Here is a 70,305-nt window from a genome sequence, read left to right on the forward strand (position 1 = left end):
AAACGATAGTTTAATTCCGCATTATTACAAGACAAATCCGTAAGAGTTTTTAATTGCCTATTCACCCCCCCCTCTAGGCGACATCTCGATCTTTCAATTGGTATCAGAGCAAGGTCTCTCCTTGTTTTAGGCTTCACCACCTTGAGAGTAAAGATGTCGGCTAGTATAGTGCACAATGACACAATTGTCTTTAATGGCACAAATTATCTTTTGTGGCGAAATTGCTTGCTTTGTAATCTTCGGACCTTGTGTCCACATATAGAGCAATTTCTAGATGTAGGTTTTTCTCCTCCGATGTTCCTCAAAATCTATCTTTAGAGGATGAGAAAAACTTACATCTTGAAGCTCTAGTATCTAATGAGCTTTTATTCTCCTTGAGACTCGATTTTCGTAGGTTCTTGATATATATAAAGCGAAAATCATCTCATGAGATGTGGATCAAGCTTAAGGAAATGTTTGGTGGATCCACCTCTCAATTGGTCGGTGGTGACTCCGAGGAGCTCTCTTCCCCTTCACATCATGAAGAGCTCCAAGTTGCTTCCACCTCCGGTCGTGATGAGTTATCATCTTCTTCCACTTCACCAACGTGTAGCAAGACACGAGGTAATGATATGGTGAGTGGTGAGGAAAATTGCAATGTTGATATTGTGCTCAATAGTGATGATTCTTCATCTCTATCCCATTGCAATGCTTCCTCTTTGGACTTAAACACATCTAGCATTGAAAATAATCTACATGCTTGTGTTGATAGTCCTTGCATATCATGTATAAATTGCTTACATAAATCTCATGATGATATGCTTACCTTGTCTTGTTCCCATAATCAAAATGCTTCTATTTCCTCTAGTTGGTTGTTGACTAACAATGTAGAGGAAACCGAACACTCTATGGATCAAGACATGATTTCAAATGAGGATTCAAGAATATCTTCATCTTCATCCTCCGGTATGCACATGTGCCTTATGGCAAATGGATCAAAGGTACCTCCTACTTTGACTCCTAACACATCCTCTAATGATGAGAATGATGATGATGATAATGATGAAGAATATAATACCTTGGTGCATAATATGGCAATAGTATATGCTTCTCTTCATGGTAATAATGAAGCTCGTGCTAATCTCGAACACTCTATGGATACCTTGAATAAATATAGGGAAACCATAGTGGAGTTGGAGTCCCATGTTGAAAATGAGGAAATGAGATTCACTCTCCTCAAGCATGAGCTAAAATATGAGAAGCATACTAATTTTATGCTTACACAAAAAATTGAATCCTATATGCATGAAAATGAGAAAACTATTGTTGATGCTTGTGCTACTAACTCTAATTCTTGTGAAGCATCTACCTTAGAGGAGAATGTTGAGCTAAGGGCTCAACTTGAGTTGCTAACTAGCAATTATAGGGAATTGGAAGAAAGTCATAAAAAGCTCTCAAGCTCTCATGATGATCTTCTAATTTCCTATGATGGGCTAAAATTAGCTCATAAGGCAAGTATCACTAAGGTAACATCTTGTGAGCCTCATATGGATGTTAGCACAATCTCTACTACTAATGCTATATTGCCATGTGCTAGTCCTTGTAATCCATCTAGTCAAACTAGTGATACACCTTGTGTTGGATTACTCACTTTGCCTTGTTGCTCTAACAACGAAGCTTCTACTTCCTCTAGTACTTGTATTTCTACTAACCATGTAGAGGAAATAAAAGAGCTCGAGGCCCAAGTTCTTTCTTTGAAGAAAGACTTAGAAAAGCGTCATGGAGGGAAATCCGCACTTGACAAGATGCTAAGTGTGCAACAATCCCCCAATGACAAGAGTGGACTTGGATTCAACTCCAATAACAAGAACAAGTCCAAGAGCAAGAGCAACAAGAAGAAGGGCCAAGATAAAGTCAATGATCCGGCCAAGTTGGTTTGCTTCAAGTGCAAGGTTGAAGGGCATCATGTTAGATCATGCCCATTGAAGAAGAAGAAGCACTTGAGTAAGAAACAACAAGGGAAACGGCCGCAAGGTCAAGGTCAAGCTCATGCTCGACCTCAAGTTAAAGATAGGCCACTTCCCAAGAAGAATCAAGATAATGTTCCCCAAGAGAAGAAATCAATAAAGAAGAGAAAGGGGAACACTTGCTACTTATGCCGTGAGAAGGGGCACTTTGCTTCTTCTTGCTTAGGTGGTACCTTATCTAACCCTATAATTGTTGATGATGATTATTCTCTAGGGAAGGATAAGAATGGCAATGTGTTTGCCAAGTTTGTTGGAACTCAAAGTGGTTTCAAGAAAAGAACCATTTGGGTTGCCAAGCCTATTGTGACTAACCTCTTAGGACCCAACTTGGTTGGGGACCAACAAGCTCAAATTTGATCAATAGGTGTATATGGAGGTCATTGGAGACTTGGCTACTTCATGAAGAATTAAGGGATCTTCATATATTATATTTTGACCAAGCCAAGTCGTATGTATTATCATTTATATCTTATATCCAATGTTCCTCTTGCGGTAACTTATACTTCAATTCATCATATTTATTGTAAGTTACTTGCCCCTTTGCATGTTTGGTTTTGTACCAAATATTTGTGTGTATGTGTTGTGTCTTACTTACCTATCTTGTGTATTCAAGTATGTTTGTTTGACTCATCATATACTTGTGTATTGTTTTGGAGCCTAATGCATCTTGATGATATCTTATTTGGCTCTCTTTGAAGTGATTAATGGAACATCCCATTTTGGGGGAGTGATATGCTTTGTGCATCTCTCTTTCTTTAAAATGTGTGTACATGGGTACCACCACTTAGTATTGATATTGCAAGATTATCTAGTCACTATGTGGTGTGTCATACTCATGAGAAATTCAAATTCTAATGTCCATTAATCATCTCTAGTCGAATTTTAGTTGCCTCTTGTTTTAGAAGAAATGACTTATCACATTATGGGGGAGTAATATGTTTTGTACATATCAAAAGCCTAGAAAATGTGAACATATGAGGTTATGCCACTTAGTGTTGATACACGTAATTATCTTGATCCTAGGTGGCATGTTTGCTCAAACAAGCTCCACTTGTAGTAAAAAGCTTTTATTGCTCATCTTTTGGTTCTTGTTTGAGTAAGAGATTCTTGGTGAGGTTCTTCCTCAAATACATATCACTATATCTTATTCGGGACACCGTTTGCTTCAAGTTATTCTAATCATTGCCGTGCGTGATTGTTTGACTAATTGAAGCCATCAAGAATCTTCATCCATGCATAGTGCTTAATTCTATATACTTATACTATGCCTTTTATTGTGAAGATTGATCCTTACTATCCTTTGTGAAATATACCACCGGAAGTTAATTTCAATATTCTCATTGTCTTTGACAATTGATAACCTTGTATGTGGTTGATTTTATGGATCATCTTCATCTTGGATTGCTTCTTATTGCCTTATTTTTTTTCCAAGAAATCTTTGTTGCTCCCATGTGTCTTCCTTGTCCTTTTGAAAAATCTTTTGATAAATTCTCTTGATTCATATCAAGTGTTTGTTTTGGAAGACTAACCTTGTCCTTACGGTACATTGTGCCATTGTGAAAAGTGTAGTGGGTTTGGTTTATTTGTTCGAACCTTGCTCTTTTGGGAGTTTTGCTATCTCATTCCTTCTTCTATGCTTTATTTGTTGAATGAGATAAATCTTTGAGCATGTTTGCTTTATTTCATCCTTTATGCTCAATGGTTTCTTCTTAGTTCATTTGTTGAACTTTGTTGAACAAATCTTTTGACTTGCTTCTTAGATATAATTTGGACAACAAATTTGTTTTTGTGACACCTCTATGCCTTATTTAATTCTTTTGGTGTTTTGTCCAAAGTATATCTTTCTTGGATCTTTAAAAGTCTTGGTGCATGCTTATATGTAATTTGTTTATACTTGTAGCATGCTTGCTTTCTTTTGATCCATTATGTAGGATATACTCCATCAAATCCTAAATGGCTAAAATGTGCATGAAATTCAAAGTTCATCTAAATATGCACATGTTTATATGGAGTGTGTCCTATATATTGTGGTTAGTCTAACCATGTTGGACCCAATAAGTTTGGGGACCAAGATGTACTTGAATGTTGTTTTAGGTACATTGGAGATGCAATGGAGGCTTGTCTCATCTATAAGGAAGGTGTTGTCACCATATGAGAATTGGAGTCAAGCTAGGATGATCGATGAACTCTTATCTACTACATCAAGCCATTGCTATCTCGGTAACAAGTATCTTTTTCATGCATTCTCATATAGCATCCAACCTCTTGTAGGTTGTATCTTGGCATGAAATTATTTATTTCGAAAATATTGTGGTTCTTGAAAAACCCTTTTAAAATAAAACTTCTTATTGAACATTTGAGTAATTTGAGAAGATGCATATGATAGGAATATATATATATATCATGTTTATGATTCACCTATCTCAAATATGCCTTCTAGCAATTTATTGCATATCAATTCCTCAAAGAGCTCTTACGTGCAATATTGATGAAATTGCGAAATAAATCCATATTTATGATACTTGTTGCCTTTCTCAAAATATTCCAACTAGCTCTACTTCCCTTATTGTTGGTTGTGATGTTTTTGAGATTTTCTTAGTTGAAGCTCATTCATATACCACTAGTGAAAATTGGAGCCATAGGCTATATATGCTTTTTAAGCAAATATCCTTTGGTATATTTTATGACTTCATTTTGGATATCTAGTCTTATTTATTTTGTTAACCTCTTGTGTGTGCATGTTTCTTTATGGATCATTTTGTCCACTTTAGAAACTTATATACATAAGAGCGTTAATCCATCACCTTGATATCCTTGTTCTTTGCCAACCATCTTCTTATCCTTTTGATTTTAGTGTTATTGGTAAAGAAGATTTATGAGTGCTTGGTTTATTTGTTTTTCTTCATGCACTCATATCTCGTAATTGTTGGACTCAAGTTGTTCTTGATAAGCATATTCTATTTATCTTAGTTATGTTCTAAATGATGTATAGGGAGTGAGGATTCCATGTTTGTGCATATTGTATTCAAATGCAAACATTATAAATTGTGCACGAACCTTGGGGAGCTTTCTTATTTTTAGAGCACTATATCTCTCTTATCATGATATCTTTGTTTGTCCAATTCGATCTTTGATTGCTTGCTTTACTTGTTGAAGCTCATTTCACCATGTTATCTTTATGCAATCTTTGATCCTCAATATAGTTTGACTTCCTTCAAGTATTCATCATTGGATATGTGCACTTGATTCCACTCAAATTATGAGAAGTGCACACTTTGGGGAGGAACTCACATTATATTGGCCTTCTAAATTTTTCACCCATTTTGACAATCGATGCCAATGGGGGAGAAGTTTAGAGGGTTTAAGGGAATGGTTTTAGACTTAAGTTCGATTTGTGCTTAAGTGTTTTGCCTCTCATGCATTCCATATTTATATGTCTTGCATGGTTGTATATATATAGTGGAAACTATCCCAAAGGTTAATCTTGACAATATATGCAATGAATTCATGTTCATCACACGTGCATACATTGTGGGGGAGTTTTTTCTATATATATTGGTTCTACTCACATCTCTCGCATTCGTTGTAGTTGTGTGAGTAGAGCCGGTTTTGATATGGGCTAGTAGCTTTGTGTTACTTGACCATATCAAATACAACCTCTTGTATACAACTTATTCTCGGATAAGTTGAGTACTTGTTTCTAATATTCATTATATAAACCCTCTTATTGTGGTTGTCATCAATTACCAAAATGGGGGAGATTGTAAGGGTACATTGCCCCTATGTGTGGTTTTGGTAATTAATGACAACCCCTATGGACTAATGTTTTCATTGAGTTTATATGAAGGAATATTCCATAGGTACTACTTGTACTCCATGTGTTGGATTCAAGTATGGATGCCATGAAGATAAAGGTATATCTTGTGTATTGGCATCAAGATCATCGGTATGAAGATATATATGTGATATGATCAAGAAGAAGAAATGAAGATGGAGTTCTTATGTGGAACTCAATATTAGCCATGCTCTATCTTATGTGAGTATGAGAAGATACAAGGATTGAGTTGGGCAAGTTCAAGATGAGCATCTTGAGTGGATCACATGCTTGAAGCTTGCCGTCCATTGGTGATAATGGACATGTGAAGATGTACATCTATGGAGCTTTCCCATCATGGTGTATGGGGGAGCATTTGTGAGTCTTCACGAAGCAACGATGATCAAGTTGAGGCATACCGGCTTGTATGGAGCTTGAAGAGCTATCATCAAGATCAAGCGGGATGCGCAAGGCAAATGTATGGCTTTGCTAGGTTTTCCTTTTACCGGTCTCAAGGTGGTTGATGGGAGACCGGATTATAGGATACATAGCCGCACTATTAAGAGGGGCTTTCGGTTGGGTAACTTGATCACATCGTCTTAGGGAGCTCAATCCTTTGCATACTTTGCATATCCTTATTGCTTCTTGGTGTTTATCTGTGTGAGGTTCTTGAGCTTGTTGCTAGCTTTACAACAAGCCCAAGTTCATCGAAAACGGAATCCGCATGCATCTTCTATTGCGTTTTCGAGTTTGGACGTCTTCACCGGTTCTTGACGGTGGGAGACTCCCTCTCTAAAATCATCTAAAATGTTCTGAGAGGAGTCTCCATATTTCGAACAAAATTGGTTTCATGTCAATCGGAGTTCGGGAGCAATAGTTATTAAAGAAAAAGGAAAGATGAGAAAAGAATAAAAAGAAAAAGAGAAAAAGGAGAGGCTGCACGCTGGCCTGTCCGGCTGCTGCTCCGGTCGACCGGCCTGGTGACCGGCTGGGCCGTTTTTCTGCCCGTTTTTTCTGTCTTTTTCCCCCAACAATTTTATTTGCTCCCATGCTATAAATAGCTCTTCTTCCACCTTGAGCAAGTTAGTTCTTCCCATTCTCTCTCCTCCATTGTTGCATTTGAAGAACTTGCTCTCCCCTTTGATTCCTCCAACCATTCTTGCTCATTCTTGAGGGATCTAAGAGAGGAGATCTAGATCTACACTTCCACCAATCCATTTCTTCTCTAAGTGAGGGAATCTCTTGGGATCTAGATCTTGGAGTCTTTTGTTGACTTTCCCCATTGTTCTTCCTCTCCAATCTCATCCTAGCATTTGTTGTTTGGGTGGGATTTGAGAGTGAAGGACTTGAACACCTCTAGTGTTCTTGCTTTGCATCATTGCATAGTGTTGAGCTCTCCACCACGATTAGTTCGAGTGAGAGACCGTGAGCTTGTTACTCTTGGAGGGAAACCTCCTAGTTGGCTTGGCGGTTGGTGCTCCGGTGATCTCTTCAAGAAGATTGTGAAGAGGCCCGGGCTTCTCCTTCCTGGAGCTTGTGAAGTGGTTGTGGAGCTTGCCATCTCCGGAGCGGAGGAAAAGCTAACCATAAGGAAAGGGCCATTATCCTTCGTGGGTGTGGTTCGGAGAATAGGGTGAGCCTTCGTGGCGCGGGGAATCCTTCGTGGGACCTCCACTCCTCCAAACGTGACGTACCTTGTTGCAAAGCAAGGGAACACGGGAATACATCCTCGTCTCCGCGTGCCTCGGTTATTTCTATACCCGAGCTCTCGTTCCTTGTGATAGCCATCGTGCTTGAAGTACATATATCTTGCTATCACTTGTGCTACATATATCTTGTGCCTATCTTGCTTAGCTCTAGTTGCTACCGTTACACTTAGTTGAGCTTAGCATATTTAGGGTTTGTGCTTGTAAACTAAACGATAGTTTAATTCCGCATTATTACAAGACAAATCCGTAAGAGTTTTTAATTGCCTATTCACCCCCCCCCCCTCTAGGCAACATCTCGATCTTTCAGGGGCCAATGACGAGGGTGCATGTACCATAGGCAATGCCCATTATGATGGACTTGGGTTTACAAGAAAGAGAATGATGGTGATTCCGCCAAACTATCAGCCAAACTAAGGTAGCCGATAAAAGATTGTAGATTGGAAAAAATTGTCGAGCAGTATATTGCGAAACTAGGGTTACAGAGGTGTTCTACATATGAGTCTACCCCCTCCTCGGTGGCTACTCCTAGCCCTTATATAGAGGGCTAGGTCTCAGAGTCCACCTTCGAGTCGGTTACAATCTCTATGTCGGTTCACCTGATATGGGCCATCTTTGGGCTTTTGCCTGCCTTCTATTCTTTCATGGGTCATGCGTATCTTTTCTTGAGTCCGCACCAGGGGCTAACATGTCAAGTACTCAATATACCATACCCATCTCAGCATATTACAGTTTCAAAGAAGTGTACGTGACTCATTGTAAAACCAAGGAAAACTAGGGTCGATTTGCAATTTAGGAGAAGTCCATGGTTTTCTCTACAAAATCTTGGCTAATTGGATTGGACCCTACTTGCAATTTTTGAGAAGTCTAGCTCCCTCTCTTCTGAAGTCCCATGTCGACGGTGGACCTATCTTAACCCATGGAGAAGTCTAGGACCTTCTCTTGTGAAATTCCAGATTTATTGTGACTATAATAATTTTTGTAACTTTTGAAAACCTTCTTGTAAGCCATAAGGAGCATTCTTGCAATTCTGTTGACGTTCAACAAACTTTTTATACATCCTAGAACATCCAGGTACCTTCTTTCAATGACTTAATCCACTAGGGGTGTGGTGCAGGGCCTTCTTAGAACTTTGGAATATTAGAGGACCATCTTGTAAAGATTTAAACCACTGGGCATTCTTGCAATTGAATGCCTAGGGATCTTCTTGTGAATCTTGAGGCTACTCGAGGGCCTTTCTGCAATTTTCTAGAGGCTTCGCGTGATCACCGTGGTGTTCAGGAAAATTAGGAATGTTGTATTATTTTCCTAGGCTTTGAGGAGCCCTGTTGCAAATTTCTTGAGGCCATCTGAAGAATTAAATTGGAACTATGCATCTATGTCTGATATGGTCATCGTGGGCCCACCTAGGTTCTACATTGTATGAGCAATGAGCTAAGTTGTGCGGAACGGGCCTAGCCAGATACCTCTTCGGGTCATAGTGTGCAGGTTGAGAGAAGGGTGGGCATTCTCTTCCTTTGTACCTAAAATAAGCCAGGGTTCCACTAGAGTTTCCCGTCGCACCCAACAAGCCACCACATGCTATTTGTAAGAATAGGAGCACTGCTTATAAGTGAACATGGATGACTCTTTAGAGAAATAGTAGGTGGACAATAACACCATCACATGTAAGTGTTGCGGTAGGTGAACTATGACAAATATGAATGTGACATGGAATCCATGTGTCATGGGTCCAACTCCATACAATGCAGGAGACTTGTAATGTCAAATCTCTCTAGCAGGTGTTCCTACAACCAAACACTACAACAGCGTAGGCGGGCTCTGCCGGGTTTCTTAATCACCGCCCTCACGCTCACCTGACAAATAAAAGCCGCCATGGATAACTTCAGGGAATGGTGCAGACATGGCGTTTTTTTCTCATGGCGCATACCGATCCGCCACATACTCTCGTACTAGGCACATCAGGCAGCGCAAATAGTGTTGTCGTGATACAGATAAGTGTGACACATAATTATGTCATGCTAGGTATATCTTTAACGATACCTAAATTAATCACAGTCAATAATACATAATCAACTGATCAATTCTTTCATTAAGATAGTAATTTTTCATTAATATATAAAATTCCATTAGGATTACAATGAGGAATCCCATGAAACTACAAAAATGAATCCAAAAAGATAAACGGAGAAATCTAGGATTAAACACTAATCCTAGACTTTTTCCATTTTCCATTTATCTTGGGAAAATAAGTGAAAAAATCTAGTGAATCATATTCTTGAGGGCATCTCTACTCTGCGATAGTTGTACTACGAGGGCAACATGGCCGCCATGCTCCACGACGACTGCTGCAAATAGTGGTGGATACATGGCCGCAATCTTGCGCGCACCGTATTGCGACAATTTATGCCTGCCATTCTCCACGCACCCTTGCATCTGAAAGGGAAAGCAGGTTGATTAGAATAGGGTACTGAGGTGGAGGTGAAACGATAGGATGCAACATGGTATGTAGAAGAGATAAAGACCGTACCTTATAATCAGGAACAAAGGTGGAGGAATGCGACATGGAGCCTACGCTGGATCGGGAGATAGTACGACGAGAGTGAGGAGGGCGGTTATTAGGAGAGATGGAATTTGGTGAGATCTAATTTCCTTTGTAAAAATAACCCGATCTACGGTTTTTCCCTAATTGTGAGTGCGACAACATATACAAGCAGGAGCTGGGAGTGGGTAGTGAGGGTTTCATGTATTATATAGAAACATGGTTGGGAAGTGAGCGTTGGGGTTTGTTTATGGGCGCCATAACAGGTGCTTCTCCAGCTATGTGGGCCATATTTGCACAAAAGATCCATAAAGACGGTACATGACTCGGCAGATGTGGCCCGCACTTGTCAGTGAGACTTGCTGACAAATCAGTGGGACATGCTTGATAATTCTCAAGTTTTGTCCCAACTTTTAATGTCGCTTACAATTGATAAAGCAACAATTAATGCTTTCATTCCATCTACCACAACACTCATGAGCGCCAGGCTTTCCTGCACCCTACCACAAATGTTGACCCTCACTTGCATTGCCCATTTTTTATGTAAGGTTGTAAACCCTCGGCCCACTCCTCGCGCGCGATGCTGCCGCACTCTAGACTCTCCACTACCATATGTAAACTTATCTAGGCGCACTCCTCTCACCTACTATTACCCTCGTATTCTTTGGAACCAACATAACTTTATTTGGATCTTTTGGTGGATAATGTTGGTAATCTTGATATCCTGTTTGTGTCAACCCAAGCAATATGTTCACAAATATTATTGGCACTCTTGATAATCCCTAGGGTTTTATCTAGAAAACCGCAATTCCAAATAATGGAAACATAGACCCCGATCTTTCACTTCCAAAGCAACCCGTATTTATTTTTCTGAAAAATTCACAAAAGCATTTCAGAGACTACTCTACACTTATATAGTCCACTAATGCAAAAATATTTTCATATGTCTGCCGCAATATTTTATAAGATAAAGATAATTCCATTTCTGGCCATAAATACTCCATAAATTCGATGATATATCTCTACATCTGTAAGAATCATGAAACATTGTGGAGATGATAATTTTTTCAATTTATATACCTCAGGTAAAAATATTGGGTAAAGGTGAATAATATACCCACATGGTTCACGCATCAAACACCTTGGACAATAATTGTACCATCAATTGAAGTGTGTGGGTGCTAATTCCGTCTAACCGGGCCATCTCTTGAAATCTTACCTCCCCTGCCGCCCCCTCTCGGGCGGCGGTGGAGGACCCCGTCCCCAAGCCCAACAGCCATCCCTCAGGCCGCCGCTACCGCCGTCTTCGGTGCCAGTGGCGATGCCCCTCCCATCGAACGACGATGGGGAGGAGAGGGCTTCCGCGACGGCACATCATGGGAGGCGATGAGGCATAGGTTGAGGACGCCGGTCGGCAAAGATGCTTGGCTGTGGTCTGATGCACTTCGTCGGTAGCCATGGAGGAGTGGGTGGAGCGGTGGCGGCCTTCGCCCTCAGCGGCGGTTCGGCGGTGCTACGCATGATTCGCGCCACCTTTTTCCTCTCTGGTGATCCAGCAGGAGTGACTGGCAGCGTGGGGGACTGCTGGTCTAGCTTTTTTTGGGTGCCGGTCCTCGGGTTTCTCTCATGCGAAGATGCAGACCTGCCGGAGGCCAGTCTGCCTTGATCTAGCTGGAGTGATGAGTTCCGGAAGGCGCCGCCCGCAAATGGGATAGTGCATCTTTTGCCCGGAATTTGCTAGATCGGGTGGTATTCGGTCGCGCGCACCCATGCTTTTATTCCAACGTTTGGTTCTGGAGGGAGTGGCGCGAAGCTCTATTCTGTGTTGACACCAAGTGACTTTTTGGTCCATGATGAAGCCAGAAGAAGGAATATCATAAAGGCCGGATTGGAGGACTAGCTAAGGGAGGTTCAAGTCTCCGCGATGTTAAGGGACTTGCTTGGCGTTCTAGGCTCCACAACAGTGGTATGAAAGTGGGGGTGACAACACATGTGAAGTTCAGAGTCCTACCTTTCAGGGTGAAAACCCAAGGTCTGGCCTTAACTAGTTGTGCCTAGCAATGATCTTTTGTTGGAGGTATTGTTTTGAGAGCGGGAACTATCTCAAGGGTGAAAGCCTAAGATCTTTGGTCAGGCAACGACGGTGTTGGTGCACTGTTCCCTTCTTGGAGGCATCGCTTTTGGAGAGTCTGTATTTCAGGTGTTGTCTTGGTGGTGGATGTATTGTTGTTGCTAGGTCTGGGATGCTGTAGCGGGACTTTTATTTTTAGTTTTATTTTCTCTTTTTTGGTTGTGTCCGTACTGCCATTAGGGTGTTGCGTTATTGCAGGCTGGGTGTAATTGGTATCTTTTGATATTAATATATTCCCTTTATCAAAAAAATCAATTGAAGTGTACACCAAACTATTTCCAAACATCCTTAAACTTTTCGACAATACGAATTACACATATGACATATCATCGTGGTAAAAGGTCAACTTCATTTGAATAGAGGAATCCTCTATGCGAACTATCGAACACGTTGGCCTTTGATGGACATTGATGAATGCATTTGGTTTGGCATGTGGACTCGCCGTTTGGCCCCCTGCGGGTGCATTATGCACTGCATTAAACGCATGGTGGAAATAGCATTCGTCCAAAAGTGCAACAGAGCGGCTGAAACGCGAGCGGCATGTCCCTGGGCGCTCTCTGAGTCCCGAGAGCGGCATAGCGCCATAGCGTCGCCCACGTTCTGCTTGTGCGCCACTGTGCCACAGAACCCGCGCGACCTCGCCTCCATGCCTGAGCAATCGTCAGACTATTTTGAAGCATGACATCTAGCAGAGAAGCAAACGGGAGAGGGAGTAACACACACTTCGAGTAAGTCAGAACTCATGCAAACTCGCTCATGAAGTGGTCATAAAATGACTCAGACCAAATAGGGAGCTGAGCGCTGTGACCATCAGCATCAGATCTTGAGGTGCTGCAAGCATCCCCAAAGTTGCAAATAGGGAAGTCAGCAAGCGGCGGAAGGGAGTTCTCCGACATGAATAGCGGTTTGTGGGTGCTATTCTCCCCAGCACCGTTGTTCGCAGTGTAATCTGAGTTCTGGTTACCACCATTGATGATGGGCTGTTCATAGAATGAGCTACTAGGTATCTGGATGTCAGGCAGTTGCCCAGTTAAGAAGTCTTGGCCGTTGATACTCTCCAGGATCCTCGGGGACGACAACGAGGAAGAGGAAGACATCTGCGAAGGACTCAGGAGGCCAATCTGCTCCAGGTCAGTAGGGATGGTTTTTATGCTGCTGGAGGTGGGACTACTCACAATGGCCGCTGCAGACTGAAGCAGGCACTGTAAATAATCAAGCTTTGCTGCCTGGACTGCATCGGCTTGCAGCTGGAGGTGGCTGGAGGTGTTGTCTTCCCATGGACGCTGCTCCACGAGCTTGCGGAGGTTGGCAAGCGCGATGAGCTGTGGCAGCGCAGCGAAGAAGTCGGCTCTTGGTCGGTGTGTCATGGGGTCGAAGCCCATCTGGATCAGCTTCTTCTTGAGGTGCGTGTTCCAGAAGTTCTTGATCTCGTTGTCGGTCCGCCCCGGGAGGTGCTTTGCGATCGCTGACCACCTGGTTTGATCAGCACAACAGTTTACAGGTGTTAGCTAGAGAGCCTCATATCAAAGGACAGTTGATAGATGGCAGGAGTATATGTGGAACTGTGGAAGAGATTTGGTAGAGGTTGTGCATTACTTGTTGCCAAGGACGGAGTGTAGTTGGAGAATGGTCTGTTCTTCCTCGGGGGTGAACTTCCCTCTCTTGATATCTGACCTCAGGTAGTTCGTCCATCTCAGCCTGCAGCTCTTGCCACACCTGTTCAGTCCTGTGAGAGATGCATGAGTCACACTATGAACAAAAGCTAGCTATGGCCACTGTGCCTGGCTCTCAGACAGAAATTATAAGCGTGTATCGCATATACCTGCAAGCTTCGGCAGTGTTCTCCAGCTCCCATGGCCGTTCTTTACGATGTACTCTGTGAGCTTTTGGTCTTCTTCAGCGGCCCAAGGGCCCTTCTTGAGGCCATTCTCATCGCAGCAAGGTGACCTCCCCATTGATAGGACTGAGATAGGATTGGGGTAGGATGGCGCAGTTGGGAAGGAGGGAGACAAGCTATCTGCCTTCCAAGCTTGGTCCTTGGGTTTCCTGTGCCAAGGATGGCTGGTCACCGGAACACAGGTTCCTCTATATAAAGGGGGCCACTAGGCATCGTACGACTGATTATGTCTTAGGATCGGACTAGTGCGGAGCCATCTGATGAGAAGCGTGATGGCCATCTGATATGGAAACAGGCCCACCCAGAGTTAATGCCGTTAGTTTCCAATGATGGACGGCAAAGTACGAGTTAACAGCTCCCGCAATACCGCATCGGACGTAATTATACGTCGCTAACCTCGCGCTCGCTAACCTCGCGCTCGCCATTCTCGCCCGTCCTACTCGACTTCTCAGTTCTGGAGTTAGTGCTTTGTGGTGAAAAATGGCGCACCTTACACACGATATTGAGTTTCCTCCACAACAAGATCCAATCCGCAGGCGTGCATCCAGAATTCTTCATCCTTCCCCGCTAGATTTTGGTGGAAGCAGATTCCCAGCAAGTACCAGCAATGACCAGTTCAGCAATCCGCCTCTAGGAAGCAATGGAGCAAATCAGGTGAACCCCAGAATGTTTTTGCTCTCATCAGTATTTTCCTGTTTTATTGATGATCCTTATGGTTCCATATGGTTGCGTTGGTTTGAGCCTTCATGTGCTTCCTTCCTGGATTTTATTTATTAGGATTAGATCATATATGTTGTGATGATTTCAAATGGAAATATGTACTATATACTAGGAAGACGATAAAGGATTGGAGATTGTGAACTATTTGGGTACATGGAAGCTATTTGTTTGTATCTGGAGTGGACCTATAGTATTCAGGTTCGTAGCACTGTTGTTGGTGGTATGAAACATAGAAGAAGAGGGTGTGGGGAGTTTCGATTTAAATTAAACCTGTCGATTTAGGAAGCACTTACATGTATAGAGGATGCATTTCCATTTGAATTACTAAATGAAGCATATATGAAGCAGTGGTTATCATATATTTTTTGCACTGACAAAAATTACTCTTATTTATGCAGGATATACAAATGGAGGACACTGAAGGAGTATCAATGCCTGCAGTGGATGAAGGGTCATGTTCTGCACCGTTAGCACCTTATGTTGGTATGGTGTTCAACACGGTTGAGGAAGCACAAGAGTTTTACAATGACTACGCGAAGCAGCTTGGTTTTGGTACTAGAATAGCATGCTCAAAGAAGACACAGAAGAAAGGATGTGATCATCTGATAAGGAGGGAGTTCGAGTGTGCTCATGCAAGGAAGGAGAAGGTACATGGAGAGGAGAACAATCCCATAGACGATCCTGAGTTGTTTGGTGCAATAGATGGTGGAGTCGAAGCATGTAACCAAGAACCAGATTTTTTTGGGAAGAAGGATGCTCCGAAGAGGAAAAGAAACAAGGTTAACAGGCATGAATGCAAGGCAAGAATGGCAGTAGGGTTGCGGAGTGGGAAATGGGAAGTCACTGTTTTCCATGAGGAACACACACATCAATTGATCAGTACAGAAGGGAGGACTCGGTTCTATCGATCACATAGGAGAGTCCCGTATGAAGACTACATGTTTTTGAAGACGTTGCATAATCGCAATATACCGACCTCTCTCATTATGGCAACATTGGGTGATTTGCATGGCCGTGTTGGAAATCTGACCTACACGGACAAAGATGTGGCCAACATTCGGACTATGTTGAGGAAGGGAGTATCGGAGAAGGATATGTCTAAAACTGTTGAGTATTTTCAGAAACTTCAAGCTGAGAGTCCACAGTTCTATTACGATCTGAAACGGGATGAGAATCAGGCTGTGAGGGGAATTTTTTGGGTTGATGGAAGGACACGAGAGGTGTATAAAAAGTTCAAGGATTGTGTCTTTTTTGATACCACCTTCTGTACCAACCGCTATGATATGCCATTTGCACCAATTGTGGGGATCAACAACCACTTGCAAACAATTATGCTTGGATGTGCTTTGCTTCCGGACGAAACCAGTGATACATTCAAGTGGGTGTTTGAAACTTGGATGAAAGCTATGCATCATGAATATCCTACGTGCATAATGACAGATCAGGATGTTGCAATGCAAGTCGCAATAGATAAGGTGTTTCCTAATATAGTGCATCGATGTTGCCTGTGGCATGTGCTTCGGATTGCTAGGGAAAAGCTAGGAAGGCTGTTCATAACACGTAAAGACTTTGAGCAGGAATTCTTTTATAGTATATATGGATCTGACACAATTGAAGAATTTGAGATGCTATGGCAACAAATGGTGTTGAAGCACGAGTTGAGAGAGAATGAGCACCTGCTTAGAATGTGGGGTTGCAGGCATACATGGGCACCCGCTTTCTTCAAGAAAAACTTCTTCCCATTCACCGGGTACGAATCGGGTCGATCTGAAGGACTGAACTCTTTTTTCAAGAAGCTTGTGCACCCTCAAGACTCGGTGTGGCAGTTTGTGAAGCAATACGAGTACATTCAGGAAACCAGGTTGGATAGGGAGGACAATGCAGGTTACATTGATGAGGGTACAACAGCACCAGTATGGTCAAGGTATGATGTTCAAGCAGCTAGTAATATGTATCTCAGTTTGTATGCTTTTTGAGCTTCTATAGAGTAGAAAGTAGGTACTTGTGTTCCACAAAAGTAAAATGTTTAACTACTGGTTGTATCCAAACTGGATTTTTTGACCCATATATCATAATTTATGCTTCGTATGTTCATTTGTATAGATTCGTCTTTGTAGTTCTTCTGCTTCGGAAAATATTATTAGTACTGCAAAAAAAGTATTTGTGGTACTGATCGGTGCTTCATATGTTGTGTATGTTTGCTTGCGACATTCTAGTAATTGTGCTTCAGTAAAACATTAGTTAACTAATGGTTGCCATATGTTTGCAGATACAAAATTGAAGAGCAAGCATCAAAATTTTACACAAGGGCCGTATTTGGAAAATTCAAGGAAATGATGGAGCTGACGTCAGCGTTGATCATAAACCGGTGTGAAGGATTTTCGAATCAGTTTGAGCTTCGACGTAATGATCCGCGAGCTCTAAAAGTTCGTATTGTAACTGTTGAGCCAGAAGACAATTTGTACGAGTGCACCTGCAACAGATTTCACATTAATGGTGTGTTGTGTCATCACATCCTGAAGGTCATGATACACACAAATGTGCAAGAAATACCAGCAGCCTACCTAATGCATCGTTGGTCGGAGGATGCAACGATCCGTCAAGATCGTAGCAGGGTTTCTAATGGCAGCATAGTTCCAGATACAAACACGTTGAGGTACAATGCCCTCTGCCGCAAACTGGCAGGCATTGCTTCTCGGGCATGCTTCGGGGATGAGACGTACAATCTTGTGGATGGGTGGGCGGACCAAGTCGACAGGTTGGTAGAAAAGCGTAGATTGACTGGTGGTGTGCTCGAGCCAGAAGCACCTGGTGAGGTGGTTCAGATGACAAACAATTTGATGAATCCACCACAGTCAGCGAAGAAGGGCAGGCCAAAAGATAAAGAGAAAAGGAAGAAGCCATTGGTGGAACATCTGCAAGATCAAGCCAAGAAGAAAGGAGAGAAGCAACAGACGAAAAAGAAGAACAAGTACACATGCTCTAAATGTCGCGAGCCCACGCACACCAGGAGGCACTGCCCGGTCTTGGAGCTCGAAGAACAGATGCAAGCTGAACAAGAGGAAAGGATAAGACGGGAGACGGAGCTGACTCTGTGATGGACTAGGCATATTTCATATACAATGATGCATTATATATTCTTGAAGATATATAAGACTTGTCATCTATTACATTTTACTAGTTCTTAAATTTTTTGGATCTCCCAATCTATTATGTGATTGTGTTCACTATGGTTTTAGTATTTTCGTTGAAAAGAAACATGGTTGATGCAGTCATTTGTGCTTCCATATAAGTATGACAGTAGATGCATGGATGCAGGATGGTGAGAAGTAACATGTTAAAGTGAATTTCTGTAACAGTACATTACATGATGCATGGCTCTTGAGTATATGAAGCAATAGATCATTTGCTAAGATGGGTGGATGTACTTGTAATATAAAATAGATATTCGTAATTTTGTGAAATTTGATACTAATGTAAATGAAGCAAAGTAGTGTGGTAGCAGAAGTGTTTAGTGCAAGTAGCAATGACCAGTTCAACAATCCATGTCTAGACAGAAGAAGACGATGAAGGGTTGGGGACTGCAGGTTATTTCGTTTGGAAGCTATTTTTGTGTATCTGGAGTGCAACTAGCACATAGCTTGGTAGCAATGTTTTTGATGGTTTGAAGCATATATATAGCATGTATGGGTCATGGATATAATTAGAGGTTATGGGGAGTTGAGGTCATAATATAGCAGTGACGGTTTAGGAAGCACGAATCATAGTCATCCGTACTTGCATAGAAGTAGAGCAGTAGCTATGTGGAAGCCATGTTGAATCAAGAAACAAGCTCAAGTAACATGTTTATGTACGTAACACAATACAACATCCATTGCATGAGTGGTAAGTGATGGAAGCAAAAGATCACAGTTACAGGTGCATGGCAATAGTTGACACGAAATAGAAAGCTTCATAATTATGTGAAAATTTGAAATGAAACGAAGATCATGAAGTGTGGTAGCATCATGATACAAAGGAAGGTGCATCATCAGTCAATGAAAGTCAACCAAATAGAGAAGACTCAAATTTCATACAAATATATAAAATAACCTGTTATGATTCACAAAGCGTTTCGGAAACTTATTATTTCTACATTCCCAATTCTTGCCAACCCGGAACAAGTGAGTAAAAAAATCATGGTTGATCCCAACAGAAACAAAGCTAGACTGAAACTATATTTTTTAGAAGCAAATGGATCTCCTTATTTCTTCTTCAGAACCCAGGTTGGATCAGCCTTGTTCAAGGTAGAATGTAGGATCACGTGGACAATGAGCATGCGGTTTTCAAGCATTTTCTGCATGCATCAAATATTCGAAGAAGGAAAAGTTAGGTAATAGTTTGTAGTAGTAATAAATCCCTAAATGAATATTAGAGGCATCAAAACATTTACGTAAGAAACGAAGGTGCTTATTACGTACCATGCAGAAGGGTTTCAGTATCTTGCCTTCCCAGTGTTGCATGTGTAGCATTGTGAAGACACCGCAATCAAATCTGTGAGATGCATATGTAATGTTTAATAGGAGCATATGTTTGTTAATAGAGAAGCACATAAAAAATGAAAGGAAAACTTGGAAGCAATATCTTAAGTGTGAAATTCAAGGGTTTGTTAAGAATGAGGCTTACAGTGTGCTCTGAAGGCGGCATTCTAGAGGATTTGAACATACAAACTCCATGAAATTAGTATTTGGGAAGGCTTTTGCGAGAGATGCCAGCTTGCTAAAATTAGTAACCTAAGTGATGCAAGAAGGATCAGTAAAATGAAGTATTGGTGGACCAAAGAAAATGTAAGAAAGCACTTGCCAGAACATCCGCTTTCTCATAAACTTGTGTCTTATGTACTCTTTTCATAGAGTCAAGTATGTTGATCTGTTTGTGAATAAGATTGATGCAGCACAAGATCCAATGTTCGGTATCAACAATCGCAAAAAATAGCTGTAAAATATTATAGGAAAAGAAGCATTGTTGAGAAGTATGAAATCGGGAATACATATGCTGAGTAAGAAAATAAATTAAGTGTCCTAACCAGATCCTTTGATTTGAGTTTGTGTTCTTTATAAAGTTTGTTGAATTCGCGAAGGCAACTCGTAGGGTCGAATTTGTCCTCATCGACCAGTAGTTTTTGCTACATTATGAAATAAGAAAATGGGCCCTTGTGGGTTGCACGTACAAAGATTGCAGCAATATGTACACAATACTAATCTCTTATGTAAAGATTTGTACCGTTAATGATTGTGAGAAAGCAAACTTGGTGCATGTGTGTAAATTTGATGTCACGTTGTCCGTCTCGTTGTTGAAGTGTCTGATGAATAGTTCCATGACGTGGGTATCTATGTGACCACGGGGTCGAAGCGCTTCACGGAAGTGTTCATAAGAGATATGGTAGTCACCAAAATCCACAAAATGTGGCCTATGGATGCAAATAAGTAAAGAAGCAGAAGCATGGTTAATTTTACTTGAAAAAGCAGAGTTAGATTTGAATGCACAACTAAATCAGTAATATGAAAGAAATGTACATGGAGAGTTCTGGGAGTAATGGCAACCTTTTTTCTCCTTTTTTGGGAGGTTTGACGCATTGTTTGAGAATGAATTTGTAGTACGATTCCTTCTGGTCATCGGTAGTCTTGATCTTCTTTGAGGCGTTTGCTTCGTTAAGCCCGAGAAAAGCTCTCTTCTTCCTATTCTTCTTTTCTTGAGTTTGTGTACCGATGGTGTCGACAATGCTGGTTTCAGTATCTTCTGTGTGTACAGGTTCTATGAGGACACCAAATATTGGTTGTAATGCAATATTAATTAGATCTAAAGCAAGGTGAGCAGGACCAAGAATGGTACAAAATGCATAGCACACCTGGAGTTCTTTTTATGACAATAGTAGGTGCAGCAGATGGGGCTTGTTTGTGAGATGTAGCTGGGTCAAGTGAGGCTGTATGCTCGTGTTCACGTGATGCTATATGATCTTGCCCATGTGAGGGTGCAGTGGGTACTGTTTGGAAAGCAAACGTATCCAGCTTAAGAATATTAGAAAAAGAAATAGAGCAGTGGGCTAAATAGACTATATACCTGTAAGGGTTGTTCCGATAGTTGTGTTTGGAACACTTGTAGGTGCAGCAGAAGCAAAATCTTGTTGATGAGAGGTCGCCGGGTCATGTCCAGGTGAGATAGCTAGGTCTTCCATAGGTGACGCGGCCTGCTCTTGTTCAAGTGGTGGTAATTGATCTTTTTCATGCGAGGATGATTGTGCAATGGGTCCTGATTGCACAATATTAATAATTATCTTAGAAGCATGCATCAAAAAAAATGCGAGTTGTGTAAGAATGGTAAATACCTGAACTACTGGTTCCTACACCGGTGGTGACAACATCTGCTTGTTCAAGTTGGTCAGTTGGCGGGAGTGGTTGAGACCAGCTCTCACCGGGTAGTAAAAGACTGAAAGAAGGTGGCTCAATGTCATAGTAAGTCGTGTGGCTTGCACCTTGATATGGGTTGGTTTGAGCTGAAGTCGCAGCTGCTGGTGTATCAGGTTTCATTTTTTGGCGGCTTGACTTCTCTTTGCTCTTTTCCACCTCCTGTGCAATCTGGACGGCTTCCTTCCAGAAGCGTGTTTCGGGAGTTGCCTTTGAAGCACTACCTTCGGCTTCGTGAATGTTTGAAACATCTACAGCCCTTGGGGGCGACGCAAAGGAAGTAGTAGGTGCAGGATGGACCTTCCAAGCTGCGATGACATCCCTTGCAAACTCAGCCATGCGGGTACCATGTTTTTCTGTACACATTGCTTGTATATCTTCCATATCTTTAGCCCATAATTGCTTATGCTTTTCAAAGATGGGGATCATGAAATCTGGATGCTCCTGAGATGTAAGAAGCGTAAAAAACACCCTTGTGAAGCATTGGTATTTGTGCGTGAAGCATAAATGATAAAGTAATACATCAGCAGTCAGTATCATTCAGAGAATGTGAGCATGTAGTAAGGAAGCATAGTGTATAATTTTGGTTAAGAACCAGATAACAAAAGGTAATAGTGGTGTCGCAAGAACCTCAGTAGTATGGTTTCGATTTGTTTGGGCCTGCGGAGTAATGACATGTTTGGAAGCTTGCAAACTAACATTGGAAGTATGGTTTGTATTTGTTTCACGCTGCCGAAGCGTGACCTGTTTGGAAGCATGCAAGGCCAAAGTAAGAAACATAAATGTGGAGTAGAAGAAGCTAAAATTGAACACTGGTGATAAATGGCTGAGTAAAGCCGTGTACATTAGTCACATTCATGTTACTTGTTTGGCCCTGCCGAGTGGTGGCCTGTTTAGAAGCATGCATGATCAAATTAAGAAACACAAATGTATAGTAGAAGAATCTAATACTGAATATATGTTAGAAAAGAGTGAGGAAAGCGACGTACATCAGACAGAATAATGTTAGTTTGTGGTGGAGGCTGTGGTACCAATACCAACGGTGGCTGGTCGGGTTGGTGCCCAAATGGAGCATGTTGGTTAGCATATGGAGTCATGTGGAAAGGACGGAACTACAAAATAGAGCACTGTCATGATCAACATACATGTGAGAAGGACATGTAAATAGAGATGGTGCATCACTTACAGGGCGTGCGCCATATGAATGAGAATTGAGACTTAATCGACTTTTGTCGTGCTTCATAACAAATTTGAAGTCGGCGTCAGAAACATGTGATGCTCTAGGGAGCGAGTAATCAATGTGATGCACCGACAAGCTTGACTCTGGGAATTCAAGATGGTCCATGAAAATAATCTGCACAAGATAGAAATTTAGAACCATAATTTTTGCACGTATAAAAATGACATTAGATAAATGGCAGTTGGGGATTAAACAATGAGGAGCATACCGCGAGCACAGGTAAGCAGCTACCAACCCATATCTTTTTTGGTTCATTTTGTAATTTGTTATTTGCTTTCTTCTTTTGGAATGCATCAACCTCTGACATTACATTTTGAAGGATGTGTGCACCCCAATCATAATCTTTGACCTGGTTTGAATCATCAAGGCTGCCAAGATATTCCAAAGGTAACATATTTCCAGTTCCCGGGCACAAATAAGTACCCAATGCTACTTCAAAGAAGGTCCTAAAGTATGTTTCTTCATCCAGATTTCCCTTGTCAAGCATATCGATTGCATGGTGTATTGGTGCCCTTCTTCCATGGTTATAGTCTATTTTGAAGAATTCACGGTGTGCTGATTCTTGGTGCTTGCCAGTGAGAACAACCGGCCTTTTACCAGAAGGTAGGCCAAGAACTTTTACAATCATATCTTTCGTGAACAATATAGAAGCATTGCTGCGTGGGTTCCTGAATTCACCAAGCTCGGGGTTTGTCCTATCTATAATCCATTCAAGCAGTCCCTCGGGAGCTGAGAAAGAACCAACCTCCAGAAGATTACCCCACCCTCGCAGTCGAATATGATCTTTGCGTTCCTTCGCCATACCTAAAACTACATCCCTCAACCGACCAGCAGCAAATCGGCTCTTCAACAAACACTCATCCACCGGTTTCATGGTAGCTGCATACAAAAAAAGAAGCATAATATGTGAAGCATGAACAAGATATATTTGTAAAACTGTATGTAAAAGAAAGAAAATGTAAATATTATAGTAACGGTACTATGAGCTGAGGGTGCAGACTGCACGTGCCTAAGAAGCATAAGTATGTTATTTAGGAAGCAAGTAAATATCGGAAGCTAAGAGTTCACAGAATCTCAACAATACTTATTCCTATTGGAAGCATATAATTTTTGAACTAGAGCAAACCCAATTTATGCCGCCAAAAGGGTGGAAAGAGACAGAAAGTAATTTTTTCCATAAAATTTTTAGAACTGATGGCATACACGGCATACACAATCAGATGAAATTGAAACAAAAAAATGCAATTACCACATAAAGAAGTCAATTGGCTGCATTGTGCATCTGAGAAAAAAGTAATGCAATCGACTTGATACCTTCCGCTAGTTGCAGAAATCTGCAGCGCGAATGCCTACAGGGTTGTGCTCCAAAACTTGCAATCTAGACGGCCGTACGCTCGTTGCTGGCTAGTGAGGTGAGGCGTACCGGCGATGTGAGACAGGGCCGCAGATCGGCCGTTGATTTCGCTCTTCGTCCGTGGGTCGTCGAGTTCAACAGCGCCTAGCGGGGGATTTGGGCCCGAGCATGGTCGAACGGGAGGTTCAGCTGGAATACAAGGGGCGAAAAAATGGCGGTGGATGGGGATGAGAAGTGGACGGCCGTCGGCGGTGAGCAGATCAGAGGGAACAGGTAAGCGGAGCGGCGATGCAGGTGAGCGGCAGCTCCGAAGCGTAGTTCAGGGACGGTTAGAGGAGACGAATCGTTAACGGAGATAACGGGAGAGATTTGGGGAGATGGGCGTGTAATTAGGTGGGCCTGTAATTAAGTTGGCCCGTAATTATGGGGCAGGGAGGAGATCTTTGGAATGCTTACAGCCCTGAGATGCCACAAGGATGGACGACGGACAAGCCGTCCGACGTTTCGATAGAAATCAGACTACTGATTAGAAGAGTTTCCCCTATATAAAGGCAAAGAAATCCTGGATTCCTAAACCAAGGTTAGACATAATTTATTCAAGTAGTAATGACTGATTTGCCCTTTGATTATTCGAGTATGCGACATGGAAGGGCAAGGGTAATGATGTACATACTAAATTTGGGCCGTTGATCTCTGTTGTTGACTTAGGCCATGGAGGTTGCTAACTACTAATACTTGGGTAAGCAATCACGTCGATATACCCTGTCTTCCTTTAGAATTATTGTTAAAAGGTTTTCTGCTTAATCCTTGCTATGATTATCTTGTTTTTTAAACTGCGCCAGTTTAGTGTTACTAGTAGAATGCCCGTGCTTCGCCACGGCCCTTTAACATAGTGTCAAATGCATAAACGTGTAAATAATGCATGCAAATATTAAAGTATATAAAATAAATATTTAATACTTAAAATATTTAAAGATCCACTTCGCACAATTCATTTTGTAGAAGAGAAATGACTGAATACACTATTTATTAAAGCCATGGTCCGTTGACGCGTCTAAGGTATTCTCGCACGATCTCAGGAATGTTGTCTTCAACTTCATTAGCCAGATACTTGAGTATGTGTATCAAAAACTTTTTCCTTAGCTCGTAACCATCCTGCACAATTGGTATATCATGTTAACATGAAGTTTTCTTCCCACAAAAAATATAAGATTGTGAACATAGAGTACTCACGCTGCAAACTGGATGAACAAATCTTTTACCATCCCATGAAAGCATAAAACTAAATACTAAGTATCCAGACAATTTTCTGCAAATAAATGGAACATATCATTATCTTGGTCATTAGAATGACGATAAAATAAGCTGCTTGTAAAGATAACTGAGAAAAATCACCCGTCGGGGCTTGTTGGTATTGGGATATTGTGAGGATATTTACGTGGCCAGAAATAAATATCGGAATTCCAGCCAGGTTGCGCTATCTCAAGAGCATCATTTAGATAGAATGAACACCTTTGTAATTTTAGTTGGTACCTCTCTTCTGATAGAGTTTCAGAACATGGGTCTAAAATACATACACGACACTCATGTTTGTCGATGGTGAACAAGATGAAGTGGCCAAGAAATGCGTGTGGTAAAAAAATCTGCAAGTGGTGAGCATTAAAACACATAAATAATGTTAATAATGGAAAAGAGACTAACTTACCATGTTGCATGATGATATATTATGGTCTATCCCAGGCCAGCTATGAAAAAATGTTGCCAACTCCTTAATATCTGGCTTAACACGCCAAAGTGGATGTTTTCTACCATGGAATATCGCCGACTGAAATGAAAAAAGGTTTAGAACCATAACAGTGACAATAAATATGCGATTATAATAACTTACACAAAATCTCAAGTCCATGTTGTGCACGGGAGGCTCTATAAAAAATTGTATCTCATCACATGCCACTATGCGCACAGCCATGTTGAAACAATCCTTGTCCATTGGCTGGTCCATCCTGAGTATGTCCTGAATTTGCTTTAGAATTAATCCTAGTGGATAAGGTGTGGAGCTTCGCACCCATTCTTTTCTGCAAAATAATTGATAAGAATAATGATATGATAATAATATGTACCGACGCTTGATCAATATCTTATGAGGCTTACTTTAAACATGTTGCATCGTCAATGGACATGATGTATTTGCATATCTCGTCAACAAACTCATCTGGTTTGGTGGACAAGGTGCAAATAGGAAGCTGGATATTTTCTTTGGCTACATCTCCTTGGTGTTCTTTACCTAGGCTTGGCAATTCCGTAATATCAGAGTCGGATCCATTTTCTTGATCTTTAGATTGATTATATATTGGACTGCCTCTTATTTTGTTTAGTTCCGAATCATGCAATATGGCAATTAATTTTCTTCGGAATGCTTTCATATCCTCCTACAAAGTAGTAAGAAACATTGATATTGTAAATTAATAATTTAAGATGCAAGATACTACTAACGGTCTCTAAACAAAAATAATACCTGAGTGATGCAGTCAGAAAGCATATCGCCTGTCCAATATTCCATAAAGTTTAACATGAACAACCCGCACGATGCGCTACAAAATTAGCAAATGTTATAGTAGAATTCTATCTAGACAAATCAACATAAAAATATTAAAACAATCATTAATCTAGAAAGATTTTCGGTATACTTCATGCTACTGGTACCAATGGAGGATGCTAAAATATCATTCGACCTACCCAATCCTCCAGACTGGCAAACCGCACATTTTTTGTAAACAATTTAGAGTTTTCAGACCTACTTGATCAGAGGATTAATAACTTTTTTTTGCATAGGTTCATGGTAGCTCAACTGCTTAGTTAATATTATTTTCTATCTCATGTCACTGAACTACCGTGCACCACACGACCTAGAAAAACAAAAAATTACGTTAGTACCCATATAGAAGAGACATAGAGCTGATACACCAAAAAAGAAGTGCCTGAGCTTCTCCACGATCCGTTACTCAATGGTAAGGTCTAATTTAACTACTATCCAAACACACCTTTAAATACATTACTTTTGTATCACCGTAATTTTCACATTCGAAAGTTCAAGAGATTCAACATACCCATCAGTCTGCACTGGTTTTCGGATATGCTCTACTATTGGCCATGTCGTGACATCGAGATCGTGCCACTTTTCACCTTTGTCAAATCCCATTCTTTGGGATGCAGTCTTTAAGTGCTTCTCAAGTCCTCGGAGCTGTTATATGAGGAAAAAAGATATTAAACACCGAGGAAAAAGTAAAATGTCAAGAGGAGATCATAATCAAATAACTTACCATAAACGTGAGGTCAGTTCTACCCATTCCAGGACCAAGTGAGTCTAATACTTGTATCAAGCGTTTCTTCGCATTGATGACCGCTAAATACCAGTGAGTCTTACTGATATTTATCGGTAGGAAGATCTAAAATAAAATATTACATAAGTAGGTATACACATGTTAAAAATATAATAAATGAGATGCATAGGTAGGGATTTAGTTCTCACCATGTCATGCTTTAGATAAATATATGCCTGCTCTATGATATGACGATATATTTTTACGTCTTTCTTCAGCATATTGGAGACGTATGTTTTATCCATATATACCTTATTGCCAGCTCTGTTAAGTAGATGATCACATGCACGCATGCAATATATGTAGGCATTTATCACCTACAATTGAACACATAAAATACATTTAAATTAAAAATAGACACATATTGTGTAAATAGTGATTTCTTGTTGACTTACATCATCGGGCAGAAATCCGTCATCACATGTAAGACACTTTAAATGGTCATTAGATAGCGATGCATCACCGATCTCCACAAAGTTGGTATTTTTAGGTGCAGACATTATTGATTCAATGACGACAAAATCTTCCGCGGTGCAGACATAGTCTGGCAAGATATATAAGTGTGCCACATTAATTACATAAAAAGTAATATAGCAAAAAGGAAAGGGCGGAACTAAGTACCTTTTGGGATAATGTTTGTGTTTTCTTTTTTTGGTTTATTATGACATGACTCCTTTGGATTTGAAAGAGTCGATGAGTCTAGGGTCCCTTCCATCAAGGTAGCCTCGAGGCTTTTGGTGATGGCTTCTTTAACATCAACATCCATTTTTATATTGTCCATGACCTGCAAAAAACGAAATTAATTATAAAGATCTTTTTATCTAGGAACATGTGTTCAGAAAAATATAATCAAAATCACCTTGGTTGATTCGGTAAAACTCGTCTCTTCCACCAACATTGTATCTGAACCTATGTCGATAGGTTCATTCAAAGCATTTGTAGTATCTGCCTCAGTTCCGTCCATGATCTACAATAGTTAATACACATTGTAAGAGATAAATATTTGCGATCTGAAAACAGTCAAAACATAATTGATTTGAGAAAATTTGTAGACATGATCGCTTGTTATCCTGGAGCCCACCTGTTACTGAACAGGAGAACATCAATTATAAGCGAGGTTGCTTAACTACAGTACTGGATGGATTAAAAAAAAGGAGAGAAAAGCATCTCGTAACGTGGCTATATACATGTTACATGTCTTGAACAAGGCAAAAGGGGAAAATGCCTTATATCACCCCACCGAGCAGGGGGGAAAAAGCATCTCGTACAGGGAGAAGCACCTCGTCAAGTCCCTCCGCGCCGACCAGTCCGCCGCCGGCGAGTCGTCGGCCGTCGCCCGCGCGCTCTCCGCGATCCACCGCGAGATCCGCGCCCCGGACGCGGCCACCAAGGCCACCGCGCTCCAGAAGCTCACCTACCTCTCCTCCCTCCACTTCGCCCCCGTCGCCGCCCACCCGCTCGCCTTCCCGGCCATCGAGCTCCTCGCCTCGCCGCACCTCACGCACAAGCGCCTCGCCTACCTCGCCGCCTCCCTCTCCCTCTCCCCGGCCTCGCTCTCCCTCCTCCCCCTCGCCACCCACCAGCTCCACAAGGACCTCTCCCCTTCCACCGCCGCCCCCGCCGCCCACCACCTATGCGCCCTCGCGCTGCACCTCCTCGCCTCCCCCGCCGCGGCCGCCGCGCCCGACCTCGCCGCCCACCTCGCGCAAGACCTAGTGCCCCACCTCTCCCGCGGGCGCAAGGTTCCGGCTGCAGGCCGCCCCGCCTCCGGCGCCGAGCCACATCGTCATTCGCCGCAGGCGGCCCCTACTCCGCCGCGTCCGCCCCAACCTGGACCGGCTCGCCGTGGTGCATCCCCGCGGCTCTCTCCTTCTTGCCGCGGCTGCCATGGATCTCCTTCTGATTATCGGCGTTGCTGACTCGATTGTGTGCGGTGCGCGCGTGGTAATCGATGCCGGTGGAGAGGGGAAGAGGGAGTACCTTGATGCCGGTGGGCGATTGCTAGCTGCCTGGAGGATTCGTCGCTTGAGAGAAAAAGGTTCGTACGGAAACAGAGATATGTTTAGGTCTCGGGAGAAAATATTGTAGGGTTGTTTGGATTTGTTAGTTAGTTATTCCTGAAATCTGTTAGCAATTTTCGTGGGAATCTGTTTTGCAGGCCCTTTCTTGTTTTTATTGTTGTTTGGATTTGTTAGTTAGTTATTCCTGAAATCTGTTAGCAATTTTCGTGGGAATCTGTTTTGCAGGCCCTTTCTTGTTTTTATTGAACTTTGGAAAGTAACCATATTTGCAGCCAGTAGTTGTTCTGAACCCCAATTGGCATGCAACAAAAATCTAAATAGGACATGAATTAAAATCAGGGCCTGAACAATGAAAATGTATCCACGAAATAGTGAATAAATTATCTAACCAGTGCATTACTATGGAAATCCTAGATATAATGAACCGGGGAGAGAGAATGAGGATTGTATTTTTTTAGGTGGGGGTATATGTACCGCTAAAACCTTGGTTTAGGCGGCAACCTAAAAAAATTTGAATTTTGGTTTTATCTGGATTGGTTAGAGCTTTTCTAGCGCCTCTATATAATAAAAATAATAATCTGATCTGACGCAAAACTACCTAAGTCTTATCCATCGAACAAATAGTTATTATATCTAGGAGGTTTGTTAGGTACTGTTGCTACCTAACTAACAAATCCTATCTATCCGTCAACAAAAAAAAATTCTATCTATCTCTGTGCGTCGTGACGACCTGGACTAACTAACTCCCCGTGGCACCAAAAATTGGGCAGCGACCTGGAATGCATGTGCAAATAATTGCAGGCGCTTTTACAAAAACTGGGTAGCGACCTGTGCGTGTTCCAGTTTGTTAAGCTGTGTTTTATTAATACATCGCTTATCATAGGTTTGTTCTAGCTCTGAAGTCATTTTGTTTATTTTAACAAGTCCATTCCCATCTTTTGGGAAGTCAAGCATAATTTGTTTAAATAAATAGGTAGCGTACACCTTTGGGTGTTTGGTTCTTCAAAGTGTTGATAATAATCATGCATTTGTGTTCATCCATTTCACAAGTAAGCAACGTTACTAATGTCCCAGATTCTGCCCGGACGAAAATCATTTAACCAAATTTTCGAGATAAATGATAAACCCAAAGTAAGATCTAGATATATTATTCAAATCATTTAACCATTCATTTATATTCCTCCATTTCGCAAGTGGATGTCACAGATGGGACGATCATTTCAGATGCACGTGTACCAAGTATGTTTGCCAAAAAAGAGCAGCAGCTAGAAAATAATATATTAATTGCCAGTAGTAGCACACATGTATGAAGTCTGTTTACAACCAGCGGCATCAACCGCTTAAGACTTCCTTGTAGACTATATTCACCGTTGTTGTTACTAAGGACTCAGATCTTTTTCGCTTTTTTGGTTTCTTGGTCTTGTCCTTTCCATTGTCCTTGATGGCCAGGATCTTTATGTTACTCTTTGTTGTGGCTCTTGACAACGCCACGTAGAGCTGACCATGGGAGAATACCGGCTCAGGTAGGTAGACGCCGACAATCGGAATGGTCTGTCCTTGCGCCTTGTTGATCGTCATGGCAAAGCTGAGTCTTACCGGGAATTGCTTTCTCTTAAATTTGAACGGGAACATGTCGTCATCGGAGGGGCAGAGAGGTATCCGAGGAAGAAACACCCTCTCCCCAGCATGTTGTCCCACCACGATCTCGGCGTCGATGGCGTTCCTTTGAAACCCACGGACCACGAGCCTTGTGCCGTTACACAGCCCGCTAGCTGGGTCAATGTTCCTTAAGAGTATAATAGGGCAGTTTATCTTCAGCTTAAGTGTGTGAGGAGGAAGACCATTAGGAGTCAGGTCGTTCAAGAACTCTTGAGAGTAGTATCCATGCGGATCGTCTTCTGCACTATCAAAGCTATGGTAGATCTTCTCCTCTCCCTGGAAACGATCTATCATCCGTAGGTTTATTATATCCACATTATCGTTTTTGGTGGAGAGGATTGCTCGAGATGTCATGTAACCAGGATCTGTCATGTTGTGGTCCAGGGCAGGAAACACATGGTTGATTAGCTTCTCTAAGTCGTCGACCTCGTTGTCTGTTGAAGGCACACATATATCTTCTGCGAGTCGGATGTTGCCTTCCTCGTCTGTCTCCTCGGTGCCATTTCCTACCCTCAATAGGTAATCTGCAAACCACTGGTCGTTATGCGCCCTCATGTTGGTGACAAGCCTTAGCGGGCGCATTTCCTTCCAGAGGTACGAACTCCGCAGGGTCGCCTCGACTATCTGACCTCGGCTCCCTTTCCTGACAACCGGAAGCACCTGCCTGAAATCTCCACCAAACACGACGGTCTTGCCCCCGAAAGGCCGGTCCCGTCGGCCCATGATGTCACGCATGCTCTTGTCCAGTGCCTCAACCGCTTGCCGCTTTGTCATTGTGGCCTCATCCCATAGGATGAGCGAAGCCATCCTTAGGAGCTTGGCTGTCCCACATTGTTTGGTGAAGTTGCACGATGACCCTTCTGCATCAATGTTGAGTGGGATCTTGAATCTCGAGTGGGCGGTCCTACCTCCAGGCATGATGGAAGCAGCGACACCTGACGTCGCTGTGGCCACTGCGATCTTTTTCTCACCTCGAACTTTAGCAAGCAATGCCCTGTACAGGAAGGTCTTCCCAGTGCCTCCAGGACCATCGACAAAGAATACACCCCCTTGGTCTCGGTCGACTGCGGCCAATATTTCGTCATATGCCCTCAGCTGCTCGGTGTTCAGTGAGGACGCAAGAGATTTGTCATGTTCATCAACGACGATAGCCATTTCCTCAATGACCTCCCTCGCCTCCCCTTCCGTGTTGTCATAATTATCATCAATGTCCGGAAGAGGGAACGACTTTATGTCTTTGCCCATGGACTGCAGCATGCCCCTGATGTCAAGCAACACCTCCTGCTCCACCGCGGTAGGGCACGTGTGACGTCGCCTGAAGTCATCAGACATATCCTCTAGGTGCCTATCCCATAGACCGCGAATGTCGCTGGCCTCACAGAATACCAAGATTGTCGCGAATAGCCTCCTGAGCAAGACTGGCATGGCCCATTGGGCTGACTCAGTAAGACACTGGTCGAGGGTGTTGTCGGCCTCGATGAGACCCCTCTTCTCGGCGGCCTGCCGGAAGTTATCACATAGCACACCGTCAACTGTTTTCAGGTCTTGGAAGGACTGGGAGCCTGTTACGTGGTTTAGAAGCACCCTTAGAAAGTACCGATCCCCCTCGGCAGGATTGGCTGAAACGATTCGTCCTACTTGGAAAACCCGGTTTTTCCTCTTCTGCCATACCTTTGTTGATAGCCATCTGAACGTTCCTGGAAAGTCCTTGTACAGAATATGTCTTGCATCGTCGCGGTCCCGGTTAGTCTTGAAATACTCCGTCAGCATAGACTTGTCCGCGCCATCACTGGCAAGAACATTGTTCAGGTCATCTCCTTCTTTGAATGTGACTCTGTGCATGCCCTCCAGATGTAGCGGTAGCTGTAGGACCGATGGGTAGTTCTCACAGAGAATGAACCCGAATATCCTCCACATTGCTTCCGGAGGAGTAACCCACCTCGCGTCAACGAATCTCTTGATCTCGTCAATGTTACCTTGAGCGTCAGGTATGTCAATGTTGAACGAAGTCTGATCGTGGCCCTTGTATATGTATTTGTATAGGTACTTGACAGCCTTTATGCTAGAGCACACCTCCACGTTGATGTGGCAGTTGAACATGCGGAGCAGGTAAGGGTTGTAGGGCACTACCCATCTGTTGTCTAGCATCTGACCGCGGACCTTCGCTGAACTTCCATCTTTTCGTCTCCTGTACAGAGGGTAGGAGTCCTTTCCCTGTACGGTGGTCTGGTTGAACTCCCGAGGGTACCTGCACTTGCACTTCCCTTCTTGCATGCACACGTTCTTGGGCTTCAGCACACCGCATGGGCCATGCATCATATGCTTGACGACCATGGCGTAAAGTTCAGGGTACTTATGCTTGTCAGGAAGCTCGGCGGATATGACACGATCATACTGTTCTGGCACAACAAGCTTATATCTTGAATCCATGATCAACAGGAAATGGGCATGTGGCAGGCCCCTCTTTTGGAACTCTACCACGTAGACGTACGCCTTCACAACGCCTATGATATGCTCCTTAGTCAGCATATCTTTCATGGTCTCTAGCTTGGCCCTGAACACTCGGGCCACAAGATCAGGTCGGTCCTGCGCGGTTTGACCAGGAAACAACTCATCCTGTATCTCTGGCCAGTTAGGATTGCAGGTCATCGTTAGGAAGACGTCAGGCTTGCCGTACGTCGTCACCAATGCCATGGCGTCCATGTGCCTTTTCTTCATGTCTCTGTAGCACCCCTGGAACGTACCGGGGAGAACAGTCCTAATGCCAACAGCGCTTGCTCGTGTCTCCCCAGCCGTGATGCTATCAACAATGCCTTTATATAAGTCGGCACGTATCTCCGGCTGGTGCTCTCTGAACCAATTTAATCTGCAACCCTCGATCTTTATGTACATGTCGACCGCCCATTGCTGGAATAGGCGCCCTCCGTGCAGTATGGGGTTGAATATCGCAGGACGCGTCTGTAGCCTGTAACAATAGTAGTCCCTGACGGAGACACAAATATTGCCACTACCCTCTGCCGAAAGATTTCAAAATGAATGTTAGACAACATGAGAATGATTCTTTCTCTAAAAAACACAAGCATCTTAAATAGGCGAACCTTCATTGGCACCACGGTTTGCTCGTGGTAGCTGCGCAGCTTCCCAAGACTCCGCATGTTTGGGAAGATTTGGATGCCAACCGAGCTCCCCCTTTGGGAAGAAGAGGGGATATGACATTGGGTCGTAGCACCCCTGCGTGGCTTGTATGCTGTACCTCTCATTGTTGTTCCCGTGCAGGGTAATGCTGCGTTTGAACCTATTCACCAGGTCGCTCCCCTCGACCCAGATGGCAGCCACCTCAGACGCCATCGGTAGATTGTATCGCCTTTGGTCTAGCTTTTGATCGGTGTTCACTTCTATCCGGTAATCCTGGAGGTTGTCCCTATGGGCACCCAGCGTCCTTAATGTCTCGGAGTAGGGATTTGCTCTCATGATGTTCGTCAACTTCCGGACAACCTCCTGGTCCAGTTGCTTGGTAGCTTCCTTGCGATGGGTCAGGCTAGGATCATCGTCGTAGAAGTACAACTGCAGATGTTCAGGACGAGAGCCGGGCCCGAAAGAATGCACGTTACGGTACAAAGAGCCGTTCGCCCGGAATGTGTAAACCCCGGAGCTCATATTCGTGCAGCTGTCGTCGAGGGTGACGCCAAGCGTTGTGAAGGCGAAGTGGCCGTTGAAGAATCGGATACTTTGTCGAAAATGTCGAGAGTCCGCATCCGCGCTGGACCATAACCTCATGAGCTCCGGGATAGGACGTTGTTCAGCCAGTCTGATCTGGCCATTTCGACAGCAGAAACCAGGGGGCTCATGCTCAAACCTCTTGGCCTTGCAGTTTTTGCAATCCGGTACTTTCTCCAACATGTGCGTGCTGTCTGGTAGGTTTGAGTACACAAAGTCAAAAGGATCGACTGAGCCCACGCCGGATTCATCTGACGGATCATCGATTTCCACGCCATCATCGTCAGAACCTACAGGCATAGCGTGTCACAGACTTGTCAATGATACCGCGAAGGAAGGCAGCAATGTCGCCTAAAACAACTGGAAGACGTACCTTGATCGGCAAACATGCAGTACTCCTCGTCGCTGGGTTCGTCAGCGATGGCATTGTCGTCAATGATACCGCTAAGGAATGCATCAATGTCGCCTGTAACATTTTTGAGGCGTTAACCATCACCTATTATTGCGTGAGTAAATATATGAGTGTATATTACCATCAGTCCCGAGGGTATACGCCGGTGTGCTCGTTGAAGGGGAGGCAGGAGTAGAATCAGCTGTGATAGGTGAGGAGCGTTTCGTGACTTCCGGGTTGACAGCTGCATCTGGGCGTGGCATTGCGATGGATTGAGCACATGGGGTGTTCCGCCTAGCCTCGTTGTTTGCTTTGCGTCGATCCCGCGCTGCCTCCCTCCTATCTTGAGACATCCCCTGCCTACGTGCTCTTTGGTTTGTATTGATGGTTTGTCGCTGCTCACTTGTTAGATTGCGCCTACTATCTCTTCGACGTGCGTTCTCTTGTTCCCGCTCAGCAGGTGTTGCAACTGTCCTGTTTGCGCGTCTATTTGCATTAATCTCTTGCCTCTCCTGAAGAGTTAATCGTTGTCGACGAGCTCTTTGACGTTCACGTGATGTTTGTTGACTTTGAGGTTGTCTGTCTGCAATGATGACATACAGTTTGAGCTTTTCAGTATTATAAAATTATTATAAAATACACACAGCTATATTTAAATAATATACATATTCAATTGGTTTCATGTCATACCGTTTGAGCTACCCCCAGGCGATGGAGTGCCTCCTATTGTGAGTGTACTTTGAGTTGCAATGGGCAGTCTCATTTGAGCTCGTATGTCTGCGTTTGATGCATACTGTTAACGATGATAATGCATCCTGAAACTTATGCAGTGAAATAAGCTAAGTCAAAGGACATACCGTTTGAGCTTTCCCCAACCAATGGAGTTCCTCTTATTGTGAGGTTACTTTGAGTTGGAAATGTCCACGCCAATGGTGTCTGATCATCATCGTCCGATGACAGAACTGTCTGATCTGCCAGTGGTTCACGTATGAAAAATCCCGTTTGTGGGCGTGACAAACCAATGGCTTGTGATCGGTTTGAAGAGCCATTCTCAGCAACCACTGTCGACATGGGCACACCAGCTTATTATTGACAATGTTCAACACCATTTAACAAGGTGCACTGATTTACATACCATTTTTTCCTTTATCTATTAGTTGATTTGGAAAGTGTGACATTTTATGACCTGCAAATAAGAAAAGAAAAACAAGTCACTGAAAAATTATTGTTGTTTGTGATTTTGACAAACTTACTCCTGCAAATTTTATATACCTGTGCATTATTTACACGTTTGTTTGATCATGAGCAACTTGCTCCTGCAAATTTTATAAGTTGATTCCAGGCTGATCATTATTTATGCAGCTGCCAGGCTGCAGTGTACATCACCAACCAAGGTGTGCTTTTTATTGTGATTGCAGATGGATTAAAATTGACATAATATATTTACTTGACACTTACTTGAAAATTTAGTTGTGAGTATAAGGTGGTTTTGTTTGATAATTGATACACCAAATAGAAAATTTACTTATTAGTTGATATGTGCATTTCATGTGGCCTTGCCGCTGCCACTATTTCCAGCAAGGGTGAATTAGTGTGAGCAGATAACACATTATTTTTTTTCCTTGTCGCTAGCAGCCAACTGCTGCATATCTACAAGGAAAATTTGTTCAAAACAGAGCATTTTCAGCTGAAAAATTATTGTTGTTTGTGATTTTGACAAACTTACTCCTGCAAATTTTATATACCTGTGCATTATTTACACGTTTGTTTGATCATGAGCAACTTGCTCCTGCAAATTTTATAAGTTGATTCCAGGCTGATCATTATTTATGCAGCTGCCAGGCTGCAGTGTACATCACCAACCAAGGTGTGCTTTTTATTGTGATTGCAGATGGATTAAAATTGACATAATATATTTACTTGACACTTACTTGAAAATTTACTTGTGAGTATAAGGTGGTTTTGTTTGATAATTGATACACCAAATAGAAAATTTACTTATTAGTTGATATGTGCATTTCATGTGGCCTTGCCGCTGCCACTATTTCCAGCAAGGGTGAATTAGTGTGAGCAGATAACACATTATTTTTTTTCCTTGTCGCTAGCAGCCAACTGCTGCATATCTACAAGGAAAATTTGTTCAAAACAGAGCATTTTCAGAAAAACAGAGTAGTTTTCAGACTCATAAGTAGAGAGCAGAGTGAGAGGGTTAGACAGTGTATGATGTTAGAGCTTACCAGATTGTGCTTGTTGTATCCCTGCACACCGCTCCCGGTTAACTTTGATCTTTTGTGCCACAGGATGTATTCACACTTATAATATTTTTAGTTCAGTTGACCTGGCCTTGTCATTCCATATGTTTTCTTTTCTACAATGTTTTATACATGTTCATAATAATTTGATAGGGCAGAACTTTAACAAGCCGATGGTCTTATTTTTGGCACGTGCGTTTTAGTTGTAGTTAATTTTTATTTCTACACAAGATTATTTTCTCAGATTTTCTCATGAAATTTATGAGTGCAAAGTGAGTTTAAAATATTTCCCTAATGTGTAAATAATCTTCCATGCTTAAATCATTCACTTGACTTAGTACGATTTTCTTTTCTGTTACCGCTTGTGTGACCTTATGATTTGTGATGATATAGAGAGGTGTGAGCTTGACAAAAGGTGTGATTCTGATGATGTAGAGAGGTGTGAGGGCATTGCAAAGGTAGATTGAAGTTGGACCGTATCAAGCCTGTACATTTAAAATACGCAACAAAACGAAAGCACCAGTGACCTGATGTGTACACGTACACACCATGTTGCACATCTCATCTTGCTTTTCTGGAACAGCAAATATATGACCTGATTGCATAACTTAAATAATGCTGCGCCTCTACATGTGTACACTCTGTATGTTTGATCATGAGCAACTTGCTCTTGCAAATTTTATAAGTTGATTCCAGGCTGATCATTATTTACCGATGACGGAACCGATCCGATGAAGTTCTCCTTGCTTTGATGAAGATGATGGCCGTCAGTGACGAAGACGGTGGCCAGCAGCGACTTTGGTCAGGGCGATGAAGACAAGGTCCCCTTGCTCGATGAAGACGGTAGCCGGCAGCGTCTTTGGAGAAGGCGATGAAGACTTTGGTTAGGGCGATGAAGACAATCGAGGTTATAGCGACGGCTCCTTATGCGAGGCAGTGGCGGCCAAGGTCCCCTTGAACGATGAAGACGGTGGCCGGCAGCGTCTTTGGAGAAGGCGATGAAGACTTTGGTCAGTGTTATTTCAGGGTCTTTGGAGAAGGCGATGAAGACTTTGGTCAATACTGGACGCTGGTGGCCGGCAGTGGCGGGATGTTTTTTGAAATGTTGTTGAGAATGTGTAGGATCCGGCCAGTTTGTTGAAATGCTGTTGAGAATGTGTAGGATCCGGTTTTTTGAAAAGTTGTTGAGAATGTGTTTATCCGTTTTTTTGAATGTGTAGGATCCGGCCAATGTGGTATCCACGCCTAATGGAAGTTTGTTGAAATGCTGTGTGATCCGGACGTTTTGAAAAGTTGTTGAGAATGTGTAGGATCCGGCCAATGTGTTATCCACGCCTAATGGTTGTTAGTTGAGTTTTCTTTGTGATGTGGGGGTATTATTGTCCGTCCTGAAAATGTGACACCAGGCATTCACCAGTTTGCTTTTAATAGTAGAGATACCCTGTCTTTGCACTGGATGTTGGCATTCATCAGAGAAATCATTAGTTCATTTTTTTTTGCGGGGAATCATTAGTTCATTGTTAACAGCTCATTAGAACATGTCTTATGTACCATATTCTGCTAGTATTACTGGCTGGAGAGCTCCTCCGTGTTATTCCTGATAATCGAACAAAAGTTTCAGAAGTACTCCAGATTCGTGGAAGTGTGCACACTGAACTGGCGCAGTTTCAACAACTGTCATTCGATACGAGTCCAGTCATAGCTCCGTCCAGATGCAACGATTGTACTACTAGTAGTACTTATTGTATTGGTAATATTGTTCTCCTACTTGGCAAGACCCGTATATTATATCGTAGGTCTTCGCAGCAAAAATACGCCATCTGCATACATGTCAGCGTTTAGATAAGTTGATTCCTGGGAGATGGGATGCCATAGTACATGAGTACTTGATGTATAGTACTCCTGGTAGTACTATATTCTTATCTCAAGTAACGGAGAAAATTACAAAAAACCACCACATATCGGGCAGTCGTTTCAAAAAGCAACCACTATTCGAATTCTTTTCAAAAAACCACCACTCTACGGTTAACACGTTGCAAGGTCCACTGATTCACGTCCGACCTGATGTTAATCACGAAACTGACGAAACAGGCCCACTGTCAGGTCTACGTGGCACAACATAGACGGTACGCGTCGGAGCGCCGTTGACGACCGTTAACGGCGCAGTGGGGCCCACCACTTGGTCGTTTTTTATGGATGGATCGCGTGGAGTTGACCAGCTCACTCTCCCCTAGCCTAGCCAGTGAGCTTTTGCTCGTCGCCGTCGCCGCACTGGAGCAGCGCCGCCGCCTGGAGACTTGTTGCCGTTCCCGCGAGGCACCGACGAGGGAGACGATGCCGAGCTGGCACGACGGGTCGACGAGCTAAGAGAGGCTCCCTGTAAGTGGCCGATTTGAATTTCTAGGGTTTCTGATTTGGGGGAGAATTTGGGGATTTGTATGCATTGGTCGATTTACTTTGATTCCGTTTGCATTTTTGCTCAATAGGAGTTCAATGACCTCGACTATGCTCCTGATACTACTGAGGAACCTACATTTCATGGATTGGCCGTGGGATCTGGCGAACGATGCCGTGTCCACAACCTTGAGCCGGTGAGATGTGTTGCCTTTGAAGGGCCGAACACTGGTCGTCGTTTCTACCTCTGCTCCATTGAAAATGTGAGTGTTATTCTTTGCTGTTGAACCAGTGCAATATTTGTGTGTAATTATATGTGTGTAATACTCTGTAATTTAACCATAGAAATTGTCTGTATATTTAGTAATTTCATAGCAAAAATCTATGTAATTGAACCATAGCATGTGAACCATTTGTTGGCAGCATATTTGAAATTATTTATGCCTAAACCATTTTCTTTTCCAGTTGATATAAATTAAGGGCAGCATTGTATTATTATGTATGTGTAGAAATATAGATAATTTACTATGGGGAATTAAGTGCACCATAGCATGGAGTGATATATATTTACTGCAGCATAATATACATAATTTCCCTAATTGTGCTCATTTTTATGCAGCATGTTCTGAACTGTGGCTTCCATGCATGGGTAGATAGTGAGTGGCCTGAGCCACTACAAAATGCTTTGAAGAAACTATGGGGAATGTACTACTCTAGCAATTCAGGTAGAATTGATGACAAGGTAGAGCATGCCAGATTTGTTGAGGAGCTTGCTGTAGAGAAAAACAAGATTGAGAAGAAGTATGCAAGCCTGCTAGTTGATGTGAAGAAATTTGCAGAAGAGACTGAAAAAAGAGTGGTGGAGAGAAATTACAAGTTGATAACTTCAGGAGCTGCTGATGAAATTAATGAGCTAAAGAAGGAGGTTGCTGAGTTGAAGCAGTTGCAGAAAACACAGGCTGAGGTCATTAGGGCAAAGAAGGAGGAATTGGAGGCAGGAAGAGAAGCTTGGAAGACAGAAACTGATGCTTTGAAGAAAGAGAAGGATGCATTGAATGAGGAGAAGAGAAAGCTGGAGTACATGCTCTATGACCTGCTGAAGCTTAGCAATGGAAACAAGGACAAGCTCAAAAGGATTAGGGAAGTGTGTGAGGAGGAGTTGATCATTTGATGTCCTACTGCAAAATTGTAATGGTTAATTGTGGTACTGGTAGTTTGTAATGGTTAATTGTGCTACTACTAAGCTATGTAAGTGAACCCAGGTGCTGTAGGTGCTGTATGTGTTCTGTACCCTTTTGTTAGGGTATAGATTTGTGAACCTGTCCATTTGTATGTCAGACTTATCTTATGTGTGAACCTGTCATTGTGAACCTGTCAATTTGTTGTGTACCCTTGTGTTATGTTATGTGTGAACCTGTCCATTTGTTGTGTACCCATGTGTTATCTATATTGGATTGTACTGGCAGTATATCAAACTAGAGCTGGTAGTAATCTTCCAGGTTTTTTACAAAAAGCAACCACTTTTGGGGATGTGAATGACAGAAAACCACCACTCTCATACAGATCCAGCAGCACAAGGTTCAGACAATAACAATAACTGAATATAACATGGTTCAGGCAGTAACTAGAAGATAACTGATAGAGAAGATAACTCATTCAGACAGTACAAACATAAGTTCCTGGTTCAGACACATACAAACATACATAAGTTCCTGGTTCAGACACATACTCTGCTTGAGATCTACCAGCACAAGGTTTAGACATTACATACATAACTGATACACATACTGAGATCACAGAACATCTTTTTTGATATCTGCCATGGTAAGGTTGTCAATGTTGCTTGCTGTCAGGTATCCCTTCATCCTAGTGCTCTCTCTCCTCTCTCTTGTTGGCCTGGGGGCTTTGAATGGAGCTGCAGCAGTTGTAGCAGCAGCAGATGGTCTAGCACTTGGAGCAGCAGATGCTCTACTAGCTGCAGCAGGAGCAGATGCTCTAGGACCTGCAGCAGTTGTACTTCCTGATGCTTCAGTTGATGCTGCTTTCTTCTTAGAAGGTGGTGCTGCTGCAGATGCTCCAGCACTTGGTGATTTCCTCTTTGGTGCAGCTGGAGCAGTTGCACCTGTATTCCTCTTCCATGGTGGAGGGTTCAGAGGTGCAGAAGCTTTCTTCTTCTTAGGTGCAGCAGGAGCAGGTGCTGAAGAGGCTTGGGTAGCAGTTGCTGGTGCAGAAGGAGCAGCAGTTGCTGGTGCAGATGGAGCAGCACTTGGTGGTGCAGCAGGAGCAGCACTTGGTGCTGCAGAAGGAGCAACAGTTGCTGGTGCAGATGGAGCAGCACTTGGTGGTGCAGCAGGAGCAGCACTTGGTGCTGCAGAAGGAGCAGCAGTTGCTGGTGCAGATGGAGCATCACTTGGTGGTGCAGCACTTGGTGGTGCAGCTGGAGCAGCACTTGCTTCCTCTCTGTTCTCCTGTGAAATAAAGAAACATAAGCTACTAATAAAGGTGAACAAGGGATGAAGCATAGCAACTATACCTGATGTTTGTTTTTCCTCATTTCTAATGAAGGCTTCAGTGGGACACCACAGTTGGTGTACCTATGCCCAACTTTGCCACAGTTGCCACATGTGATGCTTGCCATTCTAGAGGTTTGTTTTGGCTCTGGCACTTCAAACTTACCCTTTCTCCTTTTTGTTTGACGTCTACCCAATGACACCTTGAAAACTGGTGGATCAATGTCAGGTGTTTCAGTTTTGTTCCAGCTATCTTCACCAGGCACAGGGTAAACCACTGGATTGTATGCCTCCATGTACATTGGTTTCTTGAAGAAATCATTCACAAAGTCTTCAGGGTGTAGGAATGCCTTGTAGATGGCACTGACAGCATGACTGCATGGAATTCCACTAAGGTCCCATCTTTTGCAACCACATGTTCTTGCTGTCAAATTCACATCATAGGTTTTGTCAGTCCCATTGGTTACTTCCCACAAACCATCAACAGATTTCTTTGATCTGTACATTCTTGACCACTTCTTTTTCTCTTCCAGAATCTCTGCATATGTTGGGCAGATCACCCATCTTGCCTTTGCTGCTCCAGTTCTCTTGTCATCATTCCTAACCATGAGCTTCTTTCTGATGCCATCAAACATTGTTCTAACTGGTTGACCTCTGACATCTAAAATCATTCTGTTGAAAACCTCACTAAGATTGTTCACAACCAGGTCAGTCTTGCAGTTGTAATCCATGGCATATCTAGCCCAAGTAGCAACAGGGATCTTCATTAGCCACTCCCAAGCCTCTAGGCACTCCTCTTTCATGTTAGCCATGGCAACATCAAAACCATGCTGAGTGTAAGAGTAGCTGGCTGCATCCATAAATTTCTTGAGCTCTTCACCTCTGAACCCAGCAGTTTGAAAGTTTGCATAAATGTGTCTAAGGCAGTATCTTTGAGGACAGTTGGGAAATATTTGGTTGATTGCATTAAGGAGACCCTAGTTCATAGCTTTAATTAGTCAACTCCAATAATAAGTGTCGAGGTTTAAGTTAGAGTCCGAGGATAAGTGTCGAGGTTTAGGTTAGAGTCCGAGGATAAGTGTCGATGTTTAGGTTAGAGTCCGAGGATAAGTGTCGATGTTTATCTTCAAGTCCGAGGATAAGTGTCGATGTTTATCTAAAACTCCGAGGATCTTATCCTCGGACTTGAAGATAAACATCGACACTTATCCTCGGACTTGAAGATAAACATCGACACTTATCCTCGGACTCTAACCTAAACCTCGACACTTATCCTCGGAGTCTAACTTAATCCTCGACACTAATCCTCGGACTCTAACCTAAACCTCCACACTTATCCTCCCACTCTAACCTAAACCTCCACACTAAACCTAAAGTTGTCACCCAAACTTATGTACAATGGAACATGTATTCAACAAAAAAAGGAACATACCTTCTGCCTATCTGAGATAATGGTGTAGTATCCAAATTTCCCAGCCTCACCACCAAGTGCATATTTGAGCTGTGTTAGAAACCAAGACCATGATGCTGTCTCCTCCTTGTCAACCAAACCAAAAGCAATAGGGAATAGGTTGTTGTTCCCATCCCTTCCAGTAGCACACAGAATTTGTTGTCCAGTGCTAAGCTTGACAAAGCAACCATCTAACCCTGCAGAACCAAAAGCAATAATGTAAGAAATCTGCCATTTAGATGCACCAAGAATTTGCTACATATTTGTATAAAGCTACCATGCAACTCACCAAAGAATGGTCTGCACCCTTTAAGAAACCCTTCAATGGATGCACCAAGACAGTAGAACAACCCATGAAATCTAGGGTTCTTACTAGGATGCTCCAGAAGCATTTTTGTTGTCACAATGCATCTGGAGCCAGGATTTGTATCTATAACTGTCTGTAAATAATCTCTAAGCCTCATGTACTGCTCAATCTGATCTCCTAGAACAACTTGCAAAGCTTTCTTCTTTGCTCTGTATGCCATCATCTTCTTGACATCTACACCATATTTTTCTTTTGTTGTCTCCATCACTGCCTCAACCCCAGTCCTAGGATCAATTCTGATGCTAGACTCACAGATCTTTGCAACCCACTTTCCTGTAACTTTGCAGTGCTCACCTGATGTGCCACAAGTGTGTTCAAGGTGGCACTTTCTCAGACAGAAGGTTTTTTCATTTTTAATGACTGACCCAATCATGTAAAAAGGACAACCTTCTGTAGAGCACACTGCCATCACTCTGTCTTTGCAATTCCTGTGGTACCTGAAGTTTCTAAGCTGTGCAATATGCAGGGTTTGCAGTGCTCTTCTGAACTGGTACACATCTTGGAAACACATCTTCATGCATAAGCCTTGTTCTGGGTGCAATCTACTCTCATTATACCAGACCCTAGGGTCCATCTTCTTGGCCCTGCTCTTTCTTCCCTTTGGAAGAGCCCAGGACATTGTCTCAAAGCCATCATCATCCTCTGGGTCTAAATCACCATCTTGCCCTTCATCATCAGATGGCAGCTAATCTGCTGGTGTTGTGCTCTGTTGGCTGCAATGTGATCTGGTGGTAGGTCCTTTCCTCACTGGCAATTTCTTTTTGGTTACTGCTACTGTCTCTTGCAACACCTCACAGTCACTGTCATCATCAGAGTTATCTGAATCACAGAATATGTCTTCAGGTTCCTCATCCTCACATAACTGCTTGCTTCCAGCTCTCTTTCTCTTCTTCAAATCAATAAGTTTCTCATTGAGCTCACTTTCTTCATCAGATTCTGTCTCAACTTCATCCTCTTCCATGAAATCTCCATCTTGATCATCATCTGAAGACTCTTCCCTGTCCTCTGCAATTTGTTGTTGCTCATCATCTGAACAGCCTTCTGCAATTTCTTCTTCCTTATCATCTGTACAACCTGCTGCAGCTTCTCTTTGCTCATCAACATTCTGCTTGCCCTTATCATCAATGTTGCTCTGCTGGGTGCACAGGTAAAGCACAGCTGAATCATTAGTGCACTGAACAAATTCTTCCTGGCTGGGTAAAACCACACCATCATCATCCACTGTGTAAACAATAGGGTAACCTATTTCTGACATAGGAATTTGCTCTTCTACTGCTGGTTTGTTGATGTTTACTGGCAGTGAGCTACCTGTCTTAATAACACTGATATTTATGCACTTCTTCTCCTCTTATAGCTCAATCATCTGATCCACCTTACTCATTCCATCCAGTTCTTCCATTCCAGCAACCCCTATGTCCTTTTCTTTCACAAAATACATGCAGTCATTGATTCCATACCCCTCTAACTCAATCATAGCTAACAAATTCAGATATGTGATGTCTGATCGGCCTAAACATCGTTCTAAATTGTCCTGTCCATCTAAATTGAACCTTACATCCCAAATTTCGTCATCCAGGCTACAAATATACAGAGGAAGAACAATTAATTCTCTATTTTGCCTAGCACAAATCGGTTACACACTTTGTCTGACAGGAAGAACAAAAGCTGAGAGAAAGGAAGGACTTACTCGATGCCGCCGACGAATCCTGATGTAAAACGACTGCTGGAGGCAGGGTTCTCCTTCCAAACATTGGCCACGGCGGAGGCGGCGGCTTTCTCCGGTGAATAAAACATCAGGGTCGACGGATTTGAGCTCCCGCAGCAATCCACGTCCGCCGCGACCTGGCCTCCCAGATCGGCAACCTCGCCGTCAACGCCATCCTCTCTTCCCGCTCCGGCGCCGCCCTCACCATCAACGGCACCGTCTCTTCCAGCTCCGGCGGCGGCGGTGGCTGAGGTGAGGTCGGACGAATCCACCACCGAGAGTAGGCCCCCCAAATTGGCTAACTCGCCGTCGCCACCCTCTCTTCCAGCTCCGGCGCCGCCGACAGGTGAGGTCAGGCCGGACGAATTCGCCGCCGCCATGGCTATCGTCAGTGCGCGGGAGAGGGAGAAGTGAGGGGAACTGCCTCCAACCGTGTTGGAACGGTGGAAGTTAGGGCACCGGCCGCGCCGTTAACGGACGCTAACGCGCACCGTCTATGCTGTGCCACGTAGACCTGACAGTGGGCCCGTTTCGTCAGTTTCGTCATTAACATCGGGTCGGACGTGAATCAGTGGACCTTGCAACGTGTTAACCGTAGAGTGGTGGTTTTTTGAAAAGAATTCGAATATTGGTTGCTTTTTGAAACGACTGCCTGATATGTGGTGGTTTTTTGTAATTTTCTCCAAGTAACGGGATCTGCACATGAAAGGTGCAGATGAACTGGAGGGTGAATGGGCGATCCAGGGAAGAACCTATAGGAAAGATGATAATACTATTATCGTGGAAGGGAATACGTACAAGTTATTAGCAGCTGGAATGGCGTATGCAGAGATCTGACTCCGTTTCTAGTCGTCTTTACCTGTTCTTGCGCAGCCCCAGATTAAGTATACAAATGCCTTGGTTAGGTTGTGTTAGCTGCTCATCACGCGTGATGCTGCCTATTGTTTGCTACATTTCTTACTGGCAACTGGGGACTGAAACATGTGTTAAATTGAGAGGCTGCAAGAGAAAGCATGCATGTCGATTGAGCTTCTGCTGTTATCTTTGAGTGGAGGAGCCGCCGTGCGGGTCGGTGCAGAAGGCCATCACCATGATTTAATTGCGGTCTTAGGGAATGATTAAAAGGCGCCATCTTTTGCTTGGCGTTTTATTCTTGTTTCTAGGACTCGCACGTCCAAATTCAGAGCACGATGGAGTCGAAAGTTTTCGAGGGAGTAGGCAGAAGAGGATACGCTGCAATTATTTAGGTGACAAATGTATGCTCCGAAACAAAATTTATTGTACAAGTGGAGTAGCAGAGAGACCATTAAATCTCTTTGGAGCGCGCTCATGAAGAATTTCACTTACATTTTGCATGAGGGGATCTCCAGCGGCGCCACGCAAACGGAAGCTGACCGTTTGCGTCCACCGTGACCGGAAATGCGTCTGGACCTGCTCCAGCGAGGCGACGCAAAGTGATCGGGTTGTCCGCGGAGACGCAAATCTGACCCAAATATGCGCCAGGTTTGGGTCTCGGCGGACGCTCCGAGTGTCCTCCGAAAAAGACGTAGGACCCACGCGTTAGTGGCAGGGAGGCCGTTATTATTCCCGCCACTGGCCATTTCCCGCGCGAAATATCAAACTAGACCGGCGCAAGCAGTCCAGAAGCGATGGACGTCCTCGCTGCCGCAGCCACCGCCATGGATGCAAAGCAAACCCTCGCACCCGCCGCCGCCCCACACTCCCCCGTAGCCACGACCATAGCCACAATGGAGGGTGCAGCTCCGGCGGAAGTTAAGCGGGCCGCCACCGGCGGCGGCCGGGAGGCAAAGCCGAAGGCGGCAAAGAAGGTGCTCTCCAAGGAGGAGACAGTCATCGAGGCCGCGAAGCGTCGCGGCCGGCGCCAGAACCAGAAGAACAAGACTGCCGCGGCCGCCAACCAGCAGGCCTGGCAGATGCAGATCAAAGCCGGCGTCGCGCAAGTAGCCCTCCATCCGACCTTAGCGGAGGGCTACATGCTCGTCGAGAGAGAGGGGATCGCCGGCGTCGCTCCTCCGGCCTCGTCGGTGAGATCGGTAAGTTCCTAGCTGCGTCCTGGAACTCCCGCTCCCTTGCAGGTCCACCGGCGTCACGGTTCGCCTCCGGCGTGCTGCCAGTGCAGTTGACCAGGGCGCCGGAGCAGTTCAACGGGACGGCGGTTCCCGACCTCAACCAGACTCCTAGAAGCGGTGATTCCTGCCCGGGCGCGACACACAAGACGCGCCAGGTGCCGGAGGAGAGCATGCCACAGCCCCGCATCCTGTTCGACGAAATGGCGCCGCCTGCCCCGATGATGGACGACCCGGTACGTGAGCTCTCTCAATGTGTGCGACTACCGTGTATCATGCGTCTGACGTCCGGTCATTCATAGGCGTATTGGAAGGACCGCCATGAGACAGACATCCAGGCCATGATCTTCGGCGGCGGCTTCATTGGCGATGATCGGGTCGGGACAGGCCCGCATGATGACTGGGCGGCAACGTAAGATGCGGAGGACATCGAAACCGCACGGTTGTTCGCCACCCAGCAGATGCAGCCTACACCTGTGTCCGTCGACGACTTCGACGACGCGCCAACACAGCCTGTCCCCACGGACATTGCTACCAAGAAGAAGGGGGAGAGCCGCAGGACACAAGGCTTCGTGGACGACGAGGACACGTGTTTGTGCGAAGCGTGGCTGGCAACAAGGCATGACTGTATTAATGGCGCGCAACAAAAGGGTAAGGTCTATTGGGCCAAGGTCTTGCAGCAGTACAACGAGACCAAGATGCACCTGCCCTACCATATCACAAGCCCTCGGACGGAAGAGTCCCTCCGAAAAAGATGGAACTACATCAAACAAGAGACAAGCAAGTTCTGCTCGGTGGTCGAACATGCTAAGAACAACCCGGTAAGCGGCGCTGGCGTCATTTCAGTGGTAAACACGATACAACCATCATCATTCTACACTATTTGCATCATTCTATGTACATCATTGGCGGCTATGATTGCAGGTATCCCGCGTCTTGGAGAAGTTTAGGGCGACGCATAAGAAGGGCTTCCATATGGTCCATTGCTGGGATGTGCTCAAGGACGCCAACAAGTGGATGACAAGCTTTGCGTCCTACAACGAAGCTGTGAGGAATGGGACAGCGATCAACCTCAACGGTGAAGACGACGATCAAGGCCGTCCAGCCCTTCCACCTCGTCCCCGAGGCCATAAGGCTACCAAGGCCGATCTAGCCCGGGAGGCGCAGGCCATTGCGTTCACCCAGAGCATGGTGAAGATAATGTCCGGGAATCTTGCCACCTTGGCTGCTAGGGACGAGAAGAGGCGTCTGAAAAAAGAGGCCGCAGATGCCATCTACCACAACCCCGCCAAGGAGGTCATTGAGGTCCAAAGGATGGACGTCGAGGCCAAAAAGGCAAACGCCGAGGCCAAATTGCGTGACGCCGAGGCGAGGAGGATGGACGCCGAGGCCAAGACCCGTGATGACGTGGGCATTACCCTTCGGGTAACCAATGTTGCCCTACCCTATATTTCCTAGTTGGAGGCCCATGAAGGCACTCGGTGGCAAGATGGGCTGCTAGAGCGATGCAACGGAAGATACATTGGAGTACAAGACGCGGAAGGAGCCGAACAAGGAAAGTCTAGAGATAGATCTACTGTAAACCTAGTCGTACTCGACTAGGCCTCTTGAGACCTGGCCTCCTATATAAAGGCCAGGAGAGGGGCTGTCGACAGACACAATCAATCTTAGCGATCTTAGCCAACAGAAGCTTAGAGTTAGGTCTCCCTAGCGATTAGCCATCTCGACGAGATCTCAGCCGAACTATTCGGCACCCCATTGTAACCCATTATCATCATAATCAAGAACAGACAGGCAGGACGTAAGGGTTTTACCTCATCGAGGGCCCCGAACCTGGGTAAATCGCTCTCCCCGCTTGTCTGTGAACCGATGTCTCGTGTCAGCTTGCAGGATTCCATCAACCCTAAGCCCCTATCGGAGGGCATTGCCGAGGAGCACCCTCGACAATTGGCGCCGTCTGTGGGAAACCTGTCGGCACAAGGCAGGTCATCGGCAGTACCAGTCACGTCCGCGGCGTTCTTGCTCGAATCACCGACACCAGCAGAGCCAAGAGACTCGACCCGCTGCGGAACCTTCGAGTTCGCGCCGCACCGCGAAACACTTCACCCGACCCATGCGAGATCGTCCCGCAATATGGACGCTACTTTCGGCGGCGTCCGCTTCATCATCGACTCTGGAGGCTTTCTTCGCCTCCCTACCGACAGCGCATCTGACCCGAAGGTCGCAGCCTCGGAGGACGTTCCTCAAACAGCAGCCCTAAAAGTTCTGCCCAGGGGCATACAAGAGAGCAATCAAGAAAGTTTCGACGCCATAACAGGACAGAGGAAAAAACGAAAGGGCTCACATCATGAGGAGGAAGGCAGAACAGCTGTTCATCTTCGACAGTTCGAGCAAGGATGCCACGACACATCATCAATTAGGGGCCGCACCCATTCTCCGTACCTTTCGGCTACAGAGCAACTCGAGGCACCATGTTACCTCCACTCCTACATTGATCCAAAGGATGGTCGAGAGAAGTCTAGTCATTTGTTGAGGAATTGTCGGCACTTCCTAGAGATACGGCAGTTCTGCGATGATCTTAGAGCCGAAGCTATCTCAAGAGTTCACATGATGGAGAAGTGGGCAAGGTCCTACGGCCATCCACCAGAACCGTATGTACCAGAACCATACGAACCAATGGAAAAAGACGAGTATGAACCAGCCGAAGTATTCCCAGAGCCACGCGGACAGGTCAACATGATCCATAAAACCAGCTTTTCAAAAAGGAAAATCAAGAAGTTCTCGCGAGAAGTGAAGTATGCAGAAGTAGCTATGGTTGACACACCCGAATTCATCGACTGGTCGGAGCAAAGCATCTCCTTCAGCAGGACAGACCACCCGAAAGCCGTCCCTAGACCAGGTCACGCAGCGCTTGTCCTTGAGGCGCAGATTGGGGGTACAATATGAGCAAAGTATTCATGGATGGAGGAAGTGGCTTGAATCTATTATTCGCCAATCCCATGAGAGCAATGGGTCTAACAGTCGACATGCTAAGAGAGTCTGACACAGGGTTCCACGGCATCATACCGACTCGACCCGCTTATTCTCTTGGTAAAACAACATTGGACGTAGTCTTTGGTATGCCCAGCAATTTCAGGAAGGAGAAGATCGAGTTCGAAGTAGTCGACTGGGAGTCTCAATATCACGCCATCCTTGGCAGGCCCGCTTTTGCCAAATTCATGGCCGTGCCTCACTATGCATACCTAAAACTGAAGATGCCAGGCAACAACGGGACCCCAATAACCGTTCATGGGAGCTTTGCTCGATCAGACACCTGCGATAGGGAGTTCCAGAAGATCGCTTCAAAGTTCGGTGCCAAGGAAGAACTCAACGCCATTGACGCTGCCACAGACCATACGCAACCACCAGCCGACAACCGAAACGTAAGATCCGACGAATTCAATGCTACAAAGGAAGCCAAGAAGCTGCAGGTGCATCCCACCGATCCGAAGAAAACGGTCAATACGTCGGCTGACCTTACGGTCGCATAGGAAGGCGCGCTCATCGAGTTCCTCCGTGAGCGCTGGGAGATATTTGCATGGGAACCATCCGACATGCCAGGTATCCCCAGGGAACTCGCTGAGCACGCCCTAAATGTTGATCCGACGGCCAAACCAGTGCAGCAGTCAATGCGTCGATTTTCCGAACCCAAAAGAAGAGCAATTGGCGAGGAAGTCAATCGACTCCGTAAAGCAGGATTCATTCGAGAGCTCAAAGAATCTGAGTGGGTGGCCAACCCTGTCATGGTGCCCAAAAAGGACATCACCGCTCTGCGTATGTGTATCGATTACACCAGCCTCAACAAACACTGTCCAAAGGACCACTTCCCGCTGCCCCGCATCGACCAGATAGTCGACTCCACAGCTGGATGTGATCGCCTCTCCTTCCTTGATGCGTACTCCGGATACAATCAGATCAAGCTGAAGAAAGAAGATCAAGAGCTAACCGCGTTCATCACCCCACACGGCGTTTTTTGTTACAATGTCATGACCTTCGGGTTGAAAAACGCAGGAGCAACTTATCAACGTTGCATGCAGGCCTGCCTTGGAGAGCAGATCGGGAGGAACATCGAAGTCTACATCGACGACATCGTGGTGAAGACAAAGCACGCTGCTACTCTCGTCGATGATTTACGGGAAACTTTCGACAACTTGGACAAGTATAAAATCAAGTTGAACCCCAAAAAATGCTTCTTTGGAGTACTAGGAGGGCAAGTACTCGGGTACTTCATCTCTGCCAGGGGGATCGAGGCCAACCCCACGAAGATTAAAGCTATACTCGATATGGAGCCGCCAAAGAATCTGCACCAAGTGCAGCAACTGGCAGGATGACTAGCAGCGCTCAGCAGATTCATCGCCAAGCTGGGGGAAAAAGCTTTGCCCTTCTACAATTTGATGAAAAAGTCAGAAAAGTTCGAGTGGACAAAGGAGGCGCAGGAATCCTTCGACAAGCTAAAGGAAATCTTGTCAACATCTCCAGTCCTTGTAACCCCCCGTGAAAAGGAAACACTGCTCATGTACATAGCCGCAACAGCCCAAGTCTTTAGCAGCGTCCTGGTCGTCGAAAGAGAAGAAACGGGGAGAGTTCATGGCGTACAGAGGCCCGTTTACTACCTCAGTGAAGTACTCACACCCGCAAGACAAAGGTATCCCCATCATCAGAAGCTGGCATACGCAGTATGGAGGTCGGCCCGCAAGTTACGACACTACTTCACAGAGCACCCAATTATCGTCGTGAGCGAAGCACCACTGAAAAGCATAATGACTAATCCGGAGGCCACAGGTCGAGTGTCCCAATGGGCCATCGAGTTAGCACCACACGACATAACTTACGTCAATCGAACAGCGGTAAAATCCCAGATCCTCCCAGACTTCGTGGCAGATTGGATCCAATCACAGACGCCAGCAGCACCCGACATGTCGGGGTCATGGGTAATGTACTTCGATGGGTCAAAACGGAGCACAGGTGCAGGAGCAGGAGTGGTGCTGATATCACCGCAGGGAGATAAGATGAAGTATATACTACGTATGAACTTCTCTCTGCCGACGAACAATGAAGCAGAATACGAAGCGCTATTGTATGGGATGAAAATGGCCAAGGCGTGCGGGGCAACTCGTCTAGAGATCTATGGCGACTCAAACTTAGTGGTGCAGCAGTCGATGAACCTGTGCGACGCAGTAAGCGACAACATGATCTCCTATCGGCAGCTGTATCAGAATATGGAAGCTAAGTTCGAAGGATGCGAGCTCAAACACATCGGCAGAGCTAGCAATGAGGAAGCCGACACTTTGGCGAACATCGGGTCCATGTGCTCCCCTATCCCGGACGGAGTGTTTTACGAGGTGATCACCGAGCGATCAATAAAAGAAAAAACCTCGGCACATCCAAAACCGTCGGCTGATGAATTGGAGACGAGTTCGCAGCATGCTGCCGAAGAATCTCTAACTCCTCCTGCCGAACAAGTCCACCTCCTCGAGCCACTATGGACCAAGCCGTTCTTAGCGTATCTAGCGAGACAGGAGTTACCAGAGGATCCGGTAGAAGCAAGATGAATCGTTAGGCGGTCGAAAGCCTTCACCATAGTAAACGGTGAACCTTACAAGCGCAGCATTTCCGGTATTTTCCAAAGATGTATCGCCATTGACGACGGAAAAGCACTGTTGCGAGAGATACATGAAGGAACCTGCGGACATCACGCAGGAAGCAGGGCCCTCGTGGCAAAGGCCTTCAGGGCGGGATTCTACTGGCCAACAGCGGCGTCGAATGCTCGAGACCTGGTCATGAAATGCGACCCCTGCCAACGGTTTTCGCCAAAACCACACGCCCCGGCGACAGATTTGATGACGATACCACTAGCATGGCCTTTCGCTCAATGGGGACTCGACCAAGTTGGACCATTGCCAAGGTCATTACCTGGAGGACACACGTACTTACTGGTCGCAGTCGATAAGTTCACCAAGTGGGTCGAGGCAGTACCTGTACGGAATCAAAAAGCTAAAACAGCAGTCCAATTCTTCAAAGGAATAACCTGTTGATTCGGAATGCCTCACAGTATCGTCACTGGACAACGGAACCAACTTTTACTCCAAAGAGTTTCAGAAATTTTGCAACGACGGAGGAATCAAACTAAAGTTTGCATCAGTGGCCCATCCGCAGACCAATGGCCAGGTGGAAAGAACCAACGGTCTCATCGTAGATGGCCTCAAGAAACGCCTTAGAGGTGCAGCTGGAGCCTGGGTCGAAGAGTTACCATCCGTACTCTGGAGTTTGCGTACTACACCTAACAGGTCGACACAGTACACCCCGTTCTTCTTGGTGCATGGAGCTGAGGCAGTCCTACCAGCCGACGTTCGGTTTGAAGCACCTCGAGTGACAGCATACACGGAATCCTCTTCCAATATTGCACTACAGGACGCTGCAGACCTCCTCGACGAGGCACGAGACATTGCCTTGGCAAGAACGACGATATACCAGCAGGCGTTGAGGAATTATCACAGCCGACGAATACGATGTCGAAGCTTTAGAGTCGGGGATATGGTACTTCGACTGAAGCAGGAGAGACCCTTGAAACTTGAATCTCCATGGGAAGGACCATACATCGTCACTGAAGTGATACCAGGAGGAGCCTATCGACTCAAGAACCCAGCCTCAGGAAAAGATGTTGAAAATCCATGGAACATCGCACACCTGCGACGGTTTTATACATAGAATACGATTGTCTCTAGTTACTCTACAACCTTTAAGGTCGCTTTTGCATTATGAATAAAAGTTCTAATCAGGTTTTCTACCTTTTTTCTTGCCCCATGCCTTATCATCCGAACATACCGTATGAGGCCCTACTATCGGCTCTTACTCCCATCGGGAGCGCTGGCCTAACAAACGCTTACACAGTGTCATTAATTAAATACTCCCATCGGGAGCTAAGATTAATGATGCGTAAAAAAAACAATCCAAGCCTCGGAAAAATACACGAGTGTTGCAGTCGATGGTTACATTATCACAAAACAAGGCTCAAACCGGTGCACCGCGTGATGAAGCCAAGCGTCTAATTCCCTCGGCTAAGCCGATGGGTCTCGCTCCTACAAAACTTACATATAGGCTTCGCAATAACATTGCATAATTCAACGAAGTCGTCGAGAGAGCAGGTTGAACTGATCACTCAGCCGCCCTTGACAATAAAATCAAAATGACATAGCGTGCCACACACGCAACAAATTCATACAAAGCAATCTTATGCAGGTATAAGGTTATTACATTCATAATCGGGCTCCCCGGTCCCAGTGGGCCTTCAGCTCTTTTTCGAGGCATGACTCCATCCGAGAAACGATGGTGTAAGCAGGACCTCTGGCAACATCATAGTACTGGCCTAAACTCCTCTCAGTGTTTGCCACGGCTTTCAAATCTAAAGACGGGTGGCACGCCAATATCGAAGCAAAGGCAAGCTCAGCACCAGCCAGAAGTTCTTTTTGCACCAACTGTCGAATCCTCTCGGGAGACTTGAATCGAGTAAACAGGCCAGATAAGGTTTCAGGCGCTTGGTCCAGTGGGAACAAGGTGTTCCAAACCATCGTGAGATGAGCATGGTACTTATTGAAGTAGTAATGCGCCTTTTCCACCCGGTACTTAAACTTCGCCATGACAACGGCCTTCGGACGGTGCAGCCACAAACCGTGCGTCGGGTGCGCAACGTCGGTCATCGCCTCGACCTCTTCGTGGATCTTCCTGTTCTCCTCAGTAGCATCTAAAGCTACGACTGGGAAAGGGGCGAATGTCAATTAAAACAAGATTTAAGCTATGCCAGAAATCAGAAGATGAGCTAGTACTTACAGCCCAAACTTTCGGAAGCAATGTGAAGACCATCGAGAGCATACTGTTCAATAGCAGTCGCTATCTCTCCCCTTTTCTTCACCAAGGCTGCCATCGCGCGAAGAGAAGTAAAATGTCTTTATTTAGACAAGACACTTGGTCACGTAAGCGGCGGATGAGGCCTGATTCATCGTCACTCGAAGAGTTTGGAAAAATCTCGGCACGGGAAGAAGATGAAAGAATCTGCAGTACAGTTCCCAGTTCAGACTAGTATTGGCATAAAAACTCCCATCGGGAGCGCTGAGCATACATTGTACAGACAAAAGGAAGTTCGAATTGGCAAAAGAGCCGAATTTTAACTGAACTACATCAAGTAATGGATGATCTTATTTACAACAAGTCAAATAACAGTTCAAGGGTTCGCTGACGATGAACCAGGGGCAGACTCAGGAACAGGCTTGGCTTGTGCTTCATCCACTAGCTTCAGAAGTTGGTTGGCACAAGTTATTGCTGATCTTTTGAAAGGCTCAAGGTCGACCAGATGGTTGTCATCATCAACATGCAATGCCTTGGAAAACTTCTCCAATTCCGACCCCATCCCATGGCCCATAAGCAATTGAAAAGTAAGAACCGCCCCAACCAAGCGGCTACGGCGTTTCAATACCTCCACGGGCTTGGAAGGATCAACAAGGAAAGCATCCGCCATCTCGTCGAGAGTCTTGTCCTGCTTCATCTTCCGGAAGATCATCGAGTATAGCCTCGACAACGCTCCTTTGGTCTTTTGCAGAAGTCCAAGGACCTGGACATTAGACTCAGCGGCAAGTGACAAGGCATCGGCTGTAGAGTCCTCCCGAAGCTGATGACGTCGGCTGATAGTTATGTCGGCGGCCTCTGAAAGAAAGACATATCAGTAATCAATGAAAAAACACCAAGAAAGAAGCGGAATATCATGGGTTTTACCAAATAAATCCTTGACGGATTCGCGGAGGACGCCTTCCTTCTTGTCGACTGCAGCCGCCGCTGCACGCCTGGCATCTTGTTCATCCTTCATCTGCCGCTTCAGCCTCTTTACTTCCTCCTTCAGCAAGGCGTTCTCATTCTTGGCGTCGGTAGCAAGCCTGTTGGCCTCAAGCACCTGGTCAGCCGAAGATTTGACGGCCTTCCGAAGTTGGGAGTTTTCGGCTTCGAGGCGAGTGAATTGCTCGGCGAAATCCGCCACAACATCGACTGTAACGTAAATCGGCTGCAACCAGAGAAATCAAGAGGAATCAATTGACAGAAACTCGACAAAGCAAGATAGATTAAACACTTACATGATCGCGGCCAGCCGGCGGAGTGGGAGCATCGCCAGGAGGAATGACTTTCGATACTGGAATCTTCTCCACAGTCGTTCGCAAGGGAGGAGTCGACTTGGCGGGAGAAGGATTCGACTCCTTAGCCGATGCTGCTCTCTCAGAGGCTAACTTGGCCCTCTTCGCGAGAGGAACATCATCGTCATCAGAGCTACTTAAGTACAGTGCACGGTTAGCATGCAAAATGACAGGAAATAAATCAAGAAAAGAGTATAGATGCTCACAGGTCCAGATCATCTTCGCCTGCGAAGAAACTTGTTGAACTCTTCTTAACAGGAGGAGGCGAAGCAGCTTCATCGACATCATTATCTCCTCCGCTAGGACTTGATTCAGCCGTTGTGTAAAATCATCGCGTATCTGCTTACGACGTCTACTCCTGAGGAAGGTATCATCTTCGGCAGCTTCCTCCTCTTGGACATCGCTGTCTTCAAGGGCATGCTGAGCATCCTCGGTTCCCTCAGAATCATCATCATCATCCTCTAGTACCACGCCACTTTTGGGTGGAGGAGGGTAGCAATGAGTAACGGAGGGGGCCCGTCGAAAGAAAAAGGGTCTATAAAGCGCAGTAAAAGATAGAAACGACAACAAGAAGAAAACGACGGCGAAGGATTACCTCAGTTGGAAGATGGTGAAGATCATAAGGAGGACGAGCCGATGTCAGGATAATGTTATCCTTCATGCTGAGGCACGTCAGACGACGGACTTCATCTCGGAGCTCCTCAGCCGAAAGGTCGGGAGAGATAACCCTGGACTTGTCACTTTTGCCGGTATAGAGCCACAATTGGTGAGGACGAGACATCAGTGGCTGTACTCGACGTTGCAGGAACACTGAGACTACTTCAGTGCCGCACATCGTCAAGCCCCCCGTATTCTTCAAAACGACGACTTGGTCGAAAAGCCTGTCGGCCACCACCTTCTCTTCGGGAGAAAGGGTGTTTCGCCAAGACTTCTTCGGCTTAGCTATCAAGACATCTTCGAAAGGGGAAAGGTTTGAGCGTCGCCCAGGCACTGTGGGATCACGCAGGTAAAACATTTGTTGCGCCAGCCCTGAATGGACTCCTTCATTGGATAGTCGAAGTAATCGACCTCCTTCCTAACAACAAAGCCAATGCCACCGACGACGGGGCGGCCATTGCTGTCATTGTGGCGCTTCACGTAGAAAATCTTCCTCCAAAGACCCCAGTGAGGGTCAATGCCGAGGAAGGCCTTGCAAACAGTGATGAAGATAGAAAGATGGAGGATGGAATTTGGGGTCAGCTGCCAGAGCTGGATCCCGTAAAAGAAAAGAAGAGAGCGAAGGAACTCGTGGGCCGGAAGTGAAAGACCACGGAACAAAAAGGCGACGAACATGACAGTGAAACCCTTCGGGGGCTTCGGGCGAGAAACCGCACCTGGAAGACGAATGTCATCTTCAGATGCGGAGATGAAGCCGAGGGTGCGCAGTCTGTTGATGTCGCGGTTGGAAATGGCGGAGGCGGTCCAGTCACGGCTAACTTTGGCCGCGTCCGAGGAGCTGGCACCCTTCTTCTTACCCATGGCACTGAAGCTTTTGAGGGGAAGAGTGAAGGAAGCAAGAAAGGACGGGCGAAGAAGATGAGCAGTGGGAGGCGTAAAAAAGTAAAAACGAGGAAGTACTCTATTTTATACCATGAAGAATTAACATGGGATTGTGGCCATAACTCCACAGACGTCGTGGGAGGTGGAGCGGATCTGGTTGTACACGTGGCGCTTGATACGTCCAAAACGTATCTACTTTCCCGAACACTTTTGCTATTGTTTTGCCTCTAATTTGTGTATTTTGGATGCAACTAACACGGACTAACGCTGTTTTCAGCAGAACTGTTCTGGTGTCTCGTTTTTGTGCAGAAATCCAACTTTCAGGAAAATCCTCGGAATTTATGCGGAAGGTCCTATTTTCCCAGAATATTGGCGGAGCCAGAAGGGCAAGCTAGGTGGGGGCCCGAGGGCCCCACACACTAGGCCGGCGCGGCCCAGGAGGGTGGCGCGCGGCCCTAGTGTGTGGCGGCCTCGGCTGGCCCCCGACGCCCTCCTTCGGACTACTTATTGCCTTCGACCTAAAAACGCACGGGGGTAAGTCGAAATCACCAGAAACCATCCAGTACGCCGCCACCGTCACGAAACTCCGTCTCGGGACCAGAAACTCCGTTCTGGCATTCCGCCGGGACGGGGAATTGGAGGAGATCATCGCCATCATCACCACCGACGCCTCTCCATCGACCAGCCATGTTTCCCCCATCCATGTGTGAGTAATTCCCCCGCTGTAGGCCGAAGGGGATGGTAGGGATTGGATGAGATTGGTCATGTAATAGCATAAGATTGTTAGGGCATAGTGCCTAGTGTCCGTAATTGGTACTTTTATGATATTGTTGCGACTTGTTATGCTTAATGCTTGTCACTAGGGCCCGAGTGCCATGATCTCAGATCTGAACATGTTATCAATTCATTATGATATTCATTGCTTTATGATCTTACCTGCAAGTTGTATACACGTATTGCTGTCCGGAACCCGAGGCCCCAAAGTGACAGAAATTGGGACAACCGAAGGGGATGGCGGTGATATGAGGATCACATGTGTTCACGGAGTGTTAATGCTTTGCTCCGGTGCTCTATTAAAAGGAGTGCCTTAATTTCCAGTAGATTCCCTAGAGGCCCGGCTGCCACCGGCTGGTAGGACAAAAGATGTTGTGCAAGTTTCTCATTGCGAGCACGTACGACTATACATGGAACACATGCCTATTGATTGATTAGTACTTGGACACCGTTTTATTATTATCTGCAAATGCCCTGCTTGATTGTTACATGAGTTTCTCTCATCCATGCAACGCTCGTTCATCCATCCATGTGCCTACAGTATTTTAATCCTGCTGTTTACTATAATCACTACTGCTGTCTTTGTTACTCTGCTGCTGTTATTTCACTACCGCTACTGCTATAAAACTGTTACTACTGATAAACTCTTGCGAGCAAGTCTGTTTCTAGGTGCAGCTGAATTAACAACTCCGCTGTTAAGGCTTTCAAGTATTCTTTGTCTCCCCTTGTGTCGAATCAATAAATTGGGTTTTACTTCCCTCGAAGACTGTTGCGATCCCCTATACTTGTGGGTCATCAAGACTATTTTCTGGCGCCGTTACCGGGGAGCATAGCTTTATTTGGAAGTTCACTTGGATTGATATTGTTCGCTGCAAATTCTCCATCATGGGTAAACCTCGCGATCCTAAAGTCGCCATATTACCATCCACTACAAGAAAAGGTACAACTCTGAGTACCTCTGCTGCTCTTGATTCACCGTCTTTGATTGATAAACTTGTTTCACCACCACATGCTTCACATGCTGGTACTTCTGCTAGATCTGAAAATTCTTATAATATTGATGATGCTTCTGCTGTGCTTGATGTTAGTGGTTCATTGGGATCTTTTCTAGATGTTACAATTGCTAGGTCTAGACAAATTGAAAATGCTGAAACTCCTAATGAAAATGCTGCTACACCTGTTAATTCACCTGAGTCTGTTGAATACTCTAGTGATGATCTTGATGAGGATTATGTAGAACTTGATGATGATTTTATTGATAAGTGCAATGCTACTACTGATGCAAGAAAAATTAAAAAGTTGCTTGCACAACATACTGTTAGATATAAACTGTCTCCTGATCCTAAATTTGCCACATCTCCTATAAACATTAAGGATAAGGATTATGATTTTTCTCTTGATCTGTCTCATATATCTACTGTGGAGAAAACATCTTTTTGTGGTACTGAAAAAGAAAGTGCTGTAGAACACATGATTGAGCTATCTACTCTTAGTAGCTTGTTTTCTGATGATGTTAAGAGGCGTACTTATTTCGTTGCTAAAATTTTCCCTTTCTCATTAAAGGATGATGCTAAAACTTGGTATAATAGTCTGCCACCTGATTCTATTAATAGTCCAAAAGAATTGCTTGATGTTTTCTTCCGGAAATACTTTCCTGCTAGTGCTCAACATATTGCTTTGCAGAGAATTTATAATTTTGATCAGGAAGATGGAGAGAAATTGCCTGAGGCTTGGGCTAGATTTTGCTCTCTTATTAGAGCTCGGCCTGACCATGATTTGGAAAAGCATGATTTACTTGATATATTTTATAGTGGACTAACTATTGAGTCTAGGGCATACCTGGATAGTTGTGCTGGTTGTGTTTTCAGGAAAAGAACTCCAGACGATGCTGAAGAATTATTGGCGAGAATAGGCCGGAATCATGATGATTGGTCTACACCTGAACCAACCCCGACACCGATATTGAAGAAGAGGGGTATCATTAAATTAAATGATGAAGATATGAGGGAAGCCAAGAAATCTCTTAAAGAGAAGGGTATTAAATCCGAAGATGTGAAGAATTTACCTCCCATAGAAGATTCATGTAAGATCACTCCCCCTTCATCCATGATTGAGGTACACTCTCTTGAACGCTTTACTAGAGAAGATATTCCATATTCAAAACCTCCTGCTCAATGCTTAGATGAGTTTGATAATTATATTGTTAAGCAAAATAATTTCAATATGAGAGTAGAGAATCATTTAATGGAAAATTCTCGAGCTATTGGTGAATTGCATGGTATTGTGGAGAGAACCTCCAATGATGTTAAGATACTTGTTAAACATTTTCAAATGGTTCAAACTCAAATTGATCAACTCACTAAAGTGCAAAATGACTTGTTAAAAGATAATTCTAAAGAAAAACATGCTTATGAAGTAATAACTAGAGGCGGTGTTTCTACCCAGGATCCTCTATATCCTGAAGGGCATCCCAAAAGAGTTGAACAAGATTCTCAACGAACTGAAACTAGTGCTCCATCTAAGAAAAAGAAAAAGAAACATAAAACTGTTGTAGAATCCTCTGAGCCTGTTAATGATCCTAATAGTATTTCTATTTCTGATGCTGAAACTGAAAGTGGTAATGAACATGATAAAGATAATGATAAGAATGATGCTTCTGATAGAGAAGAGGTTGATAGAGAAGAGGTTGAAGAAGAACCTGAAAAGCATGCTAAAAATAAGAAGTATACTAAAGAAGATTTTATTGCTAAGAAACATGGTAGTGAAAGGGAACCTTGGGTTCAAAAGCAAATGCCTTTTCCTGCTAAGAAACTAAAATCAAAGGAAGAAGAACACTATAATAAATTTTGTGATTGGATGAAACCTTTATTCCTGCAAATACCTTTGACTGATGCTATTAAATTGCCTCCTTATTCAAAGTATATGAAAGATATTGTGTCTAACAAAAGGAAAATTCCTAATGAGGAGATTTCCACTATGCTTGCTAATTACTCTTTTAATGGTAAGGTTCCAAAGAAGCTTGGCGACCTAGGTATACCGACTATTCCTTGTTCTATTAAGAATAATTATGTTAGAACTGCTCTATGTGATTTGGGAGCGGGTGTTAGTGTTATGCCTTTCTCTCTTTATAAGAGACTTTATTTAGAAAAGTTGATACCGACTGATATATCTTTGCAAATGGCTGATAAATCTACTGCTATTCCTGTTGGTATATGTGAGGATGTTCCTGTTCAAGTTACTAATAACTGCTTGATATTAACTGATTTTGTTATGTTGGAAATGCCTGAAGATGATAATATGTCTATTATTCTTGGGAGACCTTTTCTTAACACCGCAGGGGCTGTTATTGATTGCAATAAAGGAAAAGTTACTTTCAATGTCGATGACAAGGAGCATACCGTTTATTTTCCCAAGAGGATTGAGAAAGCGTGTGGAGTTAATACAATTTCTAATGTGAGAACTATCAAAGTGGGAACCATTGATTGTCCAATATATGAGCCTAAAGAAGAATATCAAACTCTTGTGACTGGATCCATATCAATACAATTCAAGGTAACATGATTGATTTGAGGTTTAATTCTTCTTATGCTATGTAAAATTTATTTGGTGGCAAGACTTGATCAACCTTGTTAACAAATTCATTTTATATGCATAGAGGAACTAAACAACATCTCTTTCTCCCTCCACTTGTTCTACTTGCTGTAGCACTTTTGTTTTGCAAAGTTCTTTAGTTAATTAGAGATTTCGAAATTTTCCTGCCCAGTAATAATAATTTTGACACCCAGAAATGTGCATTTTTCAAAGTTTTCAAAAATTCACAAAAATTATACCATTGGTCCTATTTTTCGACGAGGCACTTGGGAACACCTGGGGATGACCAGTGGGGCACCCCAGGGTGGCACGCCACAGGCCGGCGCGGCCAAGGAGGGGGGCGCGCCACCCTGGTGTGTGGGCCCCTCCTTGCCCCACTTCTTCATCTCTTCCTCCCACTCTCTTCTCTCTCCCGAAAAAACTCGCACCAGGTTCCTCTCACTCGCGTGTTTGCTCAAGAGCTCCAGATTTCTCGATTTCTTTGCTCAGCCCAGATTTCTGTCTGAAATTTGGCACATTTGCTCTCCGGTATGTGACTCCTCCAATCATCCAAGTAGAATTTTGTTTGGTTAAGTATATCTTGAATATTTTGCTGCTGTAGGTAACATGTTTAGTGAGCTTGCATGCTTGTTCTAAGTGGTAGAAACTAGTTTTGATGCATGATTAGTACTCTAGCAAGTTCCTATGGTAGTTTCCCTCAATTTTATGTCACCAAATCAAATTTTATAATGTTTGTTGAAAAATTTCAGAAAATGGAAGGGAGTAGGCACCAACTCAACCAACAAGAATTGGAGGTGCAACAGGTCATGAGAGTTCACCGCGAAGAAGGAGTATACCCCGCTTACTACCCGTGCGTGGATTTTATGAGAAGTGCAGGAATCTTGCAAGATGTTCAAAGTCTAATCTCTCGTGCAGGGTTGGATGATTTTGTTGTTGGTGAACCATGCCAATATGCAAAATTGACTATGTCTGTAGTGCAGGATTTTGAATTCAATTGGTCGCGATCTAATCCCATGGTTCGGTACAAAATTTATAATAAAACTGTCAACTTGCCATTCAATGATTTTTGTGCAGCAATTAGAGTGCCGCAATGGAGATCATGCGAGAAGATAAGGGGATCGCCGCAAGAATTCTTGGACCTCTTCAAGATGATTTGTCATGGAAGAAGCTTCTCAGAGGATGGTGGTAAAATCAGTAGCATCCAACTCCCAGCTATTCGCTACTTTGCTTATTTCATCACCAAGTGCGTTCTAGCAAGAAAGAATGGAAGTAAATTATCTATCCAGGATTTAGCTTTTCTACCTGCTGCATTGCAAGGTAATAAGACCTATAATTTGGGTGCTTTGATAGCTTCCAGACTTGCCACTAACCGTGAGAAAGGTGGAATTTGTGGAGGTCTCATCGCCTCCCGTTTATTAGCTATGCATGGTATAGAACCTCACCATCTTGATATTCAGCTTCCCATAGAGAAACTTGACATAGTCTCCATGATTAAGCATGAATTTGTTTCTGACTCATCCAATTTGAGTAACCTGTCTTACAGGATTACATTTTACAAGAAAACTTGGAGAATAACTAAGAAAACTGAAAAACTAGTAGGATTGCCTGCACCTGTTCTATTTAACCTTGATTCCAGGGAGGATTGGTCAGTCACGGAAGGTGCACTAAATGCATACATAGAGGGAGGAGGCCATCGTGCAAGAGACAACACGGAGGAGGTCGATGAACACCTCGACTCGTCATCCGATGCAGCAAGTTCTTCGCATCAACAAGCTGGGTATGAGGAGCCTCCACGTTTTTCCTCTGCATCGGGACCTTATTATGACTACGCCATGTATGATCCACCGGCTTGGAACCCAGATCCTCGCTGGGGTTGATCTCCACTTAGGCCAAAAACCTAAGCTTGGGGGGAGGTATACCGGCATCACTCATTCTTTGCATATTATGGTTGCTGGATACTTGTATATACTTGTTTAGTCTCTTTGAGTGGTTTTCTAATGAGAGGAAGATGATATTTGGGGAAGTGCTGCCTGAAAACAGATTCTGGACTGTTACTAAAAAAGATCATGCGCACAGCCAGAACGTTATTTTGAGCTGCCAATTTTTGTGCATGTTCCCCAGGTTGTTATCTAACTTTCATTAGTTTAACACTTTTCGAGCTGAGCAGCGTAAGATTTTCTTAAAAATCGATTACTGTACTGCTGTCAAGTTTTGGCAGATTTCTGCCATCTTGCTTTTCTTTGTTTCTTTTAGTTTTCATTTTCTTGTTTTTGCTTTGTTACTTTCCTAAAACACAAAAAGACCAAAAATATTTCTGTTGTTTCTCTTTATCACTTGTTTATTTTAGTTTCTTGCTTTTATCTTGCTCTATTTACTATCGTTGGTTTGCTATAAGAAAACCCAAAAAGATTTTGCTTTGTTTGCTTGTTTTCTTTTGTTCTTGTTTCTAAATTCGAAAACACCAAAAATATTTGCTGTTCTTCTTTGGTTTTGTAAAGTTCATCATGAGTTCAATGGTCTTCGGTGGCTGGAGCGTGGTTTTCATTCCATATTATTCAAGCTACACAAGTGAAAAAGCAATAATGACGATCTACGAAAATCTGATTGCGGTGAGAGGCTGGTATGAACTCTATTTGTTTTCATTTTTGTACATATACTCATCCATGTGAGCATGCTTAGTTGGTTCATGTGAGGTATATGTCATTTAAGAAAGTCTAGTAGTTCATGTTCTCTCATGATTAGCTCCAATTTATTAATATGAGTAGCATGTCATAAATATTTGCTTGCATTGTTTTATTCATAGATAGATATGACATTGTGGTATCATCCTCTGAATAATTCTCTTGAATCAACTTGGCACGTGCTCACGCATACATATGACTGAACAAAATGTCAATTAAGCCTCGATGATTTACTTTACCTCAGAGTTCTTGTATCATTTTTATGCCTCCATTAATTTATTTTTGTCGCAAGCATGATTATGACAGTTACTGCTCTCTTGATTGTCGCTTCCTAGTCTATTGCTAGCCTTCACTTGTACTGAGCGGGAACGCTGCTCGTGCTTCCAAACCCCTGAAAACCAAGTTATTCCAGTGTGTCCACCATAAATACCTATGCATGGCATTTCAAACCATTCCAAGTAAATTCTCATGTGCTACCTTTAGACCTTCAAAATGCTTCTCAATTTGTGTCAATGTTTTATAGCTCATGAGGAAGTATGTGGTGTTTATCTTTCAATCTTGTCATTTACTCTTGACGGACTTTCACAATGGACTAGTGGCACATCCGCTTATCCAATAATTTTGCAAAAAGAGCCGGCAACGGGGTTCCCAGCCCCAATTAATCAACTTTCATTAATAATTCTCTTCACATGTTTTGCCCTGATTTATCAGTAAGCAACTTAAATTGCAAATAGACACTCCTCCATGGTATGTGATTGATGGAAGGCACCCGAGGATTCGGTTAGCCATGGCTTGTGTAAGCAAAGGTTGGGGGGTGTCATCCATAATAAAACTAAAGTACGTGTGTAAACAAAAGAGAAGAGGGATGATTTACCTTGCTGGTAGAGATAACGTCCTTCATGGGAGCCGCTCTTGAAAGTCTGGTTGACGAGGTAGTTAGAGTACCCACTATCATTCGTTGACAACAACAAACACCTCTCAAAATAATTTTACTCCTGTTTTACAAATGAAAAGCTCTAGCACATGTTAATCCCTGCTTCCCTCTGCGAAGGGTCAATCTTTTACTTTTACATTGAGTCTCCATCCTTTCTTTGAGCACTTTCTTGAGAGCACAACTGTCATTCTTAGTATAATATGCTTGTCCCAAAATGTGATTAATTGTGGTATAACTTTGATGCTTTAATCTTTGATAATATATATTGCCAGTCTTCTCATGAACCTCAAAGGTGCCCAAGCATTTATGTTTTGCTGTACAATTATGGGCAAGCGAGATACCACTTTATCATATCATTCTATGAACATTGCGATCCTTCTGATAGACATGATTCATGATGCTCATTATTAATTTGTTGGTACCTTTTCCATGATTGACATAGCTATTAGATGATTTTATTTGCATGTATCTTATTATGAATTGCTTAAGTACTTGCCATATTATGAGAATATTTACATCATATGAACAAATGTGTTCGTGAAAGTTCTTTTATCGCACTCAGTTGTTAACTGAATTGCTTGATGACAAGCAATAAGCTAAGTTTGGGGGGAGTTGATACGTCCAAAACGTATCTACTTTCCCGAATACTTTTGCTATTGTTTTGCCTCTAATTTGTGTATTTTGGATGCAACTAACACGGACTAACGCTGTTTTCAGCAGAACTGTTCTGGTGTCTCGTTTTTGTGCAGAAATCCAACTTTCAGGAAAATCCTCGGAATTTATGCGGAAGGTCCTATTTTCCCAGAATATTGGCGGAGCCAGAAGGGCAAGCTAGGTGGGGGCCCGAGGGCCCCACACACTAGGCCGGCGCGGCCCAGGAGGTGGGCGCGCGGCCCTAGTGTGTGGCGGCCTCGGCTGGCCCCCGACGCCCTCCTTCGGACTACTTATTGCCTTCGACCTAAAAACGCATGGGGGCAAGTCGAAATCGCCAGAAACCATCCAGTACGCCGCCACCGTCGCGAAACTCCGTCTCGGGACCAGAAACTCCGTTCTGGCACTCCGCCGGGACGGGGAATTGGAGGAGATCATCGCCATCATCACCACCGACGCCTCTCCATCGACCAGCCATGTTTCCCCCATCCATGTGTGAGTAATTCCCCCGCTGTAGGCCGAAGGGGATGGTAGGGATTGGATGAGATTGGTCATGTAATAGCATAAGATTGTTAGGGCATAGTGCCTAGTGTCCGTAATTGGTACTTTTATGATATTGTTGCGACTTGTTATGCTTAATGCTTGTCACTAGGGCCCGAGTGCCATGATCTCAGATCTGAACATGTTATCAATTCATTATGATATTCATTGCTTTATGATCTTACCTGCAAGTTGTATACACGTATTGCTATCCGGAACCCGAGGCCCCAAAGTGACAGAAATTGGGACAACCGAAGGGGATGGCGGTGATATGAGGATCACATGTGTTCACGGAGTGTTAATGCTTTGCTCCGGTGCTCTATTAAAAGGAGTGCCTTAATTTCCAGTAGATTCCCTAGAGGCCCGGCTGCCACCGGCTGGTAGGACAAAAGATATTGTGCAAGTTTCTCATTGCGAGCACGTACGACTATATATGGAACACATGCCTATTGATTGATTAGTACTTGGACACCGTTTTATTATTATCTGCAAATGCCCTGCTTGATTGTTACATGAGTTTCTCTCATCCATGCAACGCCCGTTCATCCATCCCTGTGCCTACAGTATTTTAATCCTGATGTTTACTATAATCACTACTGCTGTCTTTGTTACTCTGCTGCTGTTATTTCACTACTGCTACTGCTATAAAACTGTTACTACTGATAAACTCTTGCGAGCAAGTCTGTTTCCAGGTGCAGCTGAATTGACAACTCCGTTGTTAAGGCTTTTAAGTATTCTTTGTCTCCCCTTGTGTCGAATCAATAAATTGGGTTTTACTTCCCTCGAAGACTGTTGTGATCCCCTATACTTGTGGGTCATCAGCGCTTAAAACGGGAAAGGAACCGGCGGCCCATTATTCCCACGTCGCGCGAAAATCGAGGAGACGCCTCGGTCGCTGCGCGTGCATTGGTCAAATCCTAAAATCTGCCTGCGCAGAACTAGGGTGGGCCTGTTAGGTCAAGTCTTGTCAATCGAGCCACGCCAGCAACACGTCATCAATGACATCATGAATGCTGGCAACAACAGTCGAAGGAATAAAAAAGTATCGGATAGCGAATTTGAGTCTAGGCACAGACTGAGAAGCTTCTGTACTTAGACTCGGGGGCTACTCCCATCGGGAGCGCTGATTCGCACCTGATAAAACGAAGACTCGAAGAAAAAAGAAGGCTTGAAGAAAGGGACAATTGTTCGACTCGAGTCTGCACTCGGTTACAAGCACCCGTGCCCAGACTCGGGGGCTACTCCCATCGGGAGTGCTGGACGCGACCCGACAGAACTTTTTTCGCACTCCAGGATCATGCCCGGGGACTTGATTCTGTGTAGGGTAACGTTGTTTTGCCATCGGCAGTTAACCAACAAAAGTTGGGCACGTTACTTATCATCCCTTGCATGAAGAAAATATATCGGATGACCTACGAAGACCTGCAGACAAACTTCGACAGAGAAAAATGTTCGAGTGGTACAACTTGAGTCTACGCACGGATTGCAAGCATCCGTACCTAGACTCGGGGGCTACTCCCATCGGGAGCGCTGACGCGCACCCGACAGAAGAAGATGATACAGATTCAAGAACAATCAAGGAGAAGAACTTTGGGAGGAGGCATGCTTTAGTCTCTACCCGAACTACCTTCGGCTAGATACTCGGGGGCTACTGACGTGGGCATTACCCTTCGGGTAACCAATATTGCTCTACCCTATATTTCCTAGTTGGAGGCCCATGAAGGCACTCGGTGGCAAGATGGGCCGCTAGAGCGATGCAACGGAAGATACCTTGGAGTACAAGACGCGGAAGGAGCCGAACAAGGAAAGTCTACAGATAGATCTACTGTAAACCTAGTCGTACTCGACTAGGCCTCTTGAGATCTGGCCTCCTATATAAAGGCTAGGAGAGGGGCTGTCGACAGACACAATCAATCTTAGCGATCTTAGCTAACAGAAGCTTAGAGTTAGGTCTCCCTAGCGATTAGCCATCTCGACGAGATCTCAGCCGAACTATTCGGCACCCCATTGTAACCCATTATCATCATAATCAAGAACAGACAGGCAGGACGTAAGGGTTTTACCTCATCGAGGGCCCCGAACCTGGGTAAATCGCTCTCCCCGCTTGTCTGTGAACCGACGTCTCGTGTCAGCTTGCAGGATTCCATCAACCCTAAGCCCCTATCGGAGGGCATTGCCGAGGAGCACCCTCGACACGTGAAGAAGACACAAGGATCATGCTTGCCGACTTGAGCGGCGTCGACGACGACACCAGGGCATGGTTCATGAAGAGGCGCGCCAAAATTCGCGCGCGAGACGCCTGATCGCCATCGCCATGCGCCCAGCACCTTGGCCTCCTTTTGGACTTTTTTCATTGCTGTTCAGACCTTGTTGTGCCCCTTTTGCTCCACTTTGTGCTGTACCTTGTGCAAAGTGTGATGAACATATTGCAGAGCTCAATTTGCGGCTATAATTTCGTGCAAAGTTGACGCTAGTTCCTCTTTTTTAAATCTGGCCTGCGCCGAAAATGCGTCGCCCCGCTGGAGCCAGCCCCAGACGCAAACGGACACACGACCATTTGCGCGTCCGCCTGGCGACGTAAACAGACGCTCGCG

General features: G+C 44.4%; 6 protein-coding genes and 1 long non-coding RNA gene across 7 annotated transcripts; 1 reads left to right on the forward strand and 6 right to left on the reverse strand.

Annotated features, from left to right (window-relative positions):
* Positions 1-12,928: 12,928 nt before the first annotated feature.
* On the reverse strand, positions 12,929-14,242 carry LOC127305825 (transcription factor MYB93-like). The gene is made up of 3 exons (XM_051336352.2): positions 14,022-14,242; positions 13,796-13,925; positions 12,929-13,672 (listed from the first exon to the last, which is right to left on the reverse strand). Exons 1-3 carry the CDS (start codon positions 14,152-14,154, stop codon positions 12,940-12,942), a joined length of 996 nt encoding a protein of 331 aa, XP_051192312.1. The 5' UTR covers positions 14,155-14,242; the 3' UTR covers positions 12,929-12,939.
* A 334-nt stretch (positions 14,243-14,576) lies between these two features.
* Positions 14,577-17,914, forward strand: LOC127309951 (protein FAR1-RELATED SEQUENCE 5-like). The gene is made up of 3 exons (XM_051340661.2): positions 14,577-14,750; positions 15,215-16,740; positions 17,086-17,914. The coding sequence occupies exons 1-3, from the start codon at positions 14,577-14,579 to the stop codon at positions 17,912-17,914; spliced, it is 2,529 nt and encodes an 842-aa protein (XP_051196621.2).
* Positions 17,915-18,854: 940 nt separating this feature from the next.
* On the reverse strand, positions 18,855-24,339 carry LOC127309952 (uncharacterized). Its single transcript, XM_071822436.1, has 15 exons — positions 23,814-24,339; positions 22,708-23,378; positions 22,446-22,613; positions 22,249-22,371; positions 22,104-22,148; positions 21,890-22,003; positions 21,212-21,703; positions 20,704-20,863; positions 20,399-20,609; positions 20,079-20,265; positions 19,882-19,980; positions 19,659-19,790; positions 19,482-19,588; positions 19,277-19,349; positions 18,855-19,152 (listed from the first exon to the last, which is right to left on the reverse strand). Exons 2-15 carry the CDS (start codon positions 23,371-23,373, stop codon positions 19,060-19,062), a joined length of 2,670 nt encoding a protein of 889 aa, XP_071678537.1. The 5' UTR covers positions 23,374-23,378; positions 23,814-24,339; the 3' UTR covers positions 18,855-19,059.
* Positions 24,340-24,834: 495 nt separating this feature from the next.
* Positions 24,835-25,919, reverse strand: LOC127309276 (uncharacterized). Its single transcript, XM_051340183.2, has 5 exons — positions 25,742-25,919; positions 25,559-25,678; positions 25,249-25,496; positions 25,087-25,162; positions 24,835-25,008 (listed from the first exon to the last, which is right to left on the reverse strand). The coding sequence occupies exons 1-5, from the start codon at positions 25,853-25,855 to the stop codon at positions 24,883-24,885; spliced, it is 684 nt and encodes a 227-aa protein (XP_051196143.1). The 5' UTR covers positions 25,856-25,919; the 3' UTR covers positions 24,835-24,882.
* Positions 25,920-27,636: 1,717 nt separating this feature from the next.
* LOC127309277 (uncharacterized) lies at positions 27,637-28,221 on the reverse strand. Its single transcript, XR_011746802.1, has 3 exons — positions 28,093-28,221; positions 27,855-28,017; positions 27,637-27,777 (listed from the first exon to the last, which is right to left on the reverse strand). It is a non-coding gene; the product is annotated as an uncharacterized lncRNA (long non-coding RNA).
* Positions 28,222-30,361: 2,140 nt separating this feature from the next.
* On the reverse strand, positions 30,362-31,664 carry LOC139832907 (uncharacterized). Its single transcript, XM_071822880.1, has one exon. The coding sequence runs from the start codon at positions 31,646-31,648 to the stop codon at positions 30,587-30,589; it is 1,062 nt and encodes a 353-aa protein (XP_071678981.1). The 5' UTR covers positions 31,649-31,664; the 3' UTR covers positions 30,362-30,586.
* Positions 31,665-31,694: 30 nt separating this feature from the next.
* On the reverse strand, positions 31,695-35,284 carry LOC127309953 (uncharacterized). Its single transcript, XM_071822437.1, has 5 exons — positions 35,164-35,284; positions 35,004-35,096; positions 34,012-34,920; positions 31,854-33,927; positions 31,695-31,773 (listed from the first exon to the last, which is right to left on the reverse strand). Exons 1-5 carry the CDS (start codon positions 35,282-35,284, stop codon positions 31,695-31,697), a joined length of 3,276 nt encoding a protein of 1,091 aa, XP_071678538.1.
* Between the last annotated feature and the right edge of the window lie 35,021 nt (positions 35,285-70,305).

Source organism: Lolium perenne, chromosome 6 (assembly GCF_019359855.2).
Source record: "Lolium perenne isolate Kyuss_39 chromosome 6, Kyuss_2.0, whole genome shotgun sequence".
Lineage (NCBI taxonomy): Eukaryota > Viridiplantae > Streptophyta > Magnoliopsida > Poales > Poaceae > Lolium > Lolium perenne.

Bases quoted from the DNA above. Each gene is read 5' to 3' on its own strand.
- LOC127309951 (XM_051340661.2), top strand. From the start codon at position 14,577: ATGGCGCACCTTACACACGATATTGAGTTTCCTCCACAACAAGATCCA. The intron at 14,751-15,214 runs GTGAACCCCAGA...TTATTTATGCAG, and splicing joins GAAGCAATGGAGCAAATCAG to GATATACAAATGGAGGACAC. The intron at 16,741-17,085 runs GTATGATGTTCA...ATATGTTTGCAG, and splicing joins ACAGCACCAGTATGGTCAAG to ATACAAAATTGAAGAGCAAG.
- LOC127305825 (XM_051336352.2), bottom strand. From the start codon at position 14,154: ATGGGGAGGTCACCTTGCTGCGATGAGAATGGCCTCAAGAAGGGCCCT. The intron at 13,926-14,021 runs GTATATGCGATA...CATCTCTCACAG, and splicing joins AACACTGCCGAAGCTTGCAG to GACTGAACAGGTGTGGCAAG. The intron at 13,673-13,795 runs GTAATGCACAAC...TGATCAAACCAG, and splicing joins CACTCCGTCCTTGGCAACAA to GTGGTCAGCGATCGCAAAGC.
- LOC127309952 (XM_071822436.1), bottom strand. From the start codon at position 23,373: ATGAAACCGGTGGATGAGTGTTTGTTGAAGAGCCGATTTGCTGCTGGT. The intron at 19,981-20,078 runs GTACAAATCTTT...TTCATAATGTAG, and splicing joins CTTTCTCACAATCATTAACG to CAAAAACTACTGGTCGATGA. The intron at 19,589-19,658 runs GCAAGTGCTTTC...TGCATCACTTAG, and splicing joins ATGAGAAAGCGGATGTTCTG to GTTACTAATTTTAGCAAGCT.
- LOC139832907 (XM_071822880.1), bottom strand. From the start codon at position 31,648: ATGCGTGACATCATGGGCCGACGGGACCGGCCTTTCGGGGGCAAGACC.
- LOC127309276 (XM_051340183.2), bottom strand. From the start codon at position 25,855: ATGGACCAGCCAATGGACAAGGATTGTTTCAACATGGCTGTGCGCATA. The intron at 25,679-25,741 runs GTAAGTTATTAT...TTTTCATTTCAG, and splicing joins ACATGGACTTGAGATTTTGT to TCGGCGATATTCCATGGTAG. The intron at 25,497-25,558 runs GTAAGTTAGTCT...CACCACTTGCAG, and splicing joins ATATATCATCATGCAACATG to ATTTTTTTACCACACGCATT.
- LOC127309953 (XM_071822437.1), bottom strand. From the start codon at position 35,284: ATGCCACGCCCAGATGCAGCTGTCAACCCGGAAGTCACGAAACGCTCC. The intron at 34,921-35,003 runs GTACGTCTTCCA...CTATGCCTGTAG, and splicing joins CTGCATGTTTGCCGATCAAG to GTTCTGACGATGATGGCGTG. The intron at 33,928-34,011 runs GTTCGCCTATTT...ATCTTTCGGCAG, and splicing joins AAACCGTGGTGCCAATGAAG to AGGGTAGTGGCAATATTTGT.